The 72,089-nt window shown below is 43.0% G+C and overlaps 1 protein-coding gene across 6 annotated transcripts; it reads right to left on the minus strand.

The window, feature by feature from the left end:
• Positions 1-499: 499 nt before the first annotated feature.
• On the minus strand, positions 500-35,047 carry LOC127445100 (uncharacterized). 6 transcript variants are annotated; one of them, XM_051704891.1, is made up of 37 exons: positions 34,967-35,047; positions 20,107-20,225; positions 19,840-20,007; positions 19,526-19,725; positions 16,441-16,553; positions 16,232-16,338; positions 15,924-16,094; positions 15,547-15,752; positions 14,179-14,279; positions 13,980-14,098; positions 13,735-13,890; positions 13,426-13,643; positions 13,179-13,264; positions 10,703-10,830; positions 10,500-10,625; positions 9,469-9,662; positions 9,276-9,367; positions 8,831-8,961; positions 8,586-8,713; positions 8,177-8,297; positions 7,870-8,082; positions 7,177-7,347; positions 6,958-7,095; positions 6,644-6,693; positions 6,103-6,235; positions 5,941-6,023; positions 5,188-5,314; positions 4,890-5,080; positions 4,483-4,573; positions 4,221-4,356; positions 3,883-4,064; positions 3,648-3,803; positions 1,983-2,116; positions 1,767-1,900; positions 1,445-1,539; positions 1,078-1,354; positions 500-995 (listed from the first exon to the last, which is right to left on the minus strand). In XM_051704891.1, exons 1-37 carry the CDS (start codon positions 35,037-35,039, stop codon positions 919-921), a joined length of 5,145 nt encoding a protein of 1,714 aa, XP_051560851.1. In that variant the 5' UTR covers positions 35,040-35,047; the 3' UTR covers positions 500-918. The 6 variants fall into 6 exon arrangements, with proteins under 6 accessions (XP_051560851.1, XP_051560850.1, XP_051560849.1 ...); XM_051704890.1 differs by lacking the exon at positions 34,967-35,047 and adding an exon at positions 31,319-31,399; XM_051704889.1 differs by lacking the exon at positions 34,967-35,047 and adding an exon at positions 27,670-27,750.
• Positions 35,048-72,089: the final 37,042 nt, after the last annotated feature.

A 72,089-nucleotide genomic window follows, 5' to 3' on the forward strand; every position in this document is an offset into this window, starting at 1 on the left:
TTGATGAAAGTACCAATTTCCTTCCGAAACAGCAAAATCTTACATTATTCCAAACTTTTGGCCACCAGTGTATCTGTATATACGGGTCAACTCTACAGTTAAGTAGATTATAGACTGAACTGTGTTCTCAGGATAGAATAGTGTTTCATAAATGGCAGGTGGGGCAAGTTGTCACAGCATTTATTCAGGTAAGTTGTGTTCAGGTAACTTATGTTTTAAATGTTACAAATGTATACAATTTATTTAAATGTTTGTTGTCCAGAACAATGACTTAATATTTTTTGGACTTCCATTTATTGTTTTGTTTTTTATAACAGCTGTAATGTTTAAATTCTGCTGATTATGTCTAATATATTCTCATTCATCTCAATGGCAGTTTAACACCTGTATCAGATATCTGTTAAACTGCACACAAACTTGTGTATAAAAACAACATATGCAGAACAAATTAGAAATAATACAAATATGCCTTTTATATGCTGAAAATGAATTTTATTGATTAAAGACAGAAAATTAAATATATACTGACAGTTAATTTGAAAATAATATTTTGCTATTGACATACAGAAAGACAATTTATTATTCTAATACAATTTATTAATCTAACAAACATGATTTCCTTAATAAAATATTCTTCATAAAACAAATGTAAACAATATCATTGGACTAGAATTTCTTAAATGAATTTGCATATATAAGTACACTATACATTCATTAAAATGAGAAATTCTGAACAGCAGTTAAAATGTAAAAAAATGAAAATCACTAAAATCGACTGATGCTGAGATCTTTCATTACTTATATTGATCTTATTGATTTCTGATATTGATATTATTGATTTCAATAACATTGATGTTCATGTTATTTCATTGCTGGTTGATCTTAATTATTACTAACATTGAGGTCATTGATCATGTATCATGTGAAAGTCAGCAGCCAAACACAGGATGTGATGAAGCACACGCTTGAAGCAAGATGAAGCACTGATGCAGAACCTGAAACACACATACACACGTTGAGCTTTACATCAGTGTTATATGTGTGTGATATAAACAGTTGGAGTGGGAGTGTCTTTACCGTGTGCAGGAGCAGTGCTTGAAGCTGATTGGCTGAGAGCTGTAGTCTGTGTGTTGTTATTGCTGCTGCTGCTGCTGCTGCTGTTGGTGGCGTTGGGTTGGATGGTGACGGCTGTGGAAGGGTCAGCTCGGCCACCCCGCAGCCCCAGATTCAGTGTGTCTAACTGTGACTGCAGCTGTGAGGAGATCCACGTCTGAACCACCGAATCGTTCTCAAACACCTTCAGATCGGCTACACCCACACCCATGAGAGAGCGCACCTCCGACACACTCAGATTCTACACACGCACACACACATACGGCACAAAATCAGACTCCACGCCTTCATTCTGGGAGAAACATAATGCAGTAAGATTTGTGTGTAGTACCGTGATAACTGATAAGTCAAGACTTCTGAACGTGCTGATGTCCATGCTAATGTTCTCAGAGGCCAAAGCCCTCACGTCCTCAACAGGAGCTCCACCTACACACACACACGTGTCAGAGGTCAGGTCATGGTTAGGGTACAGCAACTATCATCAGCTGAAACCTTTTCACAGAATTTCATGACAGCAAAACTAGCAAACTTTTTTTAACAAACACTATTTAATGTCTATTTCAATCACTGTCTGCAGTTTTAAATGAAATATGAGAAGTGTCTACGAGAACTCTTCACTAATACAGCTTCAATAATCACTGTGTGTGTGTTACCGAGGTAAGGGCTGATGAGGTGGTAGAACGACACTCGCTGTTTGTTTTGCGCACTGAATGAGGCTTTTGCTGTGACGTACAGAACTGATTTCTGCTCAGATGAACATGAGGACAGATCCAGAGCATCTGCGTTTCTGCACACATGAGAGATAAATGAGTGAATGAGTCTTTCTAAGTGAATGATTGATGTTTGTACAGTAGTGTGGTGTGCAGTACCTCAGGCTGTCTGTGGTAATGTTCTTCAGTGTCGACACGTCCATCGTGCAGAGGTTCGAGCGGATGACGTTCAGTTCATTAGTGCCTAAAGTATGACCAGTGATGCTCAGATACTGGAGGATCACTTCCTTACTCTACAAATCACACAAACACACACGTTTACCTATCGAAATAACAATATACTGTATATAGACTTTCATAAGCCTCATTATTATGAATAGTTGCCTTTTCACTGCATCGGACAAACAACTGTCTGGAAGTCATTCATTTGAGTCTCGGATATGCTGATTTATTATAGACCGTATGCGACCGCGTGACCAGATGTGCTGTTGTTCATTCAGAACTATGAGTGCCAAGTAAGAAAAGTCAATGTTTTTCGGCCTAAACTTTGTTCTAAACATCTCGACAGATTGGACGGTTATGAATGCAGGAGTCAGAAATGATCATTTACAGTGTGTTCCACATATATCACAAAAGGCATATGTAATCAAATGTGTGATTAAATGTATACATGTGCCAATTATTTCTGCACACGCAAAACTTTCACATTTAGATCATATCTATTTATTTCTACTTGCTATTTGCTGAATTATCATCATCATGATCAGGGGTGGGGTTATGATTTCTGAGGCCCCAAGTACCGGCGTACAACCGGGGGATATTACATAAAAGTGAGTTTAAATCATAATATTAAAAAATTCTAACAACCACTGTAGCCAGATACATTCAAAATGATTAATGAAATAAAAAATCTAGTTAAAGATAATGAATGCATGTTTTCCTCAGTTTTACCTCTAAATGAACACAAAGGAAGAATGGTATTTAATTTAAATTATAAATAAATAGAATTGATAAGTTCCAGAACATTAATAAAAAAGTAATATTTACCTACAAATATTTGTATAATTTTTTTTTGCAAATGAATATACTTCACTGATGAATATTATTTATTATTGTCCAGTCTATTATTGTAATATGATACTGAATTATTATTATTTTGAGGAATTGTTTTATACAATAGTAATATATTTCTGTCATATTTACTTCACCTTCACCTGGAGCTTTTATTTTGAGGGAACAATGATAGTGCACTGCAGTGTGCAATGTTTCCTCATTATAAATATTAAATATTGTATAATATCTTTAAGCGGCTTCAAATGTTTGGATCCACATGAATGTGCGCACCTGCAGCACTTTGCCTTCAACATGAACCATTCCAAGATGCAGAAAATAGCGTATCTGCCCGGGGCCTCCCTGATGTTCGGGGCCCCACGCAATTACTTTACTTAACATCATTATTATTACAGTAACTATTACAACAGTAATAATAAAAGTAATAATAATAATAATAAATATTAAGAGAATATTCATCATTAATTGTATTCAGCCATATGCTCAACAAAATTACACACATTAATGTTATATTGAGGTTTGGTGGCAACATTGCCAATTTTCTTCAATGCATCATACATTTTTTTAGGTTTTAATATGTCTCAAGGGACGGGGCACTCTGATATCACGATTCACGAGCAATCCACTGTGAGCAAACTGAGAGATGCAACAGTTGTATATGAATGTCAGACACCTTGAAAAGGGGGCTTTTGAGGATGTCCACAAATTAAACTCACTTCTGGACACAGTTTGTGTCCCTAAATTATCACATACCTTCAGTCTGTCCCATACTCCGTTGTTTTTGTCCATCAGAGCTGTTAATGTGTCGATGGTTGTGATGTTCCATGTTTTGATCTCACTGACTGTGGCTTGACGAGAAACAGCTGCGAGAACCTGCAGCACGCTGTCGCTCAGTCCCGCCGGGTACACCTGATACACAAACACAATTACACAACAGCACTCAAATCACACTTCAGTCACACACACCAGAACTGTGCGTCATAGTCACCTGGTTCAGCTTATTCAGAATGATTCTCTGGAAATTACTATCATCCACTTTTTCGGTGATGGCAGCCAGGTTATCCCTGAGGATCCTGACGTCCAGACACGTGTCAAACTGGATCAAGGTGTATCCGAACGGGAATGAAGCGTCTGCGATCGTGGCTTCAGTGATGTTGCCGGCAGTGCAGTCTGATCCACACAAACATCAACACAATCAAACAACACTGCAACATCTGACCGACAGCAGTATGACTGTTCTTATATAATTATATAGATGCAGTACATTAATATTCAAACAGTAATTAATATTATCATTCTTGGATATCATTGTGTGTGTGTTTGTACCTGTGGAGCGTGCAATTCGTGTTCGAGCATCTAATTCAACGTTGCAGTTTCTAAAGAGTTTCTTTAGTTTTGGCTTTTCAGTGTTTTTCTTTCGTAGAGACGGCATAAACTCCTTCAGATACTTCCTCTTTACAGTCTATAGGTCAAACACACAAATAAATCAGCAATTTACACATCACATTCATGCTAATGGACTGACTGAGGGAATGAGTGGTGAGGAGATGATGTCATGTACATGTAAATTGAAAGTAAACCTTCATACCGGACTGAAAAGCTTCCAGAAAGTGTCAGTGAAGTACAGCGGCAGAATGTCCAGTCGCTCCAGTGTCTCTTGATTCCACACGGATGAGTTCCTGTAATCAAACACACCTCAATATATTCAATGACGACCTTCATTTGACATCACTGTTACAGTGATTTTACTGCAGGTAAGGGGTGAGCTCACGCACTACACAAGAACAATGCAACAGCAACACAATAAATAGGTTTTGAACAAAAATATTTTCATTTATTAATAAAAATAAAAATGACAATAAGCAATTCTTCCTAAAGGTAATATAGCTGATCCAATCAGATTTCAGGAACCGTCTGTTGTTGTGACAGTGAACACAGACAGATGGTTTCACATCTGACACAGCTCATCTGAATGAAGACTCTGATTGTTCTCACCCGTAGGCCGTGTTCCCTGAGAGCAGCAGCGTTTCCACGGCACTGATCTGAGCATCTGACAGATCGTCACAGTTCTTCAAACTCTCAATGATGATTGGATCAGAGTTCTGGATGTAGACCGGGTCCAGTGTACACGTCAGATTACCCAAAACCTCCACATGATCTTTACTGAGACTCTGACCAGATATACCCTATAACACACACATCACATACATACACTTACATACAAAGAGTCTGTGACAGAACGAGAAATCTGAGTGAGTGCATGTGTGTGTGTGTGCGTGTGTGTGTGACTGACCAGACAGTTTTGTGCGTTGTTGAACAGAGTTGTCTGTTTGCCAAGGACACTGGAAAGAACAGAGAAATCGGCACTGCCAACTGCGCTGAAATACAACCTGCATTTTGACTTCTCCACCTTCTCATAGCTAACAAACAGATAAACACATAAACAAACTGATGAACAAACAAGAAAACCAGTGGAAAACAAACAGATGAAAAAACACAAATTCACAACCAAAAAGATTAACAAACCTACAAACAAACAAACAAACAAACAGATAAACAAACAAGAAAACAGATGGAAAACAAACCAAAAAGAGGAATAAACAAACAAACACACAAACAAACTAATGAACAAACAAAGAGATAAACAAAAAACAGAAGGTTAAACAGATGAACAAATAAAAGAAAAAAGGTGTACAAATGAACAAACAGATGGGAAAACTAACAAAATCACCCAAAGCAAAAACAGACAGATGAACAACCAATCAGATAAACAAATGAACACACTAATAAATAAAACAAACAGATAAACAAACAAAGGAACAGATAGACTACGAAGAAGCATCCAAAAATATTATAAAGTGATGATCAGAAAAGAGGAGAAGCTTTGTGTTTGTTTTTTGTTTAAAGCTTGCCGTGATTTCCAGTTACCTTGAAAATATGGTGAATACTAAACTACTCCACTGCTCAGCAGCATTCTGCCTATTTCACAAGTCAGAGGATTTGATCTAAATCGAGGAAACATTATGCAGGTGATGGGGTTACTCACCTGTAGTATAGCAGCATGTCTGAGGGTAATTCTGTGAAGTTGGGCAAGGGGTCGTCTTTCACATAGTTATACATGCACGTCAGCTACAAAACCACAAGTAAAGAGTTTAATTGCAAAGCTCACAAACACAGACATACTTAACTGGCTGAGCATTGTGTGTACCTGACTCTCTTTAAGCTGGACCTTCTTCCGTCCCTGACGATGTCTGCACGCTTTCACCAGCTGTCGGACTCGCACTTCACTGAGTGTCTGGATTGAAGTACAGGTGAAACCCTGCAGCACCGCCTCAGACAACCTGACACACACACATAAAACACACGTGTGTAAAGGCAAAGTCCAGTTCACCCAGCAAACATCTTGGTAAAGCCCCCTTGCAACTATTTATGTAGGTAATAGTCATACAAGTACACATCTACTTGAGTGAGGAAAGACTGACATCTCCAAAACAGTATGACAAAATTTTGTTTCAGATCAGTCTGGTGTCATAACAACAGCATCATGAATTATGTTAAACAGGGACTTCCATTCCTACATAGTGAGTATTGCAGTTTCTCTCATTTCTATCTCCTCCTCCTTATACTGGCTCTGGTATATATAACTGAGCACATGAACTCAAACACACTGGAAACTCATGATATTGTTTTCTAGACTGTCGGTCGGTGAAAGAGTAGAAATGTGATTGTAACAGTTTAGAGTAACTTACTCCTCAGCATCCTCATTGACACTGGCCACAGAGCCAAACAGCATCACAGCCTAATTAACAAAAAATTGCACAAAATGAGCCAGAGATATACACACATAAACAAAATCCAATAATGCCTTTTAAAATAAGAACATCTTAACTGTACATCTGCAAAAATGACCTTTCATAAATGCTTTGGTATGACATTTTGCCTGATATTTTACAAAGAACCAGGTGAATTTACAACGTTTTCCTTTTCCTATCATCATAAAAACTTTTATTTGTGTAAGAAAAGAAGAAATTAGTGATCTGAAGAGCTGGAGAGACATCAGTACCTGCTCTTGTGTCCACTTTTTCTGGTTGATGAGGGTCACATTCAACAAATCCTGAGACGTCAACAACACCCGCGGGATGGAGCCAGCCAACACATCCGGAACATTCTCAATGACTTTAGTCGTATCTATAGACACAATCTGGAATAAACCGAAGAAAAGGAGTGAGAAGAGAGGTGGAGCGATGAAGCAAACATGTAAAGAAAGGAGCTCCAGTCATACCTTCATGACATAAATGAGCTGCAGGATGGCTGGAGCGGAGGCGATATTGCTGATGAATGTGGGATTGTTGGAAATGGTGAGAAGCTCTGAAGATGAAATGCTGGAGATGGTTTCAGATTGAACACCTTTGACCAACGACCCCAGTGACACCAGTGAAGAGCCCGTGCTGATCTGGAAAACATTCAGAAGGATGCTGCTATCATTTCTCAGAAACATCAGAGTCGCTCACGCTAACATTCACTCTTTAGTCAGACCGTTTATAGTTCAAAGTTTTATTGTCACATACACAATAATACACAAAGGCAGTTAAATGTGTGGGTATTCTCTTGAAACCGTATGATTGCTTTGTGAATCGCAAAAAGGCTGCGTTTGATTAATCAATGCATAGTCTGTATGCGCTGCATGCTTCAGAGTGAATGAGCGCCGCTCTGTTGCGCCACAAACTCATAGCACGCGCAGGGCTCATGAGAGGCACGCAGTATCATGTGAGTGCTCCACACGAATCCCATCTCAGATGTAGATACTCAATAGTTTGGTTCGCTTATGTCATGCATTGATAACGGCACCGGAGGAACATTTCACTAGATTTTGAATGAAAAGCATTTTAAAACCACTGATTACCGATAGTGACTCTAAATATTAAATTGCGATATCAGCAAATATTTTAACACCCACAAAATATACTTTACTTACTGTAAAGCCGGACGCAGTCAGAGTTTGTATGATGGCATTCGCTTGACCCTGATTCCACCCAACCACAGTCCTGAGAGTTGGCAGTGCAGCCGCGATGATGCTGGAAGAGGTGGAGCTTATCTGACCCACCGTCAGGCTGATGCTCTGGTTGCCAAGCAACTGGATGGTGGCCGACGAGATGGTGGGAAGGTTAGCAGTGAGTGCGACTGTGATCTGAAACAGAGGATGATGGGAAATGAGTCAATGCTGCTGGTGAAGTGCAGTAAATTAATCGACTGATTAATTAAATGACTGATTGATTGATTACCGCAGGGTCTTCAGTTCCATTACAGAACACATTGAGGCGTTTTATGAGAGTCAAACTGTCTGCTGCTCCAAGAAGCTCAAATGCAAATGAAGGAATACCGCACAGAAATGCACCTGGCAGCCTGCACACAAACAAATACATAAAACAAAGAAATATATCTGTGTGACGCAGCTAATATAATTATGATTTCGATTCGAGTCTTAGGCTGTTTTTTCTGCTGAAAAAAATTGCTTGTCTGTTGGGGTTTTCTGACTGGGAGGCCAGATGAAACCAGCTAAGACCAGCATACCAAACTGGTTCTAAGACTGATTTCTGTATTTGCCGCTCTGCTCGTAGGGAATCAGTCGTGCTTGTTGTCATTAATCGCACTTCTCAAGTTAAGCCAGGCTCTTTCATACTAGTCGTGTACCTGACAGGGTTGAAGGCTGGGTTCTGTATGTACAGCTGGGTTATATAGTAGCTTATAACACTGGACTGGACCACTGTGGTGCTGTTGAGCAGCTCAAGGTTCTCTGAGTTTTCTAAGAACACACCAATCTACAGAACACACAAAAACACAAGAGCGTTATTACTGGAGACACTTCACTTGATAGTTCATATACAGTATACGTTTGTGTGTGTGTGTGTGTGTGTGTGTGTGTGTGTGTGTGTTACCTTTCCAGAAGACACAAAGGAGCTGAGGTCTGTGAGATTAACGTATCTGATGAAGACACCAATGTAACTGACAATCCAGTTTGTGGAGTTCAGTTGAGGATTGGAGGGCTCATAGCACCGTGGAGAGCCATCTGAACACACACCCAAGAAAAGTATTTTTAAGTACCATTTAAACATACACATGCACTCTTATACACAACATTATATGCCATGCAGATAAAAAGCAGCTTAGAACAGTCCTGGCAGGTTTGCTGATTTTAGCTGACATGTGTTCAGCCTGTTTAGGTCACCCAGTCTTGACTAGCTGATAAGTGCACAAAGCCTCTATAAACCAGTCAACAGACAAGCCTTACCAGGCTGGAAGACCAGCTAAGGCCAGCAAACCAGCTTTTTTTCCAGCAGGGCACTTATCAATCATCTGTATGCAAGTTGCACATATTCTCACCATTTGCAAGATAAACCTTGATGGAGCTGTAAACATCCTCTGCAGTGAAATCAGTGTTGGAGAAATTGTAGTTGTTTCCAAGAACTGAAACACTGCGCACACACACACACAAATTAACATGACAATCATGAACAAGGATTTTTGCAGCATCAGAGCTTTGTAACCACACAGTTGGTCAATGTTGGAATCTTACAGTTTCCTGTATGATACACAGGTGGCGTTGCTGAGCTGTGCTGGATTGATGAACTGTGAGGTTAGGAACGGCAGATACTGCACAAGTCGATAATCAAACCACTGATCCACCTCAGACTGGATGTTCACCTTCAGAACCTGAGACCACACACAGGACAACACCTGCCGGGCCAAACTGACAGAACCCACCCGCTCCTGCAAGTAAAAGTGAAAGAAAGAGAGAGAGCCTGACTTAAATACTTTTTTCAAATGTCAGTGAGCTGCCTCACTGTCTACAGTTGTATATTGCACTGTTTGGAACCGTTGTGTGAAGAAATTCTGGACAGGATTAAAATGAGAAAGAACACCTGTGAAACAAATTTACCAAACCTCCTCAGAGAAAACTGGTCTTATTCGAAATAAGGGATGCAACAATCCAGTACCTGAATCGGTATCGGCTCTGATACTAATGTTTTTAACCAGATTGTTTATCGGTCTGATGAGAATGATCCAAATCCGCCACTTTGTGTTCGTCATGGTAGTCAACATGACTTGTGCATTATATTCAAAGTCTCTTAAAGCCATACGATAGCTTTGTGAATCACCAAAGGCTGTGCTTAATTAATTATCACATAGTCTGCATGCGCTGTGTGCTTCAGAGTGAATGAGTGCGTCCGTTGCATCACACACTCATAGCACGCATGGGGCTCATGAGCGGCACGCAGTATCATGTGAGCGTTCCACACAAAGGCCATCTCAGATGTAGATGCTCAATAGTTTGGTTTGCTTATATCATGCATTGATAACAGCACTGGAGGAACATTTCACTAGCATATTAAAACTTCTGTGAACATCACACAAAATCTCAAAGGTCTTCCTGAAAAGTTCTGCCAAAATAAAAGCCAGAGGGTTTTAAAGTTTAAGATATCATGACTGAAATACAGTATATTACCATTGTAGCTATAATAAAACTAGGTCACTAGGTTTTGCACCAGAGCTAGTGTTTTTACAATGACATTTGTGAAATCTGTCTCCAGAACCACTGAGTCCTACCGTCTCCAGGTACTGTGTGGTCCGGTTGTACAGGCCCAGCAGATCACAGAGTCCTGATCCATCCACAAGAGTTTGAGGGGCGTTCAGAAACTCGCTCATCTCTGCTGTAGAGATGGAACTCAACACCTGCAGGAAGATGAGAGATCAGCAGGGATATGGGATATGAAGAGAGAGAACATCAGGAGGGAATGTTGCTGCTGTACCTCAGGCCTCCTGCTCACAGGAATCAGAGACAGGAAGCTGTTCAGATCTGGAAATCCAAAATGGAGGAAGGACATCTTGAGGAAGAGGTAGAAACTCCCGCTGCCATAACAACGAAGAGGTGCTGGATCTATAGGAATACACAACAATTAGGCATGTGCACAGTGCACGGAATAAGGCCAAAAGCATGTGGACAGCATGTGCGTGTTAACATTCATTTTTCAAAACCATGGGCATGAATATGGAGTTGGACCTTCCATGCTGGAACAGAAAAGGGCTGGTCATTTTCTTATTGAGTATATTTGTTGGTTTTCCAGAAAAAAGAAAGCAAGATACATTATATTTATGTCTATTTGGGAAGCAAAATGACATAAGATATTTTTGTTGTCTGGTTTCAGGAAAATCTAACAAAATGTAGTAATGTTTATTTTAATGTTTATATTTGCCAATGGAGTAAGAAAAAAAAAAAAAAAACCTTGATTCAAAGGGAAAACAAATGTATTTTTGGCATGAAGCTGATATTTAAAATGTATCATAAAGACATAATAAACGCATTTGTAATGTCTCATAATACACATTATAATATGTTGTGACTTCTCATAAATAATTGTCACCACAATAATAATACATTATATACTTATACCTTAAAATATAATGCATTTTAACATAAACAACATCACATTTTATCTGCACAGGTTGTAATGTATTATATATATTAGGTATGATTTAAGTAAAGTGACAAAAGCAATGTCTTTTTATAAACACCCATGAGATATTTTTAAGAGGTTATAAGATATTACAAGTCAACAGAAGTCGACCGATAGTGGATTTTGCAGACATCGATAACTAAGGTGGTGGAAAAGGCCGATAACTGATTAATTGGCCGATAGTTTTTAAAATCAATTTATAGAATGTAAAAAAAAAAATCTTATTCTTTCCTTACTAAGACAGGCACAGACACAGAGGCTACAAGAGTCCATAAATGAATAAAATCCCAGATGCAGTTTATTATTCAACCTAAATCCCAGTAATGACCAGACAAATTCAAATTTGGTGCATAACATGGGAATTTTAACTATAAACAAGCCTAAAACACACTGGGGACTCTTATTTTGAAATGACAGTGACTTGACTCTGTTACAATAATTTATATTTAAATATTTACCACATTAAGCTTTTAATAGCCTATATATTCACCAGATGAATGGTTTTGTGTATATGTACTTCACCAGATGAGGTTAACTGAGGAATAAGGTTTATTAATTTTCTCAAGATTTAGATAGAGCATGTTTTCAATTGATTAACAAATCAAAATAACAAAATATGCTTTGAAGTGAAGATACAAATATGGATAGATATTGTCTATGATGAAAAAAACGTATCCCCATGTGATTGTTTTTATTGCACTTCTAGAGGCCTTTCAGCGGCAGCAACAGAGGAATAATCAAAAACAAAAATACTATTGGCATAGATTTTTGCCGATAACCAATAGTTCCAAAAAGCAACTATCGGTAAATATAATCGGTAAAAAAATAAAAAAGTCAAGCTTGGAAAAAATTACAATATTTTACACTTTTTTGTAAGCTTTATTATTCATTTCATTAGGCCTATGTTTCACTTAAATTAACCCCAGTTGGGCAACATTACACTAGATATTTTGTTAATGTCTCAATTTATTGTATTCTGTGCATTTTTATACTGTACAACTTCCATTATAACATCTTAATTTGTAATGTAATGCATAAATTTATGATATGGCAGTTTATAAGACATTACTTTTGTAACTTAAAGTTACCCAAGACATCTTGTAAAGGTATGTAATCAAGTCATAAAGTCTTATGAGTGTTTAAACAATGCTGTGTTTGCATGACAGCACTAATACGATACCTAATACATATACTACATTACACCTTCTGAGGGTAAAATTGCATGTTGATTGTGTTATAAAGCATTATACTATTTAAGCTATAACTATGAATAGGCTAAGTATTATAATGTATTACAACTGTGGTTACAGTTATTTAAGAGAAGTAACATTATACAATGTATTATGAGAAATTATGAACGCATTATAATGCATATATAATGGCTTTACAATGCACTGTAGATATGGGCTTCATAGAAAGTGTTACCGTATTTTTCTGACCCTATTGGCAAATTATTTTTCCTGTTAAAAGTATAAACGTTACTAAATTTTGTTAGATTTCTCTGAAAGCAAGACAAAATATCTTGTCATTTTACTTCTCAAGTAAATGTATCTTATTTTCCAGTAAAATATGTAAACATCCGTAATACAAGACAAAAAAATGTTTTTTTGTAGTTTAGCTACAAATTCTCTAGAATGTCATCGAAAGCCGCAGCATTAACATTTCTGTTTACTTAAATCAGAAGGGGGTGTCCACGTACTTTTGACTATGTACAGTAGTGTTTCAGTGTTTCAGTGTAAATGTGTGTTGGTTCTGTGTGTACGTTTTGTACCTGTGAGTAACTGTTTGATGTTGTTGTAGATCTGACGTAGTGTGTCTTCATTCAGAGATGTTCTCAGAGAATCCAGCACACTCACACTGTGTCACACACACACACACACACACACACACACACAGATACACACACACACACACACACACACACACACACACACACATACTGTAAGTTTGAACAGACACTCTCTGTCTCACTAGATCATCAATAACATTAATTCAAGCTGCATGCAAACGTCTCTTACGCCTCCTGATTGATGCTGCAGCCTCGAGTCCTGACAATGTCAAAATAAACTTTAACATCTGCCGAGCTCAGAACAGACAGCAGAGGTTTGAGTCGAACCGTGAGCCAGATGGACACCTCTGAATCACTGACTGATGGAGAGGACAGACCGCCTCTTGCAAACACCGCCTGGAGGAACGCCTGCTTCACCTCCGCAGAGTAGCTCGATTCATCCACCTGCTTGCAGAAGACACAACAGAGCACACGTCACCAGACCGGACAAGAACAGGGGGATATAAAACACACGTGAAAGGAAATCAGACAAACATACCTGGATCTTTGGTGAAAGAACATCATAAAAGTGTGAAAGTTGCTGTGGATCAACTGCATTCATGATGGTTTGAACATCCTGCGATCCGTTGAGTCGTGAAGGAGAGGAGCACAGCTCAGCCAGCTGGAGTGGAGTCAGAAACTCTGCTGCTTCAACCTGATAGAGAGACAGGCGTTACAGCACATTAATGAGAGGGAGAGACAGGCATAACATCACACAGATCAGACGCCAGTTTCTCTGCTCACCCCATTAAAGTCTCTCTTTAAGCTGATCAGGTCAGTAAAGGAGGCGAGAACACTGAACTGTCCGAAGTTCTTGAGCAGCCAGTCAGAGTCACTGCTCACACTCTGCACACAGGATTGTCCTGAAACATCACAGAGACATGTTAAACATCACACACACACACACACACACACACACACAACAAATACAACACACACACACCTTGACGGGGCTGACGGGAGAGATAGTCACGTATGAAACTGTAAACATCCTCCTCCTGACTCCGTGTGAGACTGCTGAAAACACTGTCACAGCCCTTCACTCTACAAACACACAAATCAAGAAATAGATGAAGTGTTTATCATTTATAGAGGAATATATATATATATATCAGATATATCTGTCTTTAAGTCATTTTATAGAATGGTTTTGCTCAAATGGTTCAATATAAAACGATTCAAAGATTCATGTGAATCAGTGCTCTGTGCATTTTTGGATCTTAATAAAACAGTTAACATACATACAATAATTAAATAAAAAATTCATAGTAACAGAAATAATATACAGACACTGCAAAAATCATTTTCTTACAGAGTATTTTTGTCATATTTTCTGGTAAAAAATATCAAAACATGTTGAAAACAAGATAAATTAGCTTGAGGAGCAAAATGACATTTTGTCTTGTATTTTAGAATATATTTATATTTTTTATTTTTTACACTAAATATTTAGTGGAGGTTGTGCTTAAAACAAGAACTGTTTTCTAATGGGTAAGAAAAATAAATATTTTATTCCCTTTTTATTCAAGTTGTTTTTTCTTGCAACATTGACAAATAGGCAAAACATGTTTAAGTATGAACGTTCTTTAGTTCAATTTCTCTATAAAACAAGACAAAATATCTTTGTCATTTTTCTTCTCAAGAAAATGTATCATGGTTTAAGAATGTTGAATGAACAAGACCAAAATTCTCAGTAGGAAAATTATTATTATTTTTCAGTGAAGGAAATTAGCGGAAAATCCTTTAACAGCGCTTCAGCAGATCGGAGAGCATCACACGACACGAGTCACTGATAGGACAGAAAATTCACTCTGTATTGTGTAATAAAACTGTACAATAAATAAAGAACTCGATCGCTGCAGTGTTTCCGACACTCATTAGAACAGGAGCGGTGTCGTCGATTACACTAGATAGAGAGTACTATAAATTGAATGTGTCAACATCTTTCAAAGAATACTGAAATGCTCTGTGTTGCAAACGGGATAAATCACCCTCTGAAGGGTACTTTAAAGGGAGAACAATCATGATCACCCGGGAAGCAACAGATGGCGATAGAGGATGGAGATGAGAACGGGCGACGCTGAACTCTTTCGTGACCCAACACAATTTTGCCGATAAATCCCTGTTTGACAAGGGTGACTACAGTATAAGTACAAAGCTGATTTCTAACTAAACAAATGAGTCTCCTGCAATAGCATCGATGTAGTTAGAGATGAGCTATTTTGAATAAACTGCAGCTTGCCAACACTGCCCAAAACCAGTTTGAGTGAACTTTGACTGCAGGTTACTTTATTTTACAGGCAGCGCTTACATTTCTCTGTAAGAGTCACAGCTGATGGTCGTGGGGATGACAGAGAGGCTGTCTGGACCGATTCCAGGGAGGAAAAGGACCAGGTATGTCTGGAACCACAGAGCAAAGGTCTGCGAGGTGAAACTTTCAAATCTAGATACCAGTTCCGTCAAGGTCATGTTGAGAATGGTGCTTCTCACTGCAGCGCTGATGCTAGACACGTTTCTCTGAAAACAAAACACAATGCTGAAATTTCACATCTACTCGTGAATCGTGTGCTAACAGCCATAAGACAATGCCATTCAGTGTAGTAGAAACAGCCATTCTGTCTGTCAGTCGCTGGTGAATTCATATCAAAACATCATAAGAATATGCACGTCAATAAACAATATTCCCACCTGTGCAGAAATGCTGATAAATGTGGTAAAGAACTCATCTAACTGCTTTTGGTCTGGAGAGTTTACAATTGTTCCAAAGAGTTCTCTCACAGCAGACTCATCCTCTACCAGACCTGGTGTCAAGATTCGCTCCACCTTTTGTTCGCCAGAGAGCGAGACAAGCACTGCCGTCTGCACAGTATGAATAAGAAAAACACACTTTTGTCAGGAAATGAAACTTAATTGAACTAATTACTGCACACACACACACCCTAAATCATGCGCACAGCTTCACGCTAGACAGCAGGAGAGTTTAAATGCTGTATTACCCGAGAGATGTTGAATTCAATCAGCTCAGAATAAGGCACATAGGTGAAGAACTGGCCAAGATTCAAAATCAGCCAGTCAGTGTCATTATGGATGTCCTGTCTGCAAGCTACAGGACCGAGACAGACATTGCAAATGGTAAGGAATTTTGCTGTATTGCATTGCGTTACTTGTTAGGATAAGAACTCAGCTAACACTTCACATGGCATACCTGGCTGATTAATCTGGTTCGCAGATATTTTCAGATAAGATAGCAGACCTGCGGCGAGTTCCTCTCGTCCCTTAACTGGTGTTTGTGTATAAGCCATGCTAAGTCCTTCAACACTGTGAACAACAAGACATTCACACACATCTTGAGTCACTCACACCATGCGGCAATAAATATTTATTCACCATTTAAAACAGAATGCAGTCCATTTTTGTATTTCAAAAAAATCTTAAAATGAAGCTCATTATTTTGCTATGAAAGGAATAGGCAACAACAAACATATTAAGACAAATTCTACATATTGTGAGACAAATGGTACATGGAAGGACACCTGTCTAGAAAGCACAAACATTTGGCTTAAAAGACATTTTTCCAAAGAAAGATATTCTTTGTCGTTTTACACGTTGGAAGAAAAGTAAAGAACTCTTTAAAGGATTAAGTAACTATTGAAAGCTAATAATAATACACACACACACACATATTATATATACACATGAAAAAGTGCATTGGCATTAATGTATTTACAAAGGAATCGGTGGATCACACGCACACCAGTTAATTCAGCCTTATGGAGGTTTACCATCGGCAAGAATAAGAGATGTTGTGATCTCAAGGATGCTTTCTGCTTTATTTGGGAATGGATGTGGGTTCAAAGCTTTCTTGGTTGAATTTTTTTGTATTTCTTTTCAATAAATCAATTGAAATTGCTACTGTTTGTTAGTAGATAAACATCATTAACCAGGACACATTTGGTTGCATTTTATTTTGTGATATTGTTAGAATGCCACAGATGAGTGATGGAGAGTTGGAATGCAAGGTCAGCGAATGACATGTTGCTTATGATCCCACAATGACTAGAGGGAATTATAATGTTTAATGTAGTAAAGCTGAAAGTTCTTACAACTTGTAAGGGGAGCATCTTGACTAAAATAGCTGGAATTAAAAGATAGCTTACTGCATCCCATGTTTACAGTAAACATTAAAGCTGAGTGTAATTGTGTAATTTCTTCACCACTAGTGCCACCGAACGGAACTGCAAAAAAATAAGCTTTGTTTTAAACCAGCTTTACGAAACATCCTCCATCTACCACTGGACAAGCAAACAGATAGGCCCGCCCCAACTTAAGCTATCGAAGTTAATGTTGTTGTTTTAGATTCTCTGTCAGCTAATGCTGTTAATTATACAGGGGACCTTCTATCTTGGTACATTATACAGTATTAATTTTACAAATGTCTGTTTATCATTAGTTTTCATAATTTTGATCACATTGTAGCTTTGCAAAAATTTATAAATTCCATATATTCCATCAAAAAATATGTAGACCTATAATGTATAAATATTTCATATATAAATATTTAATATGTATCAATATGACTTGTTCTGCACATAAATAACCAATATTGCCATTATATTAATGCTGTTTAGCCAGAAGGGTACTGGCCACCAAAGTGAGCCTTAATTCTAACAAGGTTATTTTTCTCCATTAACTAACATCTTATGGAGTTTTATTTGTTTATTTATTTATTTTGTTCCCTTCCAAAGTTTCATTTGGCTGGCTCACTGGGGGTCTAAACACAAATATTATTAAAGTATGGCACAATTCACAATCATATTTTTATCAAATAGCACAGTGATGTCATGGACATTATTGGCTTAATTTTCTGTTATAGCATAATTTCCTATACAACTGATTTGAAATGACAAGTGAAAAGTGCTTTACAAAAAAAAAATGACTTGACTTGATAAGTATAAATTTTTTAAATTGCAGCATCATGCATATAGAGTACTGTGCAAATGTTTTAGGCAGTTGAGAAAAAACATTTATATAGTGAGGATGTTTTCAAAAATAATGCCATGAATATTTTTATGTATCTATTAAAAAAAAAAAAAAATTATAGGTGTGACCACCCTTTGCCTTTAAAACAGCACCAATTCTCAATTCAACTGTTTTTCAAGGTTGTTCCAAGCATCTTGGAGAATTGGCCACAGTTCTTCTATGTATTTAGGCAGTCTCAATTGCTTCTGTCTCTATATGTAATCTCAGACTGACTCAATAATGTTGAGATCAGGGCTCTGTAGGGGCCATGCCATCTGTTGCAGGACTCTTGTTCTACTTCTGTTTGCAAAAGGAATGTTTGGAAATCTAATATTGAACTGTCCTATTGACAAATTAAAGCAGAAAATATAAAATAACCATCTTAAGACAAATTTTTGTAAACATCTAATATGCCTAAGACTTTTACACCTTACTGTGTATATGTGGCGTGTGGTGGACTTTTGAAATGAGGTGGCATATTGCCATCTCAGGTTTTCTATTTTTTTCTTTGTCCAGTACATAGTTCAGTTCAATTTGACATTTACATAGCTTTCACGTTAAACTCATACAGAAACCTGATACAAAAATAGGCCTATATAAATATACAAGATATAAAATCACATCCTTTCATGCACATACAGTATATGCAACAACATGTATTTCAAAACACTACTCTACTGGCTATTTTTATATATGTAACATATATTTTCCTATATAGTGGAATTTTAATAGGCTATGTAGTCTACATACAGTACACGCTGTACAGTATATGATTTCAGGATCAATCAAATGAAGATCATGATTAATCGTAACAAATATATTTTTACCCATGCCTAATTCCTATGAATTTTTTTTAAGTCACACATTTTGTTTAATGAATAAAAGGATCCAATTTTTTCACATACCCCATGGAACTTGCGTACGTACTCCCTGGGAATATAAGTACACCTGGTTGGAAATCAATGAATTACACTAAAAAAAACAGACTGAATGTCTATCGATATCAGAGATGGTCAACAGAAATTAACTGCAAAAAGAGTTATTAAATAATTTTGCTTTTATTAGCATAATATTACATATTCCTGTGGGTGCTCAAGCTCCTGAGTACCCAAAGGATTCGTGCCTGGAAATGCAGAGATTCTAAATCAGAATAATTTAGAAAAAGCGCCCATTTCTTGGACTTAAAAAAGAAAAACCTGCTTCTGTAACGAAACAATAAATAATGAGCTATCCTAGAAGAAGCCAGAAAGATAAAATTTGAAAACACTCACATCACATGGTAGTTGGTGCAGTTGACCTCAGCTGTGACTGTAAGTAGCATCTCTGCAGTGAAACTGGGAAGGATGGGGATGAGCTTCACGGTGAACCATGCAACCCAATCAGGAGCTTCAAAGTCCTGAAACCTCACTTGGATGATCTTGAAGGTTCTGTTCATCATCACGTCTCTCACATCAGGAATGATATCAGGTATCTGCAGAGAAAAAACCCAAGAGTGTTAATGGCACTTGAAGCAAACATTCCGATTCAGGTTATTCTAAGTGGCCTCCATGCGGCCTGTGTCGGACATATTAACTGATTGACTTGCCTCAGGAGCTGCGCTCAGTGCTGTCAGAAACTCATCCACGTTCTTGAAAGCATTGCCTTCCTCCAGTCGGTCGAACACAGCATTGATTTGGTTTGTATTGTTCAGTGCTCCAGAGCTCAGTGTGAGTTCAGCTGCTTGGGTAGGGGTCAGCATTGCCAACAATTCAAACTGAAGCACAACACGGAGGGCATATGTTAGCAACGATGAAGACATTTAAAAGCAATGACGGTCCACATGGGTGACTGGAGCAGGTCAAAGGTTACTCACGCTGGAGAAATTTTCATTCAGAGTCTGCAGATACGCCAAAGTGGCATAGCTGGAGAAGTCAGCAAAGTTCTTTACAAGCCACTCAGCGCTGCTAGGAGTTTGGGAAAGGCAGGCGGGATCTAGATTGCACACAGAGAATTGAGGAAATTCATCAGAACAGCACTGAATTGTGAGCCAGCGGAAATACGTGTGACAAGCTGAGTTGTGGAAGGATGCTTAAGGAACTACGGCATGATGGATGACAACTCAAGACCATGATAGGACTTTGCGTACCTGCTAGCTCATTTCTGGAGAGGAAGGGATGGATGAATTCAGTGAAGATGGCTCGTTTTTGCTCCTCCTCCATGAGGAATGCTTGACTGCTGAGTGCCTTCACCCTAAATCAGTAAAGACCAGTGGGCGTTACAGATCGCCTTACTGCACTCCCATGGACATATCGTTAGCATTTTCACAGCACTCGGCATACTTACACAACTTGGTAGGTGTCGCAACTGAAGTTCTTGGAGCTAAGGCAGGACAGAAAGTCCCCTGAGACTGCTGGCAAAAATGGTCTTAGCCTTTCCTGGAACCAAGCGCCAATGAAGCTCACATCTGTCAGCTGTGCAGCACTGAACTTGTTGACTTCCACCTCTCCAATGGCATCGAGAACATGGGACTCTGGCTGATTGTTGTGGATGGTCTGAGAAAGCAAATGGGCATGTCAATACAGAGCTCTGAGGCAGCACTTCCTTTTCTGTTCCAGAAAGAAGGGATTTTACTTACTTTGTTGGAGTACTCTGACAGAGCATTTTCCAGCACTCCTGCAACTTTCTGGAAGAAAAGCTTCCACATCTCTGCACTGTCGCTCGCACTGCTTGGCAACTTGCAAGTCAGCAGCGTGGCAAGTTTGTCAGAGGACAGAGATCCAACCTTGTAAGAAGGGGACAGAAATGTGGAGTCAGAGGGAATCGCAGCTTGCTGGGAACCAGAACACTTTGCAAACAGAAGCGTTTGGTGTACTGACTTACCGAAGAACAGGCATATTCAGAGATGCTGAAGCCACAAGGCCATCCCGAAAAAATTCCAGTGGAAAGTTGAGCCTCAGTTGGACCACTGCAAATTACAAAAAACATGGTTTCCACATTCACAGCTTTCTGAAACCTACCCCTCTTTTCATTTATCATTACAAATTATATTCACCTGTTAACACCTTGACACAGGCTCATTTCTGCAAAGGAAGACAAACATGATGAGGTGGAGAACTTTCTAGCTAACCATAACATTACTGCAAGAGGATAAAATTCTATCAATACTAAGTTTGCTTCATGTGTTCTGACTTACCATCCACTAATGTTTCTTTGCACTAATGAGAGAGATGATAAAAAACAAAACAAAAAAAAAACAAAAACAAGAAAAGACAAGAGATTTCAGTTACGAACATCTTCTTGGGCTTTCATTTAACACACGATGCATTTAACACAAGGAAATACTTACAACTCCGACAGGACGAGGAGGAGTGCAGCCTGAAATGAAGCATAGAAAAAAACAACAATTCAGCCGATGGGAGGCCACTTAAATATTGCTTATATTCATGTACATTTTCCCAATAATGATTTTGTCTGTTGTTATACAAACTGACAACATATAATTTCCACTTCTTCATTTCTTTTAAAAGCTTCCTTATGCCATACCTTCTGGTGGTGATTGTAGAAGTACATCTTTGCTTGACTTGAGATCCTCTTGTAGGTCAGATGGGAGACCTGCCAAAGCCTTCTCTAGGCCTTTCAATCTGTTCAAACAGGCAAAAGTGTTGCTGTTTAACCTTATTTCTGAAGAATGGATGAATACATGAAACTTACAGGGAGTCAGATGACTCACATTGCATCATAAGAGTCGCAGCTGAGGTTGGTTGGGATCACAACCAGAACTGAAGGACTGAAACTGGCCAGCAGTACCACAAGATTGATTTGGAACCACAGCTCATAGTCGCTCGTTTGGAAGAGAGGGAACTTTGGAGCCAGAGCCGTCAAAGTCAGGTTCAGCATTATGTCTCGGACCTCCGTGTTTTTGATGTAGGTCAAGTTTTGCTGGGGGGACAGAGGCGGGGCAGACTCTTTTAGCACCAAAGATGGAACTTCAAGCGTGGCCTTCTTTGTCAAAAACATTACACTCCTGGTCTAGGCCACTTTGGATAATCACGTAAACTACAAAAGCAACTTACCTCCTTGCTGACCTCCACAAACGTTTCAAAGAATTTCTCTAGCTGCTTCTCATCCGGGGAATTTAGAATGCTGCTCAACACCTCCTTCACCAAGGTCCCATTTTCAAGAGCACCTGTGGACGGATCCAACAGAAGCTCTGCTTTCTGATCAGGTGAGAGAGATTCCAGAACTGCCATCTAAGGGGAACACAAATCCCACCACCAAGGACATATGACATGAGTCTCTGGGCTTTGCTCTCTGCCCTTCACGAAGTTCAACCAGCAGTGCTGGCCAAAGGCTCTCTTAAAGCTCTGTGACTACAGAAACATAAAAGGGTTTATGCATTTTACCCCTGTGATGTTCAAGTCCTTGAGGTCAGAGTAATTGGCCACTGTAGAGAATGGTCCCAAATTGATTGCCAGCCACTGAGCATCGCTCTGAATGTTCTGTCTGCAAGCTGTTTTTAGAAAAGGTGGTGGAGTAAGATCAGCCTGCATCAGTGCACCATTATCAAACTGACAAACAACCACAGTGAGCAGTAGGTTGAAACAAATCTTGTAATGTGTGCTATTCCGAAAACAGATGTATGTCGGAATAGCATGTTTTGGAAATCTACCTGGTCTGTCGAATCTGGTGGCAAATTCCTTCAGGTACTCCACCAGAACTTTGGTTATCTCCTCAATTCTGATGAATGTCATTTTAGGGAACACGATGCCCAGTCCTTTAATGCTGCAAAAGAAAGGCACAGAGGGTGAGACAAGGTTCACATTTTGGCACATTTCTACAACCTTCCATATTTAAACCCTTTATCTCAGGAGCTTTTGTCTTTGGCACTACTATTGGAAAACGACTCTGAAAAAACAGACACTGAGGCACTCACATCACATGGTAGTTGGTGCAGTTGACCTCAGCTGTGACTGTAAGTAGCATCTCTGCGGTGAAACTGGGAAGGACGGGGATGAGCTTCACGGTGAACCATGCAACCCAGTCAGGCTCCTCAAAGTCCTGAAACCTCACTTGGATGATCTCGAAGGTTCTGTTCATCATCACGTCTCTCACATCAGGAATGATATCAGGTATCTGCAGAGAAAAAAACCCAAGAGTGTTAATGGCACTTGAAGCAAACATTCTGCTTCAGGTTATTCTAAGTGGCCTCCATGCGGCCTGTGTCGGACATATTAACTGATTGACTTGCCTCAGGAGCTACGCTCAGTGCTGTCAGAAACTCATTCACGTTCTTGAAAGCATCGCCTTCCTCCAGTCGGTCGAACACAGCATTGATCTGATTTGTATTGTTCAGTGCTCCAGAGCTCAGTGTGAGTTCAGCTGCTTGGGTAGGGGTCAGCATTGCCAACAATTCAAACTGAAGCACAACACGGAGGGCATATGTTAGCACCGATGAAGACATGTAAAAGCAATGACGGTCCACATGGGTGACTGGAGCAGGTCAAAGGTTACTCACGCTGGAGAAATTTTCATTCAGAGTCTGCAGATCCACCAAGGTGGCATAGCTGTAGAAGTCGGCAAAGTTCTTTACAAGCCACTCAGCGCTGCTAGGAGTTTGGGAAAGGCAGGCGGGATCTAGATTGCACACAGAGAATTGAGGAAATTCATCAGAACAGCACTGAATTGTGAGCCAGCGGAAATACGTGTGACAAGCTGAGTTGTGGAAGGATGCTTAAGGAACTACGGCATGATGGATGACAACTCAAGACCATGATAGGACTTTGCGTACCTGCTAGCTCATTTCTGGAGAGGAAGGGATGGATGAATTCAGTGAAGATGGCTCGTTTTTGCTCCTCCTCCATGAGGAATGCTTGACTGCTGAGTGCCTTCACCCTAAATCAGTAAAGACCAGTGGGCGTTACAGATCGCCTTACTGCACTCCCATGGACATATCGTTAGCATTTTCACAGCACTCGGCATACTTACACAACTTGGTAGGTGTCGCAACTGAAGTTCTTGGAGCTAAGGCAGGACAGAAAGTCCCCTGAGACTGCTGGCAAAAATGGTCTTAGCCTTTCCTGGAACCAAGCGCCAATGAAGCTCACATCTGTCAGCTGTGCAGCACTGAACTTGTTGACTTCCACCTCTCCAATGGCATCGAGAACATGGGACTCTGGCTGATTGTTGTGGATGGTCTGAGAAAGCAAATGGGCATGTCAATACAGAGCTCTGAGGCAGCACTTCCTTTTCTGTTCCAGAAAGAAGGGATTTTACTTACTTTGTTGGAGTACTCTGACAGAGCATTTTCCAGCACTCCTGCAACTTTCTGGAAGAAAAGCTTCCACATCTCTGCACTGTCGCTCGCACTGCTTGGCAACTTGCAAGTCAGCAGCGTGGCAAGTTTGTCAGAGGACAGAGATCCAACCTTGTAAGAAGGGGACAGAAATGTGGAGTCAGAGGGAATCGCAGCTTGCTGGGAACCAGAACACTTTGCAAACAGAAGCGTTTGGTGTACTGACTTACCGAAGAACAGGCATATTCAGAGATGCTGAAGCCACAAGGCCATCCCGAAAAAATTCCAGTGGAAAGTTGAGCCTCAGTTGGACCACTGCAAATTACAAAAAACATGGTTTCCACATTCACAACTTTCTGAAACCTACCCCTCTTTTCATTTAACATTACAAATTATATTCACCTGTTAACACCTTGACACAGGCTCATTTCTGCAAAGGAAGACAAACATGATGAGGTGGAGAACTTTCTAGCTAACCATAACATTACTGCAAGTGGATAAAATTCTATCAATACTAAGTTTGCTTCATGTGTTCTGACTTACCATCCACTAATGTTTCTTTGCACTAATGAGAGAGATGATGAAAAACAAAACAAAACAAAAAACAAAACAAAAAACAATAAAAGTCAAGAGATTTCAGTTACGAACATCTTCTTGGGCTTTCATTTAACACACAATGCATTTAACACAAGGAAATACTTACAACTCCGACAGGACGAGGAGGAGTGCAGCCTGAAATGAAGCATAGAAAAAAACAACAATTCAGCCGATGGGAGGCCACTGAAATATTGCTTATATTCATGTACATTTTCCCAATAATGCTTTTGTCTGTTGTTTTACAAACTGACAACATATTCTTTCCACTTCTTCATTTCTTTTAAAAGCTTCCTCATGCCATACCTTCTGGTGGTGATTGTAGAAGTACATCTTTGCTTGACTTGAGATCCTCTTGTAGGTCAGATGGGAGACCTGCCAAAGCCTTCTCTAGGCCTTTCAATCTGTTCAAACAGGCAAAAGTGTTGCTGTTTAACCTTATTTCTGAAGAATGGATGAATACATGAAACTTACAGGGAGTCAGATGACTCACATTGCATCATAAGAGTCGCAGCTGAGGTTGGTTGGGATCACAACCAGAACTGAAGGACTGAAACTGGCCAGCAGTACCACAAGATTGATTTGGAACCACAGCTCATAGTCGCTCGTTTGGAAGAGAGGGAACTTTGGAGCCAGAGCCGTCAAAGTCAGGTTCAGCATTATGTCTCGGACCTCCGTGTTTTCGATGTAGGTCAAGTTTTGCTGGGGGGACAGAGGCGGGGCAGACTCTTTTAGCACCAAAGATGGAACTTCAAGCGTGGCCTTCTTTGTCAAAAACATTACACTCCTGGTCTAGGCCACTTTGGATAATCACGTAAACTACAAAAGCAACTTACCTCCTTGCTGACCTCCACAAACGTTTCAAAGAATTTCTCTAGCTGCTTCTCATCCGGGGAATTTAGAATGCTGCTCAACACCTCCTTCACCAAGGTCCCATTTTCAAGAGCACCTGTGGACGGATCCAACAGAAGCTCTGCTTTCTGATCAGGTGAGAGAGATTCCAGAACTGCCATCTAAGGGGAACACAAATCCCACCACCAAGGACATATGACATGAGTCTCTGGGCTTTGCTCTCTGCCCTTCACGAAGTTCAACCAGCAGTGCTGGCCAAAGGCTCTCTTAAAGCTCTGTGACTACAGAAACATAAAAGGGTTTATGCATTTTACCCCTGTGATGTTCAAGTCCTTGAGGTCAGAGTAATTGGCCACTGTAGAGAATGGTCCCAAATTGATTGCCAGCCACTGAGCATCGCTCTGAATGTTCTGTCTGCAAGCTGTTTTTAGAAAAGGTGGTGGAGTAAGATCAGCCTGCATCAGTGCACCATTATCAAACTGACAAACAACCACAGTGAGCAGTAGGTTGAAACAAATCTTGTAATGTGTGCTATTCCGAAAACAGATGTATGTCGGAATAGCATGTTTTGGAAATCTACCTGGTCTGTCGAATCTGGTGGCAAATTCCTTCAGGTACTCCACCAGAACTTTGGTTATCTCCTCAATTCTGATGAATGTCATTTTAGGGAACACGATGCCCAGTCCTTTAATGCTGCAAAAGAAAGGCACAGAGGGTGAGACAAGGTTCACATTTTGGCACATTTCTACAACCTTCCATATTTAAACCCTTTATCTCAGGAGCTTTTGTCTCTGGCACTACTATTGGAAAACGACTCTGAAAAAACAGACACTGAGGCACTCACATCACATGGTAGTTGGTGCAGTTGACCTCAGCTGTGACTGTAAGTAGCATCTCTGCGGTGAAACTGGGAAGGACGGGGATGAGCTTCACGGTGAACCATGCAACCCAGTCAGGCTCCTCAAAGTCCTGAAACCTCACTTGGATGATCTCGAAGATTCTGTTCATCATCACGTCTCTCACATCAGGAATGATATCAGGTATCTGCAGAGAAAAAACCCAAGAGTGTTAATGGCACTTGAAGCAAACATTCTGCTTCAGGTTATTCTAAGTGGCCTCCATGCGGCCTGTGTCGGACATATTAACTGATTGACTTGCCTCAGGAGCTACGCTCAGTGCTGTCAGAAACTCATCCACGTTCTTGAAAGCATCGCCTTCCTCCAGTCGGTCGAACACAGCATTGATCTGATTTGTATTGTTCAGTGCTCCAGAGCTCAGTGTGAGTTCAGCTGCTTGGGTAGGGGTCAGCATTGCCAACAATTCAAACTGAAGCACAACACGGAGGGCATATGTTAGCACCGATGAAGACATGTAAAAGCAATGACGGTCCACATGGGTGACTGGAGCAGGTCAAAGGTTACTCACGCTGGAGAAATTTTCATTCAGAGTCTGCAGATCCACCAAGGTGGCATAGCTGTAGAAGTCGGCAAAGTTCTTTACAAGCCACTCAGCGCTGCTAGGAGTTTGGGAAAGGCAGGCGGGATCTAGATTGCACACAGAGAATTGAGGAAATTCATCAGAACAGCACTGAATTGTGAGCCAGCGGAAATACGTGTGACAAGCTGAGTTGTGGAAGGATGCTTAAGGAACTACGGCATGATGGATGACAACTCAAGACCATGATAGGACTTTGCGTACCTGCTAGCTCATTTCTGGAGAGGAAGGGATGGATGAATTCAGTGAAGATGGCTCGTTTTTGCTCCTCCTCCATGAGGAATGCTTGACTGCTGAGTGCCTTCACCCTAAATCAGTAAAGACCAGTGGGCGTTACAGATCGCCTTACTGCACTCCCATGGACATATCGTTAGCATTTTCACAGCACTCGGCATACTTACACAACTTGGTAGGTGTCGCAACTGAAGTTCTTGGAGCTAAGGCAGGACAGAAAGTCCCCTGAGACTGCTGGCAAAAATGGTCTTAGCCTTTCCTGGAACCAAGCGCCAATGAAGCTCACATCTGTCAGCTGTGCAGCACTGAACTTGTTGACTTCCACCTCTCCAATGGCATCGAGAACATGGGACTCTGGCTGATTGTTGTGGATGGTCTGAGAAAGCAAATGGGCATGTCAATACAGAGCTCTGAGGCAGCACTTCCTTTTCTGTTCCAGAAAGAAGGGATTTTACTTACTTTGTTGGAGTACTCTGACAGAGCATTTTCCAGCACTCCTGCAACTTTCTGGAAGAAAAGCTTCCACATCTCTGCACTGTCGCTCGCACTGCTTGGCAACTTGCAAGTCAGCAGCGTGGCAAGTTTGTCAGAGGACAGAGATCCAACCTTGTAAGAAGGGGACAGAAATGTGGAGTCAGAGGGAATCGCAGCTTGCTGGGAACCAGAACACTTTGCAAACAGAAGCGTTTGGTGTACTGACTTACCGAAGAACAGGCATATTCAGAGATGCTGAAGCCACAAGGCCATCCCGAAAAAATTCCAGTGGAAAGTTGAGCCTCAGTTGGACCACTGCAAATTACAAAAAACATGGTTTCCACATTCACAACTTTCTGAAACCTACCCCTCTTTTCATTTAACATTACAAATTATATTCACCTGTTAACACCTTGACACAGGCTCATTTCTGCAAAGGAAGACAAACATGATGAGGTGGAGAACTTTCTAGCTAACCATAACATTACTGCAAGTGGATAAAATTCTATCAATACTAAGTTTGCTTCATGTGTTCTGACTTACCATCCACTAATGTTTCTTTGCACTAATGAGAGAGATGATGAAAAACAAAACAAAACAAAAAACAAAACAAAAAACAATAAAAGTCAAGAGATTTCAGTTACGAACATCTTCTTGGGCTTTCATTTAACACACAATGCATTTAACACAAGGAAATACTTACAACTCCGACAGGACGAGGAGGAGTGCAGCCTGAAATGAAGCATAGAAAAAAACAACAATTCAGCCGATGGGAGGCCACTGAAATATTGCTTATATTCATGTACATTTTCCCAATAATGCTTTTGTCTGTTGTTTTACAAACTGACAACATATTCTTTCCACTTCTTCATTTCTTTTAAAAGCTTCCTCATGCCATACCTTCTGGTGGTGATTGTAGAAGTACATCTTTGCTTGACTTGAGATCCTCTTGTAGGTCAGATGGGAGACCTGCCAAAGCCTTCTCTAGGCCTTTCAATCTGTTCAAACAGGCAAAAGTGTTGCTGTTTAACCTTATTTCTGAAGAATGGATGAATACATGAAACTTACAGGGAGTCAGATGACTCACATTGCATCATAAGAGTCGCAGCTGAGGTTGGTTGGGATCACAACCAGAACTGAAGGACTGAAACTGGCCAGCAGTACCACAAGATTGATTTGGAACCACAGCTCATAGTCGCTCGTTTGGAAGAGAGGGAACTTTGGAGCCAGAGCCGTCAAAGTCAGGTTCAGCATTATGTCTCGGACCTCCGTGTTTTCGATGTAGGTCAAGTTTTGCTGGGGGGACAGAGGCGGGGCAGACCCTTTTAGCACCAAAGATGGAACTTGAAGCGTGGCCTTCTTTGTCAAAAACATTACACTCCTGGTCTAGGCCACTTTGGATAATCACGTAAACTACAAAAGCAACTTACCTCCTTGCTGACCTCCACAAACGTTTCAAAGAATTTCTCTAGCTGCTTCTCATCCGGGGAATTTAGAATGCTGCTCAACACCTCCTTCACCACGGTCTCATTTTCAAGAGCACCTGTGGACGGATCCAACAGAAGCTCTGCTTTCTGATCAGGTGAGAGAGATTCCAGAACTGCCATCTAAGGGGAACACAAATCCCACCACCAAGGACATATGACATGAGTCTCTGGGCTTTGCTCTCTGCCCTTCACGAAGTTCAACCAGCAGTGCTGGCCAAAGGCTCTCTTAAAGCTCTGTGACTACAGAAACATAAAAGGGTTTATGCATTTTACCCCTGTGATGTTCAAGTCCTTGAGGTCAGAGTAATTGGCCACTGTAGAGAAAGGTCCCAAATTGATTGCCAGCCACTGAGCATCGCTCTGAATGTTCTGTCTGCAAGCTGTTTTTAGAAAAGGTGGTGGAGTAAGATCAGCCTGCATCAGTGCACCATTATCAAACTGACAAACAACCACAGTGAGCAGTAGGTTGAAACAAATCTTGTAATGTGTGCTATTCCGAAAACAGATGTATGTCGGAATAGCATGTTTTGGAAATCTACCTGGTCTGTCGAATCTGGTGGCAAATTCCTTCAGGTACTCCACCAGAACTTTGGTTATCTCCTCAATTCTGATGAATGTCATTTTAGGGAACACGATGCCCAGTCCTTTAATGCTGCAAAAGAAAGGCACAGAGGGTGAGACAAGGTTCACATTTTGGCACATTTCTACAACCTTCCATATTTAAACCCTTTATCTCAGGAGCTTTTGTCTCTGGCACTACTATTGGAAAACGACTCTGAAAAAACAGACACTGAGGCACTCACATCACATGGTAGTTGGTGCAGTTGACCTCAGCTGTGACTGTAAGTAGCATCTCTGCGGTGAAACTGGGAAGGACGGGGATGAGCTTCACGGTGAACCATGCAACCCAGTCAGGCTCCTCAAAGTCCTGAAACCTCACTTGGATGATCTCGAAGATTCTGTTCATCATCACGTCTCTCACATCAGGAATGATATCAGGTATCTGCAGAGAAAAAAACCCAAGAGTGTTAATGGCACTTGAAGCAAACATTCTGCTTCAGGTTATTCTAAGTGGCCTCCATGCGGCCTGTGTCGGACATATTAACTGATTGACTTGCCTCAGGAGCTACGCTCAGTGCTGTCAGAAACTCATCCACGTTCTTGAAAGCATCGCCTTCCTCCAGTCGGTCGAACACAGCATTGATCTGATTTGTATTGTTCAGTGCTCCAGAGCTCAGTGTGAGTTCAGCTGCTTGGGTAGGGGTCAGCATTGCCAACAATTCAAACTGAAGCACAACACGGAGGGCATATGTTAGCACCGATGAAGACATGTAAAAGCAATGACGGTCCACATGGGTGACTGGAGCAGGTCAAAGGTTACTCACGCTGGAGAAATTTTCATTCAGAGTCTGCAGATCCACCAAGGTGGCATAGCCGTAGAAGTCGGCAAAGTTCTTTACAAGCCACTCAGCGCTGCTAGGAGTTTGGGAAAGGCAGGCGGGATCTAGATTGCACACAGAGAATTGAGGAAATTCATCAGAACAGCACTGAATTGTGAGCCAGCGGAAATACGTGTGACAAGCTGAGTTGTGGAAGGATGCTTAAGGAACTACGGCATGATGGATGACAACTCAAGACCATGATAGGACTTTGCGTACCTGCTAGCTCATTTCTGGAGAGGAAGGGATGGATGAATTCAGTGAAGATGGCTCGTTTTTGCTCCTCCTCCATGAGGAATGCTTGACTGCTGAGTGCCTTCACCCTAAATCAGTAAAGACCAGTGGGCGTTACAGATCGCCTTACTGCACTCCCATGGACATATCGTTAGCATTTTCACAGCACTCGGCATACTTACACAACTTGGTAGGTGTCGCAACTGAAGTTCTTGGAGCTAAGGCAGGACAGAAAGTCCCCTGAGACTGCTGGCAAAAATGGTCTTAGCCTTTCCTGGAACCAAGCGCCAATGAAGCTCACATCTGTCAGCTGTGCAGCACTGAACTTGTTGACTTCCACCTCTCCAATGGCATCGAGAACATGGGACTCTGGCTGATTGTTGTGGATGGTCTGAGAAAGCAAATGGGCATGTCAATACAGAGCTCTGAGGCAGCACTTCCTTTTCTGTTCCAGAAAGAAGGGATTTTACTTACTTTGTTGGAGTACTCTGACAGAGCATTTTCCAGCACTCCTGCAACTTTCTGGAAGAAAAGCTTCCACATCTCTGCACTGTCGCTCGCACTGCTTGGCAACTTGCAAGTCAGCAGCGTGGCAAGTTTGTCAGAGGACAGAGATCCAACCTTGTAAGAAGGGGACAGAAATGTGGAGTCAGAGGGAATCGCAGCTTGCTGGGAACCAGAACACTTTGCAAACAGAAGCGTTTGGTGTACTGACTTACCGAAGAACAGGCATATTCAGAGATGCTGAAGCCACAAGGCCATCCCGAAAAAATTCCAGTGGAAAGTTGAGCCTCAGTTGGACCACTGCAAATTACAAAAAACATGGTTTCCACATTCACAACTTTCTGAAACCTACCCCTCTTTTCATTTAACATTACAAATTATATTCACCTGTTAACACCTTGACACAGGCTCATTTCTGCAAAGGAAGACAAACATGATGAGGTGGAGAACTTTCTAGCTAACCATAACATTACTGCAAGTGGATAAAATTCTATCAATACTAAGTTTGCTTCATGTGTTCTGACTTACCATCCACTAATGTTTCTTTGCACTAATGAGAGAGATGATGAAAAACAAAACAAAACAAAAAACAAAAAAAAAACAATAAAAGTCAAGAGATTTCAGTTACGAACATCTTCTTGGGCTTTCATTTAACACACAATGCATTTAACACAAGGAAATACTTACAACTCCGACAGGACGAGGAGGAGTGCAGCCTGAAATGAAGCATAGAAAAAAACAACAATTCAGCCGATGGGAGGCCACTGAAATATTGCTTATATTCATGTACATTTTCCCAATAATGCTTTTGTCTGTTGTTTTACAAACTGACAACATATTCTTTCCACTTCTTCATTTCTTTTAAAAGCTTCCTCATGCCATACCTTCTGGTGGTGATTGTAGAAGTACATCTTTGCTTGACTTGAGATCCTCTTGTAGGTCAGATGGGAGACCTGCCAAAGCCTTCTCTAGGCCTTTCAATCTGTTCAAACAGGCAAAAGTGTTGCTGTTTAACCTTATTTCTGAAGAATGGATGAATACATGAAACTTACAGGGAGTCAGATGACTCACATTGCATCATAAGAGTCGCAGCTGAGGTTGGTTGGGATCACAACCAGAACTGAAGGACTGAAACTGGCCAGCAGTACCACAAGATTGATTTGGAACCACAGCTCATAGTCGCTCGTTTGGAAGAGAGGGAACTTTGGAGCCAGAGCCGTCAAAGTCAGGTTCAGCATTATGTCTCGGACCTCCGTGTTTTCGATGTAGGTCAAGTTTTGCTGGGGGGACAGAGGCGGGGCAGACCCTTTTAGCACCAAAGATGGAACTTGAAGCGTGGCCTTCTTTGTCAAAAACATTACACTCCTGGTCTAGGCCACTTTGGATAATCACGTAAACTACAAAAGCAACTTACCTCCTTGCTGACCTCCACAAACGTTTCAAAGAATTTCTCTAGCTGCTTCTCATCCGGGGAATTTAGAATGCTGCTCAACACCTCCTTCACCACGGTCTCATTTTCAAGAGCACCTGTGGACGGATCCAACAGAAGCTCTGCTTTCTGATCAGGTGAGAGAGATTCCAGAACTGCCATCTAAGGGGAACACAAATCCCACCACCAAGGACATATGACATGAGTCTCTGGGCTTTGCTCTCTGCCCTTCACGAAGTTCAACCAGCAGTGCTGGCCAAAGGCTCTCTTAAAGCTCTGTGACTACAGAAACATAAAAGGGTTTATGCATTTTACCCCTGTGATGTTCAAGTCCTTGAGGTCAGAGTAATTGGCCACTGTAGAGAAAGGTCCCAAATTGATTGCCAGCCACTGAGCATCGCTCTGAATGTTCTGTCTGCAAGCTGTTTTTAGAAAAGGTGGTGGAGTAAGATCAGCCTGCATCAGTGCACCATTATCAAACTGACAAACAACCACAGTGAGCAGTAGGTTGAAACAAATCTTGTAATGTGTGCTATTCCGAAAACAGATGTATGTCGGAATAGCATGTTTTGGAAATCTACCTGGTCTGTCGAATCTGGTGGCAAATTCCTTCAGGTACTCCACCAGAACTTTGGTTATCTCCTCAATTCTGATGAATGTCATTTTAGGGAACACGATGCCCAGTCCTTTAATGCTGCAAAAGAAAGGCACAGAGGGTGAGACAAGGTTCACATTTTGGCACATTTCTACAACCTTCCATATTTAAACCCTTTATCTCAGGAGCTTTTGTCTCTGGCACTACTATTGGAAAACGACTCTGAAAAAACAGACACTGAGGCACTCACATCACATGGTAGTTGGTGCAGTTGACCTCAGCTGTGACTGTAAGTAGCATCTCTGCGGTGAAACTGGGAAGGACGGGGATGAGCTTCACGGTGAACCATGCAACCCAGTCAGGCTCCTCAAAGTCCTGAAACCTCACTTGGATGATCTCGAAGATTCTGTTCATCATCACGTCTCTCACATCAGGAATGATATCAGGTATCTGCAGAGAAAAAAACCCAAGAGTGTTAATGGCACTTGAAGCAAACATTCTGCTTCAGGTTATTCTAAGTGGCCTCCATGCGGCCTGTGTCGGACATATTAACTGATTGACTTGCCTCAGGAGCTACGCTCAGTGCTGTCAGAAACTCATCCACGTTCTTGAAAGCATCGCCTTCCTCCAGTCGGTCGAACACAGCATTGATCTGATTTGTATTGTTCAGTGCTCCAGAGCTCAGTGTGAGTTCAGCTGCTTGGGTAGGGGTCAGCATTGCCAACAATTCAAACTGAAGCACAACACGGAGGGCATATGTTAGCACCGATGAAGACATGTAAAAGCAATGACGGTCCACATGGGTGACTGGAGCAGGTCAAAGGTTACTCACGCTGGAGAAATTTTCATTCAGAGTCTGCAGATCCACCAAGGTGGCATAGCTGTAGAAGTCGGCAAAGTTCTTTACAAGCCACTCAGCGCTGCTAGGAGTTTGGGAAAGGCAGGCGGGATCTAGATTGCACACAGAGAATTGAGGAAATTCATCAGAACAGCACTGAATTGTGAGCCAGCGGAAATACGTGTGACAAGCTGAGTTGTGGAAGGATGCTTAAGGAACTACGGCATGATGGATGACAACTCAAGACCATGATAGGACTTTGCGTACCTGCTAGCTCATTTCTGGAGAGGAAGGGATGGATGAATTCAGTGAAGATGGCTCGTTTTTGCTCCTCCTCCATGAGGAATGCTTGACTGCTGAGTGCCTTCACCCTAAATCAGTAAAGACCAGTGGGCGTTACAGATCGCCTTACTGCACTCCCATGGACATATCGTTAGCATTTTCACAGCACTCGGCATACTTACACAACTTGGTAGGTGTCGCAACTGAAGTTCTTGGAGCTAAGGCAGGACAGAAAGTCCCCTGAGACTGCTGGCAAAAATGGTCTTAGCCTTTCCTGGAACCAAGCGCCAATGAAGCTCACATCTGTCAGCTGTGCAGCACTGAACTTGTTGACTTCCACCTCTCCAATGGCATCGAGAACATGGGACTCTGGCTGATTGTTGTGGATGGTCTGAGAAAGCAAATGGGCATGTCAATACAGAGCTCTGAGGCAGCACTTCCTTTTCTGTTCCAGAAAGAAGGGATTTTACTTACTTTGTTGGAGTACTCTGACAGAGCATTTTCCAGCACTCCTGCAACTTTCTGGAAGAAAAGCTTCCACATCTCTGCACTGTCGCTCGCACTGCTTGGCAACTTGCAAGTCAGCAGCGTGGCAAGTTTGTCAGAGGACAGAGATCCAACCTTGTAAGAAGGGGACAGAAATGTGGAGTCAGAGGGAATCGCAGCTTGCTGGGAACCAGAACACTTTGCAAACAGAAGCGTTTGGTGTACTGACTTACCGAAGAACAGGCATATTCAGAGATGCTGAAGCCACAAGGCCATCCCGAAAAAATTCCAGTGGAAAGTTGAGCCTCAGTTGGACCACTGCAAATTACAAAAAACATGGTTTCCACATTCACAACTTTCTGAAACCTACCCCTCTTTTCATTTAACATTACAAATTATATTCACCTGTTAACACCTTGACACAGGCTCATTTCTGCAAAGGAAGACAAACATGATGAGGTGGAGAACTTTCTAGCTAACCATAACATTACTGCAAGTGGATAAAATTCTATCAATACTAAGTTTGCTTCATGTGTTCTGACTTACCATCCACTAATGTTTCTTTGCACTAATGAGAGAGATGATGAAAAACAAAACAAAACAAAAAACAAAAAAAAAAACAATAAAAGTCAAGAGATTTCAGTTACGAACATCTTCTTGGGCTTTCATTTAACACACAATGCATTTAACACAAGGAAATACTTACAACTCCGACAGGACGAGGAGGAGTGCAGCCTGAAATGAAGCATAGAAAAAAACAACAATTCAGCCGATGGGAGGCCACTGAAATATTGCTTATATTCATGTACATTTTCCCAATAATGCTTTTGTCTGTTGTTTTACAAACTGACAACATATTCTTTCCACTTCTTCATTTCTTTTAAAAGCTTCCTCATGCCATACCTTCTGGTGGTGATTGTAGAAGTACATCTTTGCTTGACTTGAGATCCTCTTGTAGGTCAGATGGGAGACCTGCCAAAGCCTTCTCTAGGCCTTTCAATCTGTTCAAACAGGCAAAAGTGTTGCTGTTTAACCTTATTTCTGAAGAATGGATGAATACATGAAACTTACAGGGAGTCAGATGACTCACATTGCATCATAAGAGTCGCAGCTGAGGTTGGTTGGGATCACAACCAGAACTGAAGGACTGAAACTGGCCAGCAGTACCACAAGATTGATTTGGAACCACAGCTCATAGTCGCTCGTTTGGAAGAGAGGGAACTTTGGAGCCAGAGCCGTCAAAGTCAGGTTCAGCATTATGTCTCGGACCTCCGTGTTTTCGATGTAGGTCAAGTTTTGCTGGGGGGACAGAGGCGGGGCAGACCCTTTTAGCACCAAAGATGGAACTTGAAGCGTGGCCTTCTTTGTCAAAAACATTACACTCCTGGTCTAGGCCACTTTGGATAATCACGTAAACTACAAAAGCAACTTACCTCCTTGCTGACCTCCACAAACGTTTCAAAGAATTTCTCTAGCTGCTTCTCATCCGGGGAATTTAGAATGCTGCTCAACACCTCCTTCACCACGGTCTCATTTTCAAGAGCACCTGTGGACGGATCCAACAGAAGCTCTGCTTTCTGATCAGGTGAGAGAGATTCCAGAACTGCCATCTAAGGGGAACACAAATCCCACCACCAAGGACATATGACATGAGTCTCTGGGCTTTGCTCTCTGCCCTTCACGAAGTTCAACCAGCAGTGCTGGCCAAAGGCTCTCTTAAAGCTCTGTGACTACAGAAACATAAAAGGGTTTATGCATTTTACCCCTGTGATGTTCAAGTCCTTGAGGTCAGAGTAATTGGCCACTGTAGAGAAAGGTCCCAAATTGATTGCCAGCCACTGAGCATCGCTCTGAATGTTCTGTCTGCAAGCTGTTTTTAGAAAAGGTGGTGGAGTAAGATCAGCCTGCATCAGTGCACCATTATCAAACTGACAAACAACCACAGTGAGCAGTAGGTTGAAACAAATCTTGTAATGTGTGCTATTCCGAAAACAGATGTATGTCGGAATAGCATGTTTTGGAAATCTACCTGGTCTGTCGAATCTGGTGGCAAATTCCTTCAGGTACTCCACCAGAACTTTGGTTATCTCCTCAATTCTGATGAATGTCATTTTAGGGAACACGATGCCCAGTCCTTTAATGCTGCAAAAGAAAGGCACAGAGGGTGAGACAAGGTTCACATTTTGGCACATTTCTACAACCTTCCATATTTAAACCCTTTATCTCAGGAGCTTTTGTCTCTGGCACTACTATTGGAAAACGACTCTGAAAAAACAGACACTGAGGCACTCACATCACATGGTAGTTGGTGCAGTTGACCTCAGCTGTGACTGTAAGTAGCATCTCTGCGGTGAAACTGGGAAGGACGGGGATGAGCTTCACGGTGAACCATGCAACCCAGTCAGGCTCCTCAAAGTCCTGAAACCTCACTTGGATGATCTCGAAGATTCTGTTCATCATCACGTCTCTCACATCAGGAATGATATCAGGTATCTGCAGAGAAAAAAACCCAAGAGTGTTAATGGCACTTGAAGCAAACATTCTGCTTCAGGTTATTCTAAGTGGCCTCCATGCGGCCTGTGTCGGACATATTAACTGATTGACTTGCCTCAGGAGCTACGCTCAGTGCTGTCAGAAACTCATCCACGTTCTTGAAAGCATCGCCTTCCTCCAGTCGGTCGAACACAGCATTGATCTGATTTGTATTGTTCAGTGCTCCAGAGCTCAGTGTGAGTTCAGCTGCTTGGGTAGGGGTCAGCATTGCCAACAATTCAAACTGAAGCACAACACGGAGGGCATATGTTAGCACCGATGAAGACATGTAAAAGCAATGACGGTCCACATGGGTGACTGGAGCAGGTCAAAGGTTACTCACGCTGGAGAAATTTTCATTCAGAGTCTGCAGATCCACCAAGGTGGCATAGCTGTAGAAGTCGGCAAAGTTCTTTACAAGCCACTCAGCGCTGCTAGGAGTTTGGGAAAGGCAGGCGGGATCTAGATTGCACACAGAGAATTGAGGAAATTCATCAGAACAGCACTGAATTGTGAGCCAGCGGAAATACGTGTGACAAGCTGAGTTGTGGAAGGATGCTTAAGGAACTACGGCATGATGGATGACAACTCAAGACCATGATAGGACTTTGCGTACCTGCTAGCTCATTTCTGGAGAGGAAGGGATGGATGAATTCAGTGAAGATGGCTCGTTTTTGCTCCTCCTCCATGAGGAATGCTTGACTGCTGAGTGCCTTCACCCTAAATCAGTAAAGACCAGTGGGCGTTACAGATCGCCTTACTGCACTCCCATGGACATATCGTTAGCATTTTCACAGCACTCGGCATACTTACACAACTTGGTAGGTGTCGCAACTGAAGTTCTTGGAGCTAAGGCAGGACAGAAAGTCCCCTGAGACTGCTGGCAAAAATGGTCTTAGCCTTTCCTGGAACCAAGCGCCAATGAAGCTCACATCTGTCAGCTGTGCAGCACTGAACTTGTTGACTTCCACCTCTCCAATGGCATCGAGAACATGGGACTCTGGCTGATTGTTGTGGATGGTCTGAGAAAGCAAATGGGCATGTCAATACAGAGCTCTGAGGCAGCACTTCCTTTTCTGTTCCAGAAAGAAGGGATTTTACTTACTTTGTTGGAGTACTCTGACAGAGCATTTTCCAGCACTCCTGCAACTTTCTGGAAGAAAAGCTTCCACATCTCTGCACTGTCGCTCGCACTGCTTGGCAACTTGCAAGTCAGCAGCGTGGCAAGTTTGTCAGAGGACAGAGATCCAACCTTGTAAGAAGGGGACAGAAATGTGGAGTCAGAGGGAATCGCAGCTTGCTGGGAACCAGAACACTTTGCAAACAGAAGCGTTTGGTGTACTGACTTACCGAAGAACAGGCATATTCAGAGATGCTGAAGCCACAAGGCCATCCCGAAAAAATTCCAGTGGAAAGTTGAGCCTCAGTTGGACCACTGCAAATTACAAAAAACATGGTTTCCACATTCACAACTTTCTGAAACCTACCCCTCTTTTCATTTAACATTACAAATTATATTCACCTGTTAACACCTTGACACAGGCTCATTTCTGCAAAGGAAGACAAACATGATGAGGTGGAGAACTTTCTAGCTAACCATAACATTACTGCAAGTGGATAAAATTCTATCAATACTAAGTTTGCTTCATGTGTTCTGACTTACCATCCACTAATGTTTCTTTGCACTAATGAGAGAGATGATGAAAAACAAAACAAAACAAAAAACAAAAAAAAAACAATAAAAGTCAAGAGATTTCAGTTACGAACATCTTCTTGGGCTTTCATTTAACACACAATGCATTTAACACAAGGAAATACTTACAACTCCGACAGGACGAGGAGGAGTGCAGCCTGAAATGAAGCATAGAAAAAAACAACAATTCAGCCGATGGGAGGCCACTGAAATATTGCTTATATTCATGTACATTTTCCCAATAATGCTTTTGTCTGTTGTTTTACAAACTGACAACATATTCTTTCCACTTCTTCATTTCTTTTAAAAGCTTCCTCATGCCATACCTTCTGGTGGTGATTGTAGAAGTACATCTTTGCTTGACTTGAGATCCTCTTGTAGGTCAGATGGGAGACCTGCCAAAGCCTTCTCTAGGCCTTTCAATCTGTTCAAACAGGCAAAAGTGTTGCTGTTTAACCTTATTTCTGAAGAATGGATGAATACATGAAACTTACAGGGAGTCAGATGACTCACATTGCATCATAAGAGTCGCAGCTGAGGTTGGTTGGGATCACAACCAGAACTGAAGGACTGAAACTGGCCAGCAGTACCACAAGATTGATTTGGAACCACAGCTCATAGTCGCTCGTTTGGAAGAGAGGGAACTTTGGAGCCAGAGCCGTCAAAGTCAGGTTCAGCATTATGTCTCGGACCTCCGTGTTTTCGATGTAGGTCAAGTTTTGCTGGGGGGACAGAGGCGGGGCAGACCCTTTTAGCACCAAAGATGGAACTTGAAGCGTGGCCTTCTTTGTCAAAAACATTACACTCCTGGTCTAGGCCACTTTGGATAATCACGTAAACTACAAAAGCAACTTACCTCCTTGCTGACCTCCACAAACGTTTCAAAGAATTTCTCTAGCTGCTTCTCATCCGGGGAATTTAGAATGCTGCTCAACACCTCCTTCACCACGGTCTCATTTTCAAGAGCACCTGTGGACGGATCCAACAGAAGCTCTGCTTTCTGATCAGGTGAGAGAGATTCCAGAACTGCCATCTAAGGGGAACACAAATCCCACCACCAAGGACATATGACATGAGTCTCTGGGCTTTGCTCTCTGCCCTTCACGAAGTTCAACCAGCAGTGCTGGCCAAAGGCTCTCTTAAAGCTCTGTGACTACAGAAACATAAAAGGGTTTATGCATTTTACCCCTGTGATGTTCAAGTCCTTGAGGTCAGAGTAATTGGCCACTGTAGAGAAAGGTCCCAAATTGATTGCCAGCCACTGAGCATCGCTCTGAATGTTCTGTCTGCAAGCTGTTTTTAGAAAAGGTGGTGGAGTAAGATCAGCCTGCATCAGTGCACCATTATCAAACTGACAAACAACCACAGTGAGCAGTAGGTTGAAACAAATCTTGTAATGTGTGCTATTCCGAAAACAGATGTATGTCGGAATAGCATGTTTTGGAAATCTACCTGGTCTGTCGAATCTGGTGGCAAATTCCTTCAGGTACTCCACCAGAACTTTGGTTATCTCCTCAATTCTGATGAATGTCATTTTAGGGAACACGATGCCCAGTCCTTTAATGCTGCAAAAGAAAGGCACAGAGGGTGAGACAAGGTTCACATTTTGGCACATTTCTACAACCTTCCATATTTAAACCCTTTATCTCAGGAGCTTTTGTCTCTGGCACTACTATTGGAAAACGACTCTGAAAAAACAGACACTGAGGCACTCACATCACATGGTAGTTGGTGCAGTTGACCTCAGCTGTGACTGTAAGTAGCATCTCTGCGGTGAAACTGGGAAGGACGGGGATGAGCTTCACGGTGAACCATGCAACCCAGTCAGGCTCCTCAAAGTCCTGAAACCTCACTTGGATGATCTCGAAGATTCTGTTCATCATCACGTCTCTCACATCAGGAATGATATCAGGTATCTGCAGAGAAAAAAACCCAAGAGTGTTAATGGCACTTGAAGCAAACATTCTGCTTCAGGTTATTCTAAGTGGCCTCCATGCGGCCTGTGTCGGACATATTAACTGATTGACTTGCCTCAGGAGCTACGCTCAGTGCTGTCAGAAACTCATCCACGTTCTTGAAAGCATCGCCTTCCTCCAGTCGGTCGAACACAGCATTGATCTGATTTGTATTGTTCAGTGCTCCAGAGCTCAGTGTGAGTTCAGCTGCTTGGGTAGGGGTCAGCATTGCCAACAATTCAAACTGAAGCACAACACGGAGGGCATATGTTAGCACCGATGAAGACATGTAAAAGCAATGACGGTCCACATGGGTGACTGGAGCAGGTCAAAGGTTACTCACGCTGGAGAAATTTTCATTCAGAGTCTGCAGATCCACCAAGGTGGCATAGCTGTAGAAGTCGGCAAAGTTCTTTACAAGCCACTCAGCGCTGCTAGGAGTTTGGGAAAGGCAGGCGGGATCTAGATTGCACACAGAGAATTGAGGAAATTCATCAGAACAGCACTGAATTGTGAGCCAGCGGAAATACGTGTGACAAGCTGAGTTGTGGAAGGATGCTTAAGGAACTACGGCATGATGGATGACAACTCAAGACCATGATAGGACTTTGCGTACCTGCTAGCTCATTTCTGGAGAGGAAGGGATGGATGAATTCAGTGAAGATGGCTCGTTTTTGCTCCTCCTCCATGAGGAATGCTTGACTGCTGAGTGCCTTCACCCTAAATCAGTAAAGACCAGTGGGCGTTACAGATCGCCTTACTGCACTCCCATGGACATATCGTTAGCATTTTCACAGCACTCGGCATACTTACACAACTTGGTAGGTGTCGCAACTGAAGTTCTTGGAGCTAAGGCAGGACAGAAAGTCCCCTGAGACTGCTGGCAAAAATGGTCTTAGCCTTTCCTGGAACCAAGCGCCAATGAAGCTCACATCTGTCAGCTGTGCAGCACTGAACTTGTTGACTTCCACCTCTCCAATGGCATCGAGAACATGGGACTCTGGCTGATTGTTGTGGATGGTCTGAGAAAGCAAATGGGCATGTCAATACAGAGCTCTGAGGCAGCACTTCCTTTTCTGTTCCAGAAAGAAGGGATTTTACTTACTTTGTTGGAGTACTCTGACAGAGCATTTTCCAGCACTCCTGCAACTTTCTGGAAGAAAAGCTTCCACATCTCTGCACTGTCGCTCGCACTGCTTGGCAACTTGCAAGTCAGCAGCGTGGCAAGTTTGTCAGAGGACAGAGATCCAACCTTGTAAGAAGGGGACAGAAATGTGGAGTCAGAGGGAATCGCAGCTTGCTGGGAACCAGAACACTTTGCAAACAGAAGCGTTTGGTGTACTGACTTACCGAAGAACAGGCATATTCAGAGATGCTGAAGCCACAAGGCCATCCCGAAAAAATTCCAGTGGAAAGTTGAGCCTCAGTTGGACCACTGCAAATTACAAAAAACATGGTTTCCACATTCACAACTTTCTGAAACCTACCCCTCTTTTCATTTAACATTACAAATTATATTCACCTGTTAACACCTTGACACAGGCTCATTTCTGCAAAGGAAGACAAACATGATGAGGTGGAGAACTTTCTAGCTAACCATAACATTACTGCAAGTGGATAAAATTCTATCAATACTAAGTTTGCTTCATGTGTTCTGACTTACCATCCACTAATGTTTCTTTGCACTAATGAGAGAGATGATGAAAAACAAAACAAAACAAAAAACAAAACAAAAAACAATAAAAGTCAAGAGATTTCAGTTACGAACATCTTCTTGGGCTTTCATTTAACACACAATGCATTTAACACAAGGAAATACTTACAACTCCGACAGGACGAGGAGGAGTGCAGCCTGAAATGAAGCATAGAAAAAAACAACAATTCAGCCGATGGGAGGCCACTGAAATATTGCTTATATTCATGTACATTTTCCCAATAATGCTTTTGTCTGTTGTTTTACAAACTGACAACATATTCTTTCCACTTCTTCATTTCTTTTAAAAGCTTCCTCATGCCATACCTTCTGGTGGTGATTGTAGAAGTACATCTTTGCTTGACTTGAGATCCTCTTGTAGGTCAGATGGGAGACCTGCCAAAGCCTTCTCTAGGCCTTTCAATCTGTTCAAACAGGCAAAAGTGTTGCTGTTTAACCTTATTTCTGAAGAATGGATGAATACATGAAACTTACAGGGAGTCAGATGACTCACATTGCATCATAAGAGTCGCAGCTGAGGTTGGTTGGGATCACAACCAGAACTGAAGGACTGAAACTGGCCAGCAGTACCACAAGATTGATTTGGAACCACAGCTCATAGTCGCTCGTTTGGAAGAGAGGGAACTTTGGAGCCAGAGCCGTCAAAGTCAGGTTCAGCATTATGTCTCGGACCTCCGTGTTTTCGATGTAGGTCAAGTTTTGCTGGGGGGACAGAGGCGGGGCAGACCCTTTTAGCACCAAAGATGGAACTTGAAGCGTGGCCTTCTTTGTCAAAAACATTACACTCCTGGTCTAGGCCACTTTGGATAATCACGTAAACTACAAAAGCAACTTACCTCCTTGCTGACCTCCACAAACGTTTCAAAGAATTTCTCTAGCTGCTTCTCATCCGGGGAATTTAGAATGCTGCTCAACACCTCCTTCACCACGGTCTCATTTTCAAGAGCACCTGTGGACGGATCCAACAGAAGCTCTGCTTTCTGATCAGGTGAGAGAGATTCCAGAACTGCCATCTAAGGGGAACACAAATCCCACCACCAAGGACATATGACATGAGTCTCTGGGCTTTGCTCTCTGCCCTTCACGAAGTTCAACCAGCAGTGCTGGCCAAAGGCTCTCTTAAAGCTCTGTGACTACAGAAACATAAAAGGGTTTATGCATTTTACCCCTGTGATGTTCAAGTCCTTGAGGTCAGAGTAATTGGCCACTGTAGAGAAAGGTCCCAAATTGATTGCCAGCCACTGAGCATCGCTCTGAATGTTCTGTCTGCAAGCTGTTTTTAGAAAAGGTGGTGGAGTAAGATCAGCCTGCATCAGTGCACCATTATCAAACTGACAAACAACCACAGTGAGCAGTAGGTTGAAACAAATCTTGTAATGTGTGCTATTCCGAAAACAGATGTATGTCGGAATAGCATGTTTTGGAAATCTACCTGGTCTGTCGAATCTGGTGGCAAATTCCTTCAGGTACTCCACCAGAACTTTGGTTATCTCCTCAATTCTGATGAATGTCATTTTAGGGAACACGATGCCCAGTCCTTTAATGCTGCAAAAGAAAGGCACAGAGGGTGAGACAAGGTTCACATTTTGGCACATTTCTACAACCTTCCATATTTAAACCCTTTATCTCAGGAGCTTTTGTCTCTGGCACTACTATTGGAAAACGACTCTGAAAAAACAGACACTGAGGCACTCACATCACATGGTAGTTGGTGCAGTTGACCTCAGCTGTGACTGTAAGTAGCATCTCTGCGGTGAAACTGGGAAGGACGGGGATGAGCTTCACGGTGAACCATGCAACCCAGTCAGGCTCCTCAAAGTCCTGAAACCTCACTTGGATGATCTCGAAGATTCTGTTCATCATCACGTCTCTCACATCAGGAATGATATCAGGTATCTGCAGAGAAAAAAACCCAAGAGTGTTAATGGCACTTGAAGCAAACATTCTGCTTCAGGTTATTCTAAGTGGCCTCCATGCGGCCTGTGTCGGACATATTAACTGATTGACTTGCCTCAGGAGCTACGCTCAGTGCTGTCAGAAACTCATCCACGTTCTTGAAAGCATCGCCTTCCTCCAGTCGGTCGAACACAGCATTGATCTGATTTGTATTGTTCAGTGCTCCAGAGCTCAGTGTGAGTTCAGCTGCTTGGGTAGGGGTCAGCATTGCCAACAATTCAAACTGAAGCACAACACGGAGGGCATATGTTAGCACCGATGAAGACATGTAAAAGCAATGACGGTCCACATGGGTGACTGGAGCAGGTCAAAGGTTACTCACGCTGGAGAAATTTTCATTCAGAGTCTGCAGATCCACCAAGGTGGCATAGCTGTAGAAGTCGGCAAAGTTCTTTACAAGCCACTCAGCGCTGCTAGGAGTTTGGGAAAGGCAGGCGGGATCTAGATTGCACACAGAGAATTGAGGAAATTCATCAGAACAGCACTGAATTGTGAGCCAGCGGAAATACGTGTGACAAGCTGAGTTGTGGAAGGATGCTTAAGGAACTACGGCATGATGGATGACAACTCAAGACCATGATAGGACTTTGCGTACCTGCTAGCTCATTTCTGGAGAGGAAGGGATGGATGAATTCAGTGAAGATGGCTCGTTTTTGCTCCTCCTCCATGAGGAATGCTTGACTGCTGAGTGCCTTCACCCTAAATCAGTAAAGACCAGTGGGCGTTACAGATCGCCTTACTGCACTCCCATGGACATATCGTTAGCATTTTCACAGCACTCGGCATACTTACACAACTTGGTAGGTGTCGCAACTGAAGTTCTTGGAGCTAAGGCAGGACAGAAAGTCCCCTGAGACTGCTGGCAAAAATGGTCTTAGCCTTTCCTGGAACCAAGCGCCAATGAAGCTCACATCTGTCAGCTGTGCAGCACTGAACTTGTTGACTTCCACCTCTCCAATGGCATCGAGAACATGGGACTCTGGCTGATTGTTGTGGATGGTCTGAGAAAGCAAATGGGCATGTCAATACAGAGCTCTGAGGCAGCACTTCCTTTTCTGTTCCAGAAAGAAGGGATTTTACTTACTTTGTTGGAGTACTCTGACAGAGCATTTTCCAGCACTCCTGCAACTTTCTGGAAGAAAAGCTTCCACATCTCTGCACTGTCGCTCGCACTGCTTGGCAACTTGCAAGTCAGCAGCGTGGCAAGTTTGTCAGAGGACAGAGATCCAACCTTGTAAGAAGGGGACAGAAATGTGGAGTCAGAGGGAATCGCAGCTTGCTGGGAACCAGAACACTTTGCAAACAGAAGCGTTTGGTGTACTGACTTACCGAAGAACAGGCATATTCAGAGATGCTGAAGCCACAAGGCCATCCCGAAAAAATTCCAGTGGAAAGTTGAGCCTCAGTTGGACCACTGCAAATTACAAAAAACATGGTTTCCACATTCACAACTTTCTGAAACCTACCCCTCTTTTCATTTAACATTACAAATTATATTCACCTGTTAACACCTTGACACAGGCTCATTTCTGCAAAGGAAGACAAACATGATGAGGTGGAGAACTTTCTAGCTAACCATAACATTACTGCAAGTGGATAAAATTCTATCAATACTAAGTTTGCTTCATGTGTTCTGACTTACCATCCACTAATGTTTCTTTGCACTAATGAGAGAGATGATGAAAAACAAAACAAAACAAAAAACAAAAAAAAAACAATAAAAGTCAAGAGATTTCAGTTACGAACATCTTCTTGGGCTTTCATTTAACACACAATGCATTTAACACAAGGAAATACTTACAACTCCGACAGGACGAGGAGGAGTGCAGCCTGAAATGAAGCATAGAAAAAAACAACAATTCAGCCGATGGGAGGCCACTGAAATATTGCTTATATTCATGTACATTTTCCCAATAATGCTTTTGTCTGTTGTTTTACAAACTGACAACATATTCTTTCCACTTCTTCATTTCTTTTAAAAGCTTCCTCATGCCATACCTTCTGGTGGTGATTGTAGAAGTACATCTTTGCTTGACTTGAGATCCTCTTGTAGGTCAGATGGGAGACCTGCCAAAGCCTTCTCTAGGCCTTTCAATCTGTTCAAACAGGCAAAAGTGTTGCTGTTTAACCTTATTTCTGAAGAATGGATGAATACATGAAACTTACAGGGAGTCAGATGACTCACATTGCATCATAAGAGTCGCAGCTGAGGTTGGTTGGGATCACAACCAGAACTGAAGGACTGAAACTGGCCAGCAGTACCACAAGATTGATTTGGAACCACAGCTCATAGTCGCTCGTTTGGAAGAGAGGGAACTTTGGAGCCAGAGCCGTCAAAGTCAGGTTCAGCATTATGTCTCGGACCTCCGTGTTTTCGATGTAGGTCAAGTTTTGCTGGGGGGACAGAGGCGGGGCAGACCCTTTTAGCACCAAAGATGGAACTTGAAGCGTGGCCTTCTTTGTCAAAAACATTACACTCCTGGTCTAGGCCACTTTGGATAATCACGTAAACTACAAAAGCAACTTACCTCCTTGCTGACCTCCACAAACGTTTCAAAGAATTTCTCTAGCTGCTTCTCATCCGGGGAATTTAGAATGCTGCTCAACACCTCCTTCACCACGGTCTCATTTTCAAGAGCACCTGTGGACGGATCCAACAGAAGCTCTGCTTTCTGATCAGGTGAGAGAGATTCCAGAACTGCCATCTAAGGGGAACACAAATCCCACCACCAAGGACATATGACATGAGTCTCTGGGCTTTGCTCTCTGCCCTTCACGAAGTTCAACCAGCAGTGCTGGCCAAAGGCTCTCTTAAAGCTCTGTGACTACAGAAACATAAAAGGGTTTATGCATTTTACCCCTGTGATGTTCAAGTCCTTGAGGTCAGAGTAATTGGCCACTGTAGAGAAAGGTCCCAAATTGATTGCCAGCCACTGAGCATCGCTCTGAATGTTCTGTCTGCAAGCTGTTTTTAGAAAAGGTGGTGGAGTAAGATCAGCCTGCATCAGTGCACCATTATCAAACTGACAAACAACCACAGTGAGCAGTAGGTTGAAACAAATCTTGTAATGTGTGCTATTCCGAAAACAGATGTATGTCGGAATAGCATGTTTTGGAAATCTACCTGGTCTGTCGAATCTGGTGGCAAATTCCTTCAGGTACTCCACCAGAACTTTGGTTATCTCCTCAATTCTGATGAATGTCATTTTAGGGAACACGATGCCCAGTCCTTTAATGCTGCAAAAGAAAGGCACAGAGGGTGAGACAAGGTTCACATTTTGGCACATTTCTACAACCTTCCATATTTAAACCCTTTATCTCAGGAGCTTTTGTCTCTGGCACTACTATTGGAAAACGACTCTGAAAAAACAGACACTGAGGCACTCACATCACATGGTAGTTGGTGCAGTTGACCTCAGCTGTGACTGTAAGTAGCATCTCTGCGGTGAAACTGGGAAGGACGGGGATGAGCTTCACGGTGAACCATGCAACCCAGTCAGGCTCCTCAAAGTCCTGAAACCTCACTTGGATGATCTCGAAGATTCTGTTCATCATCACGTCTCTCACATCAGGAATGATATCAGGTATCTGCAGAGAAAAAAACCCAAGAGTGTTAATGGCACTTGAAGCAAACATTCTGCTTCAGGTTATTCTAAGTGGCCTCCATGCGGCCTGTGTCGGACATATTAACTGATTGACTTGCCTCAGGAGCTACGCTCAGTGCTGTCAGAAACTCATCCACGTTCTTGAAAGCATCGCCTTCCTCCAGTCGGTCGAACACAGCATTGATCTGATTTGTATTGTTCAGTGCTCCAGAGCTCAGTGTGAGTTCAGCTGCTTGGGTAGGGGTCAGCATTGCCAACAATTCAAACTGAAGCACAACACGGAGGGCATATGTTAGCACCGATGAAGACATGTAAAAGCAATGACGGTCCACATGGGTGACTGGAGCAGGTCAAAGGTTACTCACGCTGGAGAAATTTTCATTCAGAGTCTGCAGATCCACCAAGGTGGCATAGCTGTAGAAGTCGGCAAAGTTCTTTACAAGCCACTCAGCGCTGCTAGGAGTTTGGGAAAGGCAGGCGGGATCTAGATTGCACACAGAGAATTGAGGAAATTCATCAGAACAGCACTGAATTGTGAGCCAGCGGAAATACGTGTGACAAGCTGAGTTGTGGAAGGATGCTTAAGGAACTACGGCATGATGGATGACAACTCAAGACCATGATAGGACTTTGCGTACCTGCTAGCTCATTTCTGGAGAGGAAGGGATGGATGAATTCAGTGAAGATGGCTCGTTTTTGCTCCTCCTCCATGAGGAATGCTTGACTGCTGAGTGCCTTCACCCTAAATCAGTAAAGACCAGTGGGCGTTACAGATCGCCTTACTGCACTCCCATGGACATATCGTTAGCATTTTCACAGCACTCGGCATACTTACACAACTTGGTAGGTGTCGCAACTGAAGTTCTTGGAGCTAAGGCAGGACAGAAAGTCCCCTGAGACTGCTGGCAAAAATGGTCTTAGCCTTTCCTGGAACCAAGCGCCAATGAAGCTCACATCTGTCAGCTGTGCAGCACTGAACTTGTTGACTTCCACCTCTCCAATGGCATCGAGAACATGGGACTCTGGCTGATTGTTGTGGATGGTCTGAGAAAGCAAATGGGCATGTCAATACAGAGCTCTGAGGCAGCACTTCCTTTTCTGTTCCAGAAAGAAGGGATTTTACTTACTTTGTTGGAGTACTCTGACAGAGCATTTTCCAGCACTCCTGCAACTTTCTGGAAGAAAAGCTTCCACATCTCTGCACTGTCGCTCGCACTGCTTGGCAACTTGCAAGTCAGCAGCGTGGCAAGTTTGTCAGAGGACAGAGATCCAACCTTGTAAGAAGGGGACAGAAATGTGGAGTCAGAGGGAATCGCAGCTTGCTGGGAACCAGAACACTTTGCAAACAGAAGCGTTTGGTGTACTGACTTACCGAAGAACAGGCATATTCAGAGATGCTGAAGCCACAAGGCCATCCCGAAAAAATTCCAGTGGAAAGTTGAGCCTCAGTTGGACCACTGCAAATTACAAAAAACATGGTTTCCACATTCACAACTTTCTGAAACCTACCCCTCTTTTCATTTAACATTACAAATTATATTCACCTGTTAACACCTTGACACAGGCTCATTTCTGCAAAGGAAGACAAACATGATGAGGTGGAGAACTTTCTAGCTAACCATAACATTACTGCAAGTGGATAAAATTCTATCAATACTAAGTTTGCTTCATGTGTTCTGACTTACCATCCACTAATGTTTCTTTGCACTAATGAGAGAGATGATGAAAAACAAAACAAAACAAAAAACAAAAAAAAAAACAATAAAAGTCAAGAGATTTCAGTTACGAACATCTTCTTGGGCTTTCATTTAACACACAATGCATTTAACACAAGGAAATACTTACAACTCCGACAGGACGAGGAGGAGTGCAGCCTGAAATGAAGCATAGAAAAAAACAACAATTCAGCCGATGGGAGGCCACTGAAATATTGCTTATATTCATGTACATTTTCCCAATAATGCTTTTGTCTGTTGTTTTACAAACTGACAACATATTCTTTCCACTTCTTCATTTCTTTTAAAAGCTTCCTCATGCCATACCTTCTGGTGGTGATTGTAGAAGTACATCTTTGCTTGACTTGAGATCCTCTTGTAGGTCAGATGGGAGACCTGCCAAAGCCTTCTCTAGGCCTTTCAATCTGTTCAAACAGGCAAAAGTGTTGCTGTTTAACCTTATTTCTGAAGAATGGATGAATACATGAAACTTACAGGGAGTCAGATGACTCACATTGCATCATAAGAGTCGCAGCTGAGGTTGGTTGGGATCACAACCAGAACTGAAGGACTGAAACTGGCCAGCAGTACCACAAGATTGATTTGGAACCACAGCTCATAGTCGCTCGTTTGGAAGAGAGGGAACTTTGGAGCCAGAGCCGTCAAAGTCAGGTTCAGCATTATGTCTCGGACCTCCGTGTTTTCGATGTAGGTCAAGTTTTGCTGGGGGGACAGAGGCGGGGCAGACCCTTTTAGCACCAAAGATGGAACTTGAAGCGTGGCCTTCTTTGTCAAAAACATTACACTCCTGGTCTAGGCCACTTTGGATAATCACGTAAACTACAAAAGCAACTTACCTCCTTGCTGACCTCCACAAACGTTTCAAAGAATTTCTCTAGCTGCTTCTCATCCGGGGAATTTAGAATGCTGCTCAACACCTCCTTCACCACGGTCTCATTTTCAAGAGCACCTGTGGACGGATCCAACAGAAGCTCTGCTTTCTGATCAGGTGAGAGAGATTCCAGAACTGCCATCTAAGGGGAACACAAATCCCACCACCAAGGACATATGACATGAGTCTCTGGGCTTTGCTCTCTGCCCTTCACGAAGTTCAACCAGCAGTGCTGGCCAAAGGCTCTCTTAAAGCTCTGTGACTACAGAAACATAAAAGGGTTTATGCATTTTACCCCTGTGATGTTCAAGTCCTTGAGGTCAGAGTAATTGGCCACTGTAGAGAAAGGTCCCAAATTGATTGCCAGCCACTGAGCATCGCTCTGAATGTTCTGTCTGCAAGCTGTTTTTAGAAAAGGTGGTGGAGTAAGATCAGCCTGCATCAGTGCACCATTATCAAACTGACAAACAACCACAGTGAGCAGTAGGTTGAAACAAATCTTGTAATGTGTGCTATTCCGAAAACAGATGTATGTCGGAATAGCATGTTTTGGAAATCTACCTGGTCTGTCGAATCTGGTGGCAAATTCCTTCAGGTACTCCACCAGAACTTTGGTTATCTCCTCAATTCTGATGAATGTCATTTTAGGGAACACGATGCCCAGTCCTTTAATGCTGCAAAAGAAAGGCACAGAGGGTGAGACAAGGTTCACATTTTGGCACATTTCTACAACCTTCCATATTTAAACCCTTTATCTCAGGAGCTTTTGTCTCTGGCACTACTATTGGAAAACGACTCTGAAAAAACAGACACTGAGGCACTCACATCACATGGTAGTTGGTGCAGTTGACCTCAGCTGTGACTGTAAGTAGCATCTCTGCGGTGAAACTGGGAAGGACGGGGATGAGCTTCACGGTGAACCATGCAACCCAGTCAGGCTCCTCAAAGTCCTGAAACCTCACTTGGATGATCTCGAAGATTCTGTTCATCATCACGTCTCTCACATCAGGAATGATATCAGGTATCTGCAGAGAAAAAAACCCAAGAGTGTTAATGGCACTTGAAGCAAACATTCTGCTTCAGGTTATTCTAAGTGGCCTCCATGCGGCCTGTGTCGGACATATTAACTGATTGACTTGCCTCAGGAGCTACGCTCAGTGCTGTCAGAAACTCATCCACGTTCTTGAAAGCATCGCCTTCCTCCAGTCGGTCGAACACAGCATTGATCTGATTTGTATTGTTCAGTGCTCCAGAGCTCAGTGTGAGTTCAGCTGCTTGGGTAGGGGTCAGCATTGCCAACAATTCAAACTGAAGCACAACACGGAGGGCATATGTTAGCACCGATGAAGACATGTAAAAGCAATGACGGTCCACATGGGTGACTGGAGCAGGTCAAAGGTTACTCACGCTGGAGAAATTTTCATTCAGAGTCTGCAGATCCACCAAGGTGGCATAGCTGTAGAAGTCGGCAAAGTTCTTTACAAGCCACTCAGCGCTGCTAGGAGTTTGGGAAAGGCAGGCGGGATCTAGATTGCACACAGAGAATTGAGGAAATTCATCAGAACAGCACTGAATTGTGAGCCAGCGGAAATACGTGTGACAAGCTGAGTTGTGGAAGGATGCTTAAGGAACTACGGCATGATGGATGACAACTCAAGACCATGATAGGACTTTGCGTACCTGCTAGCTCATTTCTGGAGAGGAAGGGATGGATGAATTCAGTGAAGATGGCTCGTTTTTGCTCCTCCTCCATGAGGAATGCTTGACTGCTGAGTGCCTTCACCCTAAATCAGTAAAGACCAGTGGGCGTTACAGATCGCCTTACTGCACTCCCATGGACATATCGTTAGCATTTTCACAGCACTCGGCATACTTACACAACTTGGTAGGTGTCGCAACTGAAGTTCTTGGAGCTAAGGCAGGACAGAAAGTCCCCTGAGACTGCTGGCAAAAATGGTCTTAGCCTTTCCTGGAACCAAGCGCCAATGAAGCTCACATCTGTCAGCTGTGCAGCACTGAACTTGTTGACTTCCACCTCTCCAATGGCATCGAGAACATGGGACTCTGGCTGATTGTTGTGGATGGTCTGAGAAAGCAAATGGGCATGTCAATACAGAGCTCTGAGGCAGCACTTCCTTTTCTGTTCCAGAAAGAAGGGATTTTACTTACTTTGTTGGAGTACTCTGACAGAGCATTTTCCAGCACTCCTGCAACTTTCTGGAAGAAAAGCTTCCACATCTCTGCACTGTCGCTCGCACTGCTTGGCAACTTGCAAGTCAGCAGCGTGGCAAGTTTGTCAGAGGACAGAGATCCAACCTTGTAAGAAGGGGACAGAAATGTGGAGTCAGAGGGAATCGCAGCTTGCTGGGAACCAGAACACTTTGCAAACAGAAGCGTTTGGTGTACTGACTTACCGAAGAACAGGCATATTCAGAGATGCTGAAGCCACAAGGCCATCCCGAAAAAATTCCAGTGGAAAGTTGAGCCTCAGTTGGACCACTGCAAATTACAAAAAACATGGTTTCCACATTCACAACTTTCTGAAACCTACCCCTCTTTTCATTTAACATTACAAATTATATTCACCTGTTAACACCTTGACACAGGCTCATTTCTGCAAAGGAAGACAAACATGATGAGGTGGAGAACTTTCTAGCTAACCATAACATTACTGCAAGTGGATAAAATTCTATCAATACTAAGTTTGCTTCATGTGTTCTGACTTACCATCCACTAATGTTTCTTTGCACTAATGAGAGAGATGATGAAAAACAAAACAAAACAAAAAACAAAAAAAAAACAATAAAAGTCAAGAGATTTCAGTTACGAACATCTTCTTGGGCTTTCATTTAACACACAATGCATTTAACACAAGGAAATACTTACAACTCCGACAGGACGAGGAGGAGTGCAGCCTGAAATGAAGCATAGAAAAAAACAACAATTCAGCCGATGGGAGGCCACTGAAATATTGCTTATATTCATGTACATTTTCCCAATAATGCTTTTGTCTGTTGTTTTACAAACTGACAACATATTCTTTCCACTTCTTCATTTCTTTTAAAAGCTTCCTCATGCCATACCTTCTGGTGGTGATTGTAGAAGTACATCTTTGCTTGACTTGAGATCCTCTTGTAGGTCAGATGGGAGACCTGCCAAAGCCTTCTCTAGGCCTTTCAATCTGTTCAAACAGGCAAAAGTGTTGCTGTTTAACCTTATTTCTGAAGAATGGATGAATACATGAAACTTACAGGGAGTCAGATGACTCACATTGCATCATAAGAGTCGCAGCTGAGGTTGGTTGGGATCACAACCAGAACTGAAGGACTGAAACTGGCCAGCAGTACCACAAGATTGATTTGGAACCACAGCTCATAGTCGCTCGTTTGGAAGAGAGGGAACTTTGGAGCCAGAGCCGTCAAAGTCAGGTTCAGCATTATGTCTCGGACCTCCGTGTTTTCGATGTAGGTCAAGTTTTGCTGGGGGGACAGAGGCGGGGCAGACCCTTTTAGCACCAAAGATGGAACTTGAAGCGTGGCCTTCTTTGTCAAAAACATTACACTCCTGGTCTAGGCCACTTTGGATAATCACGTAAACTACAAAAGCAACTTACCTCCTTGCTGACCTCCACAAACGTTTCAAAGAATTTCTCTAGCTGCTTCTCATCCGGGGAATTTAGAATGCTGCTCAACACCTCCTTCACCACGGTCTCATTTTCAAGAGCACCTGTGGACGGATCCAACAGAAGCTCTGCTTTCTGATCAGGTGAGAGAGATTCCAGAACTGCCATCTAAGGGGAACACAAATCCCACCACCAAGGACATATGACATGAGTCTCTGGGCTTTGCTCTCTGCCCTTCACGAAGTTCAACCAGCAGTGCTGGCCAAAGGCTCTCTTAAAGCTCTGTGACTACAGAAACATAAAAGGGTTTATGCATTTTACCCCTGTGATGTTCAAGTCCTTGAGGTCAGAGTAATTGGCCACTGTAGAGAAAGGTCCCAAATTGATTGCCAGCCACTGAGCATCGCTCTGAATGTTCTGTCTGCAAGCTGTTTTTAGAAAAGGTGGTGGAGTAAGATCAGCCTGCATCAGTGCACCATTATCAAACTGACAAACAACCACAGTGAGCAGTAGGTTGAAACAAATCTTGTAATGTGTGCTATTCCGAAAACAGATGTATGTCGGAATAGCATGTTTTGGAAATCTACCTGGTCTGTCGAATCTGGTGGCAAATTCCTTCAGGTACTCCACCAGAACTTTGGTTATCTCCTCAATTCTGATGAATGTCATTTTAGGGAACACGATGCCCAGTCCTTTAATGCTGCAAAAGAAAGGCACAGAGGGTGAGACAAGGTTCACATTTTGGCACATTTCTACAACCTTCCATATTTAAACCCTTTATCTCAGGAGCTTTTGTCTCTGGCACTACTATTGGAAAACGACTCTGAAAAAACAGACACTGAGGCACTCACATCACATGGTAGTTGGTGCAGTTGACCTCAGCTGTGACTGTAAGTAGCATCTCTGCGGTGAAACTGGGAAGGACGGGGATGAGCTTCACGGTGAACCATGCAACCCAGTCAGGCTCCTCAAAGTCCTGAAACCTCACTTGGATGATCTCGAAGATTCTGTTCATCATCACGTCTCTCACATCAGGAATGATATCAGGTATCTGCAGAGAAAAAAACCCAAGAGTGTTAATGGCACTTGAAGCAAACATTCTGCTTCAGGTTATTCTAAGTGGCCTCCATGCGGCCTGTGTCGGACATATTAACTGATTGACTTGCCTCAGGAGCTACGCTCAGTGCTGTCAGAAACTCATCCACGTTCTTGAAAGCATCGCCTTCCTCCAGTCGGTCGAACACAGCATTGATCTGATTTGTATTGTTCAGTGCTCCAGAGCTCAGTGTGAGTTCAGCTGCTTGGGTAGGGGTCAGCATTGCCAACAATTCAAACTGAAGCACAACACGGAGGGCATATGTTAGCACCGATGAAGACATGTAAAAGCAATGACGGTCCACATGGGTGACTGGAGCAGGTCAAAGGTTACTCACGCTGGAGAAATTTTCATTCAGAGTCTGCAGATCCACCAAGGTGGCATAGCTGTAGAAGTCGGCAAAGTTCTTTACAAGCCACTCAGCGCTGCTAGGAGTTTGGGAAAGGCAGGCGGGATCTAGATTGCACACAGAGAATTGAGGAAATTCATCAGAACAGCACTGAATTGTGAGCCAGCGGAAATACGTGTGACAAGCTGAGTTGTGGAAGGATGCTTAAGGAACTACGGCATGATGGATGACAACTCAAGACCATGATAGGACTTTGCGTACCTGCTAGCTCATTTCTGGAGAGGAAGGGATGGATGAATTCAGTGAAGATGGCTCGTTTTTGCTCCTCCTCCATGAGGAATGCTTGACTGCTGAGTGCCTTCACCCTAAATCAGTAAAGACCAGTGGGCGTTACAGATCGCCTTACTGCACTCCCATGGACATATCGTTAGCATTTTCACAGCACTCGGCATACTTACACAACTTGGTAGGTGTCGCAACTGAAGTTCTTGGAGCTAAGGCAGGACAGAAAGTCCCCTGAGACTGCTGGCAAAAATGGTCTTAGCCTTTCCTGGAACCAAGCGCCAATGAAGCTCACATCTGTCAGCTGTGCAGCACTGAACTTGTTGACTTCCACCTCTCCAATGGCATCGAGAACATGGGACTCTGGCTGATTGTTGTGGATGGTCTGAGAAAGCAAATGGGCATGTCAATACAGAGCTCTGAGGCAGCACTTCCTTTTCTGTTCCAGAAAGAAGGGATTTTACTTACTTTGTTGGAGTACTCTGACAGAGCATTTTCCAGCACTCCTGCAACTTTCTGGAAGAAAAGCTTCCACATCTCTGCACTGTCGCTCGCACTGCTTGGCAACTTGCAAGTCAGCAGCGTGGCAAGTTTGTCAGAGGACAGAGATCCAACCTTGTAAGAAGGGGACAGAAATGTGGAGTCAGAGGGAATCGCAGCTTGCTGGGAACCAGAACACTTTGCAAACAGAAGCGTTTGGTGTACTGACTTACCGAAGAACAGGCATATTCAGAGATGCTGAAGCCACAAGGCCATCCCGAAAAAATTCCAGTGGAAAGTTGAGCCTCAGTTGGACCACTGCAAATTACAAAAAACATGGTTTCCACATTCACAACTTTCTGAAACCTACCCCTCTTTTCATTTAACATTACAAATTATATTCACCTGTTAACACCTTGACACAGGCTCATTTCTGCAAAGGAAGACAAACATGATGAGGTGGAGAACTTTCTAGCTAACCATAACATTACTGCAAGTGGATAAAATTCTATCAATACTAAGTTTGCTTCATGTGTTCTGACTTACCATCCACTAATGTTTCTTTGCACTAATGAGAGAGATGATGAAAAACAAAACAAAACAAAAAACAAAAAAAAAAACAATAAAAGTCAAGAGATTTCAGTTACGAACATCTTCTTGGGCTTTCATTTAACACACAATGCATTTAACACAAGGAAATACTTACAACTCCGACAGGACGAGGAGGAGTGCAGCCTGAAATGAAGCATAGAAAAAAACAACAATTCAGCCGATGGGAGGCCACTGAAATATTGCTTATATTCATGTACATTTTCCCAATAATGCTTTTGTCTGTTGTTTTACAAACTGACAACATATTCTTTCCACTTCTTCATTTCTTTTAAAAGCTTCCTCATGCCATACCTTCTGGTGGTGATTGTAGAAGTACATCTTTGCTTGACTTGAGATCCTCTTGTAGGTCAGATGGGAGACCTGCCAAAGCCTTCTCTAGGCCTTTCAATCTGTTCAAACAGGCAAAAGTGTTGCTGTTTAACCTTATTTCTGAAGAATGGATGAATACATGAAACTTACAGGGAGTCAGATGACTCACATTGCATCATAAGAGTCGCAGCTGAGGTTGGTTGGGATCACAACCAGAACTGAAGGACTGAAACTGGCCAGCAGTACCACAAGATTGATTTGGAACCACAGCTCATAGTCGCTCGTTTGGAAGAGAGGGAACTTTGGAGCCAGAGCCGTCAAAGTCAGGTTCAGCATTATGTCTCGGACCTCCGTGTTTTCGATGTAGGTCAAGTTTTGCTGGGGGGACAGAGGCGGGGCAGACCCTTTTAGCACCAAAGATGGAACTTGAAGCGTGGCCTTCTTTGTCAAAAACATTACACTCCTGGTCTAGGCCACTTTGGATAATCACGTAAACTACAAAAGCAACTTACCTCCTTGCTGACCTCCACAAACGTTTCAAAGAATTTCTCTAGCTGCTTCTCATCCGGGGAATTTAGAATGCTGCTCAACACCTCCTTCACCACGGTCTCATTTTCAAGAGCACCTGTGGACGGATCCAACAGAAGCTCTGCTTTCTGATCAGGTGAGAGAGATTCCAGAACTGCCATCTAAGGGGAACACAAATCCCACCACCAAGGACATATGACATGAGTCTCTGGGCTTTGCTCTCTGCCCTTCACGAAGTTCAACCAGCAGTGCTGGCCAAAGGCTCTCTTAAAGCTCTGTGACTACAGAAACATAAAAGGGTTTATGCATTTTACCCCTGTGATGTTCAAGTCCTTGAGGTCAGAGTAATTGGCCACTGTAGAGAAAGGTCCCAAATTGATTGCCAGCCACTGAGCATCGCTCTGAATGTTCTGTCTGCAAGCTGTTTTTAGAAAAGGTGGTGGAGTAAGATCAGCCTGCATCAGTGCACCATTATCAAACTGACAAACAACCACAGTGAGCAGTAGGTTGAAACAAATCTTGTAATGTGTGCTATTCCGAAAACAGATGTATGTCGGAATAGCATGTTTTGGAAATCTACCTGGTCTGTCGAATCTGGTGGCAAATTCCTTCAGGTACTCCACCAGAACTTTGGTTATCTCCTCAATTCTGATGAATGTCATTTTAGGGAACACGATGCCCAGTCCTTTAATGCTGCAAAAGAAAGGCACAGAGGGTGAGACAAGGTTCACATTTTGGCACATTTCTACAACCTTCCATATTTAAACCCTTTATCTCAGGAGCTTTTGTCTCTGGCACTACTATTGGAAAACGACTCTGAAAAAACAGACACTGAGGCACTCACATCACATGGTAGTTGGTGCAGTTGACCTCAGCTGTGACTGTAAGTAGCATCTCTGCGGTGAAACTGGGAAGGACGGGGATGAGCTTCACGGTGAACCATGCAACCCAGTCAGGCTCCTCAAAGTCCTGAAACCTCACTTGGATGATCTCGAAGATTCTGTTCATCATCACGTCTCTCACATCAGGAATGATATCAGGTATCTGCAGAGAAAAAAACCCAAGAGTGTTAATGGCACTTGAAGCAAACATTCTGCTTCAGGTTATTCTAAGTGGCCTCCATGCGGCCTGTGTCGGACATATTAACTGATTGACTTGCCTCAGGAGCTACGCTCAGTGCTGTCAGAAACTCATCCACGTTCTTGAAAGCATCGCCTTCCTCCAGTCGGTCGAACACAGCATTGATCTGATTTGTATTGTTCAGTGCTCCAGAGCTCAGTGTGAGTTCAGCTGCTTGGGTAGGGGTCAGCATTGCCAACAATTCAAACTGAAGCACAACACGGAGGGCATATGTTAGCACCGATGAAGACATGTAAAAGCAATGACGGTCCACATGGGTGACTGGAGCAGGTCAAAGGTTACTCACGCTGGAGAAATTTTCATTCAGAGTCTGCAGATCCACCAAGGTGGCATAGCTGTAGAAGTCGGCAAAGTTCTTTACAAGCCACTCAGCGCTGCTAGGAGTTTGGGAAAGGCAGGCGGGATCTAGATTGCACACAGAGAATTGAGGAAATTCATCAGAACAGCACTGAATTGTGAGCCAGCGGAAATACGTGTGACAAGCTGAGTTGTGGAAGGATGCTTAAGGAACTACGGCATGATGGATGACAACTCAAGACCATGATAGGACTTTGCGTACCTGCTAGCTCATTTCTGGAGAGGAAGGGATGGATGAATTCAGTGAAGATGGCTCGTTTTTGCTCCTCCTCCATGAGGAATGCTTGACTGCTGAGTGCCTTCACCCTAAATCAGTAAAGACCAGTGGGCGTTACAGATCGCCTTACTGCACTCCCATGGACATATCGTTAGCATTTTCACAGCACTCGGCATACTTACACAACTTGGTAGGTGTCGCAACTGAAGTTCTTGGAGCTAAGGCAGGACAGAAAGTCCCCTGAGACTGCTGGCAAAAATGGTCTTAGCCTTTCCTGGAACCAAGCGCCAATGAAGCTCACATCTGTCAGCTGTGCAGCACTGAACTTGTTGACTTCCACCTCTCCAATGGCATCGAGAACATGGGACTCTGGCTGATTGTTGTGGATGGTCTGAGAAAGCAAATGGGCATGTCAATACAGAGCTCTGAGGCAGCACTTCCTTTTCTGTTCCAGAAAGAAGGGATTTTACTTACTTTGTTGGAGTACTCTGACAGAGCATTTTCCAGCACTCCTGCAACTTTCTGGAAGAAAAGCTTCCACATCTCTGCACTGTCGCTCGCACTGCTTGGCAACTTGCAAGTCAGCAGCGTGGCAAGTTTGTCAGAGGACAGAGATCCAACCTTGTAAGAAGGGGACAGAAATGTGGAGTCAGAGGGAATCGCAGCTTGCTGGGAACCAGAACACTTTGCAAACAGAAGCGTTTGGTGTACTGACTTACCGAAGAACAGGCATATTCAGAGATGCTGAAGCCACAAGGCCATCCCGAAAAAATTCCAGTGGAAAGTTGAGCCTCAGTTGGACCACTGCAAATTACAAAAAACATGGTTTCCACATTCACAACTTTCTGAAACCTACCCCTCTTTTCATTTAACATTACAAATTATATTCACCTGTTAACACCTTGACACAGGCTCATTTCTGCAAAGGAAGACAAACATGATGAGGTGGAGAACTTTCTAGCTAACCATAACATTACTGCAAGTGGATAAAATTCTATCAATACTAAGTTTGCTTCATGTGTTCTGACTTACCATCCACTAATGTTTCTTTGCACTAATGAGAGAGATGATGAAAAACAAAACAAAACAAAAAACAAAAAAAAAACAATAAAAGTCAAGAGATTTCAGTTACGAACATCTTCTTGGGCTTTCATTTAACACACAATGCATTTAACACAAGGAAATACTTACAACTCCGACAGGACGAGGAGGAGTGCAGCCTGAAATGAAGCATAGAAAAAAACAACAATTCAGCCGATGGGAGGCCACTGAAATATTGCTTATATTCATGTACATTTTCCCAATAATGCTTTTGTCTGTTGTTTTACAAACTGACAACATATTCTTTCCACTTCTTCATTTCTTTTAAAAGCTTCCTCATGCCATACCTTCTGGTGGTGATTGTAGAAGTACATCTTTGCTTGACTTGAGATCCTCTTGTAGGTCAGATGGGAGACCTGCCAAAGCCTTCTCTAGGCCTTTCAATCTGTTCAAACAGGCAAAAGTGTTGCTGTTTAACCTTATTTCTGAAGAATGGATGAATACATGAAACTTACAGGGAGTCAGATGACTCACATTGCATCATAAGAGTCGCAGCTGAGGTTGGTTGGGATCACAACCAGAACTGAAGGACTGAAACTGGCCAGCAGTACCACAAGATTGATTTGGAACCACAGCTCATAGTCGCTCGTTTGGAAGAGAGGGAACTTTGGAGCCAGAGCCGTCAAAGTCAGGTTCAGCATTATGTCTCGGACCTCCGTGTTTTCGATGTAGGTCAAGTTTTGCTGGGGGGACAGAGGCGGGGCAGACCCTTTTAGCACCAAAGATGGAACTTGAAGCGTGGCCTTCTTTGTCAAAAACATTACACTCCTGGTCTAGGCCACTTTGGATAATCACGTAAACTACAAAAGCAACTTACCTCCTTGCTGACCTCCACAAACGTTTCAAAGAATTTCTCTAGCTGCTTCTCATCCGGGGAATTTAGAATGCTGCTCAACACCTCCTTCACCACGGTCTCATTTTCAAGAGCACCTGTGGACGGATCCAACAGAAGCTCTGCTTTCTGATCAGGTGAGAGAGATTCCAGAACTGCCATCTAAGGGGAACACAAATCCCACCACCAAGGACATATGACATGAGTCTCTGGGCTTTGCTCTCTGCCCTTCACGAAGTTCAACCAGCAGTGCTGGCCAAAGGCTCTCTTAAAGCTCTGTGACTACAGAAACATAAAAGGGTTTATGCATTTTACCCCTGTGATGTTCAAGTCCTTGAGGTCAGAGTAATTGGCCACTGTAGAGAAAGGTCCCAAATTGATTGCCAGCCACTGAGCATCGCTCTGAATGTTCTGTCTGCAAGCTGTTTTTAGAAAAGGTGGTGGAGTAAGATCAGCCTGCATCAGTGCACCATTATCAAACTGACAAACAACCACAGTGAGCAGTAGGTTGAAACAAATCTTGTAATGTGTGCTATTCCGAAAACAGATGTATGTCGGAATAGCATGTTTTGGAAATCTACCTGGTCTGTCGAATCTGGTGGCAAATTCCTTCAGGTACTCCACCAGAACTTTGGTTATCTCCTCAATTCTGATGAATGTCATTTTAGGGAACACGATGCCCAGTCCTTTAATGCTGCAAAAGAAAGGCACAGAGGGTGAGACAAGGTTCACATTTTGGCACATTTCTACAACCTTCCATATTTAAACCCTTTATCTCAGGAGCTTTTGTCTCTGGCACTACTATTGGAAAACGACTCTGAAAAAACAGACACTGAGGCACTCACATCACATGGTAGTTGGTGCAGTTGACCTCAGCTGTGACTGTAAGTAGCATCTCTGCGGTGAAACTGGGAAGGACGGGGATGAGCTTCACGGTGAACCATGCAACCCAGTCAGGCTCCTCAAAGTCCTGAAACCTCACTTGGATGATCTCGAAGATTCTGTTCATCATCACGTCTCTCACATCAGGAATGATATCAGGTATCTGCAGAGAAAAAAACCCAAGAGTGTTAATGGCACTTGAAGCAAACATTCTGCTTCAGGTTATTCTAAGTGGCCTCCATGCGGCCTGTGTCGGACATATTAACTGATTGACTTGCCTCAGGAGCTACGCTCAGTGCTGTCAGAAACTCATCCACGTTCTTGAAAGCATCGCCTTCCTCCAGTCGGTCGAACACAGCATTGATCTGATTTGTATTGTTCAGTGCTCCAGAGCTCAGTGTGAGTTCAGCTGCTTGGGTAGGGGTCAGCATTGCCAACAATTCAAACTGAAGCACAACACGGAGGGCATATGTTAGCACCGATGAAGACATGTAAAAGCAATGACGGTCCACATGGGTGACTGGAGCAGGTCAAAGGTTACTCACGCTGGAGAAATTTTCATTCAGAGTCTGCAGATCCACCAAGGTGGCATAGCTGTAGAAGTCGGCAAAGTTCTTTACAAGCCACTCAGCGCTGCTAGGAGTTTGGGAAAGGCAGGCGGGATCTAGATTGCACACAGAGAATTGAGGAAATTCATCAGAACAGCACTGAATTGTGAGCCAGCGGAAATACGTGTGACAAGCTGAGTTGTGGAAGGATGCTTAAGGAACTACGGCATGATGGATGACAACTCAAGACCATGATAGGACTTTGCGTACCTGCTAGCTCATTTCTGGAGAGGAAGGGATGGATGAATTCAGTGAAGATGGCTCGTTTTTGCTCCTCCTCCATGAGGAATGCTTGACTGCTGAGTGCCTTCACCCTAAATCAGTAAAGACCAGTGGGCGTTACAGATCGCCTTACTGCACTCCCATGGACATATCGTTAGCATTTTCACAGCACTCGGCATACTTACACAACTTGGTAGGTGTCGCAACTGAAGTTCTTGGAGCTAAGGCAGGACAGAAAGTCCCCTGAGACTGCTGGCAAAAATGGTCTTAGCCTTTCCTGGAACCAAGCGCCAATGAAGCTCACATCTGTCAGCTGTGCAGCACTGAACTTGTTGACTTCCACCTCTCCAATGGCATCGAGAACATGGGACTCTGGCTGATTGTTGTGGATGGTCTGAGAAAGCAAATGGGCATGTCAATACAGAGCTCTGAGGCAGCACTTCCTTTTCTGTTCCAGAAAGAAGGGATTTTACTTACTTTGTTGGAGTACTCTGACAGAGCATTTTCCAGCACTCCTGCAACTTTCTGGAAGAAAAGCTTCCACATCTCTGCACTGTCGCTCGCACTGCTTGGCAACTTGCAAGTCAGCAGCGTGGCAAGTTTGTCAGAGGACAGAGATCCAACCTTGTAAGAAGGGGACAGAAATGTGGAGTCAGAGGGAATCGCAGCTTGCTGGGAACCAGAACACTTTGCAAACAGAAGCGTTTGGTGTACTGACTTACCGAAGAACAGGCATATTCAGAGATGCTGAAGCCACAAGGCCATCCCGAAAAAATTCCAGTGGAAAGTTGAGCCTCAGTTGGACCACTGCAAATTACAAAAAACATGGTTTCCACATTCACAACTTTCTGAAACCTACCCCTCTTTTCATTTAACATTACAAATTATATTCACCTGTTAACACCTTGACACAGGCTCATTTCTGCAAAGGAAGACAAACATGATGAGGTGGAGAACTTTCTAGCTAACCATAACATTACTGCAAGTGGATAAAATTCTATCAATACTAAGTTTGCTTCATGTGTTCTGACTTACCATCCACTAATGTTTCTTTGCACTAATGAGAGAGATGATGAAAAACAAAACAAAACAAAAAACAAAAAAAAAAACAATAAAAGTCAAGAGATTTCAGTTACGAACATCTTCTTGGGCTTTCATTTAACACACAATGCATTTAACACAAGGAAATACTTACAACTCCGACAGGACGAGGAGGAGTGCAGCCTGAAATGAAGCATAGAAAAAAACAACAATTCAGCCGATGGGAGGCCACTGAAATATTGCTTATATTCATGTACATTTTCCCAATAATGCTTTTGTCTGTTGTTTTACAAACTGACAACATATTCTTTCCACTTCTTCATTTCTTTTAAAAGCTTCCTCATGCCATACCTTCTGGTGGTGATTGTAGAAGTACATCTTTGCTTGACTTGAGATCCTCTTGTAGGTCAGATGGGAGACCTGCCAAAGCCTTCTCTAGGCCTTTCAATCTGTTCAAACAGGCAAAAGTGTTGCTGTTTAACCTTATTTCTGAAGAATGGATGAATACATGAAACTTACAGGGAGTCAGATGACTCACATTGCATCATAAGAGTCGCAGCTGAGGTTGGTTGGGATCACAACCAGAACTGAAGGACTGAAACTGGCCAGCAGTACCACAAGATTGATTTGGAACCACAGCTCATAGTCGCTCGTTTGGAAGAGAGGGAACTTTGGAGCCAGAGCCGTCAAAGTCAGGTTCAGCATTATGTCTCGGACCTCCGTGTTTTCGATGTAGGTCAAGTTTTGCTGGGGGGACAGAGGCGGGGCAGACCCTTTTAGCACCAAAGATGGAACTTGAAGCGTGGCCTTCTTTGTCAAAAACATTACACTCCTGGTCTAGGCCACTTTGGATAATCACGTAAACTACAAAAGCAACTTACCTCCTTGCTGACCTCCACAAACGTTTCAAAGAATTTCTCTAGCTGCTTCTCATCCGGGGAATTTAGAATGCTGCTCAACACCTCCTTCACCACGGTCTCATTTTCAAGAGCACCTGTGGACGGATCCAACAGAAGCTCTGCTTTCTGATCAGGTGAGAGAGATTCCAGAACTGCCATCTAAGGGGAACACAAATCCCACCACCAAGGACATATGACATGAGTCTCTGGGCTTTGCTCTCTGCCCTTCACGAAGTTCAACCAGCAGTGCTGGCCAAAGGCTCTCTTAAAGCTCTGTGACTACAGAAACATAAAAGGGTTTATGCATTTTACCCCTGTGATGTTCAAGTCCTTGAGGTCAGAGTAATTGGCCACTGTAGAGAAAGGTCCCAAATTGATTGCCAGCCACTGAGCATCGCTCTGAATGTTCTGTCTGCAAGCTGTTTTTAGAAAAGGTGGTGGAGTAAGATCAGCCTGCATCAGTGCACCATTATCAAACTGACAAACAACCACAGTGAGCAGTAGGTTGAAACAAATCTTGTAATGTGTGCTATTCCGAAAACAGATGTATGTCGGAATAGCATGTTTTGGAAATCTACCTGGTCTGTCGAATCTGGTGGCAAATTCCTTCAGGTACTCCACCAGAACTTTGGTTATCTCCTCAATTCTGATGAATGTCATTTTAGGGAACACGATGCCCAGTCCTTTAATGCTGCAAAAGAAAGGCACAGAGGGTGAGACAAGGTTCACATTTTGGCACATTTCTACAACCTTCCATATTTAAACCCTTTATCTCAGGAGCTTTTGTCTCTGGCACTACTATTGGAAAACGACTCTGAAAAAACAGACACTGAGGCACTCACATCACATGGTAGTTGGTGCAGTTGACCTCAGCTGTGACTGTAAGTAGCATCTCTGCGGTGAAACTGGGAAGGACGGGGATGAGCTTCACGGTGAACCATGCAACCCAGTCAGGCTCCTCAAAGTCCTGAAACCTCACTTGGATGATCTCGAAGATTCTGTTCATCATCACGTCTCTCACATCAGGAATGATATCAGGTATCTGCAGAGAAAAAACCCAAGAGTGTTAATGGCACTTGAAGCAAACATTCTGCTTCAGGTTATTCTAAGTGGCCTCCATGCGGCCTGTGTCGGACATATTAACTGATTGACTTGCCTCAGGAGCTACGCTCAGTGCTGTCAGAAACTCATCCACGTTCTTGAAAGCATCGCCTTCCTCCAGTCGGTCGAACACAGCATTGATCTGATTTGTATTGTTCAGTGCTCCAGAGCTCAGTGTGAGTTCAGCTGCTTGGGTAGGGGTCAGCATTGCCAACAATTCAAACTGAAGCACAACACGGAGGGCATATGTTAGCACCGATGAAGACATGTAAAAGCAATGACGGTCCACATGGGTGACTGGAGCAGGTCAAAGGTTACTCACGCTGGAGAAATTTTCATTCAGAGTCTGCAGATCCACCAAGGTGGCATAGCTGTAGAAGTCGGCAAAGTTCTTTACAAGCCACTCAGCGCTGCTAGGAGTTTGGGAAAGGCAGGCGGGATCTAGATTGCACACAGAGAATTGAGGAAATTCATCAGAACAGCACTGAATTGTGAGCCAGCGGAAATACGTGTGACAAGCTGAGTTGTGGAAGGATGCTTAAGGAACTACGGCATGATGGATGACAACTCAAGACCATGATAGGACTTTGCGTACCTGCTAGCTCATTTCTGGAGAGGAAGGGATGGATGAATTCAGTGAAGATGGCTCGTTTTTGCTCCTCCTCCATGAGGAATGCTTGACTGCTGAGTGCCTTCACCCTAAATCAGTAAAGACCAGTGGGCGTTACAGATCGCCTTACTGCACTCCCATGGACATATCGTTAGCATTTTCACAGCACTCGGCATACTTACACAACTTGGTAGGTGTCGCAACTGAAGTTCTTGGAGCTAAGGCAGGACAGAAAGTCCCCTGAGACTGCTGGCAAAAATGGTCTTAGCCTTTCCTGGAACCAAGCGCCAATGAAGCTCACATCTGTCAGCTGTGCAGCACTGAACTTGTTGACTTCCACCTCTCCAATGGCATCGAGAACATGGGACTCTGGCTGATTGTTGTGGATGGTCTGAGAAAGCAAATGGGCATGTCAATACAGAGCTCTGAGGCAGCACTTCCTTTTCTGTTCCAGAAAGAAGGGATTTTACTTACTTTGTTGGAGTACTCTGACAGAGCATTTTCCAGCACTCCTGCAACTTTCTGGAAGAAAAGCTTCCACATCTCTGCACTGTCGCTCGCACTGCTTGGCAACTTGCAAGTCAGCAGCGTGGCAAGTTTGTCAGAGGACAGAGATCCAACCTTGTAAGAAGGGGACAGAAATGTGGAGTCAGAGGGAATCGCAGCTTGCTGGGAACCAGAACACTTTGCAAACAGAAGCGTTTGGTGTACTGACTTACCGAAGAACAGGCATATTCAGAGATGCTGAAGCCACAAGGCCATCCCGAAAAAATTCCAGTGGAAAGTTGAGCCTCAGTTGGACCACTGCAAATTACAAAAAACATGGTTTCCACATTCACAACTTTCTGAAACCTACCCCTCTTTTCATTTAACATTACAAATTATATTCACCTGTTAACACCTTGACACAGGCTCATTTCTGCAAAGGAAGACAAACATGATGAGGTGGAGAACTTTCTAGCTAACCATAACATTACTGCAAGTGGATAAAATTCTATCAATACTAAGTTTGCTTCATGTGTTCTGACTTACCATCCACTAATGTTTCTTTGCACTAATGAGAGAGATGATGAAAAACAAAACAAAACAAAAAACAAAAAAAAAAACAATAAAAGTCAAGAGATTTCAGTTACGAACATCTTCTTGGGCTTTCATTTAACACACAATGCATTTAACACAAGGAAATACTTACAACTCCGACAGGACGAGGAGGAGTGCAGCCTGAAATGAAGCATAGAAAAAAACAACAATTCAGCCGATGGGAGGCCACTGAAATATTGCTTATATTCATGTACATTTTCCCAATAATGCTTTTGTCTGTTGTTTTACAAACTGACAACATATTCTTTCCACTTCTTCATTTCTTTTAAAAGCTTCCTCATGCCATACCTTCTGGTGGTGATTGTAGAAGTACATCTTTGCTTGACTTGAGATCCTCTTGTAGGTCAGATGGGAGACCTGCCAAAGCCTTCTCTAGGCCTTTCAATCTGTTCAAACAGGCAAAAGTGTTGCTGTTTAACCTTATTTCTGAAGAATGGATGAATACATGAAACTTACAGGGAGTCAGATGACTCACATTGCATCATAAGAGTCGCAGCTGAGGTTGGTTGGGATCACAACCAGAACTGAAGGACTGAAACTGGCCAGCAGTACCACAAGATTGATTTGGAACCACAGCTCATAGTCGCTCGTTTGGAAGAGAGGGAACTTTGGAGCCAGAGCCGTCAAAGTCAGGTTCAGCATTATGTCTCGGACCTCCGTGTTTTCGATGTAGGTCAAGTTTTGCTGGGGGGACAGAGGCGGGGCAGACCCTTTTAGCACCAAAGATGGAACTTGAAGCGTGGCCTTCTTTGTCAAAAACATTACACTCCTGGTCTAGGCCACTTTGGATAATCACGTAAACTACAAAAGCAACTTACCTCCTTGCTGACCTCCACAAACGTTTCAAAGAATTTCTCTAGCTGCTTCTCATCCGGGGAATTTAGAATGCTGCTCAACACCTCCTTCACCACGGTCTCATTTTCAAGAGCACCTGTGGACGGATCCAACAGAAGCTCTGCTTTCTGATCAGGTGAGAGAGATTCCAGAACTGCCATCTAAGGGGAACACAAATCCCACCACCAAGGACATATGACATGAGTCTCTGGGCTTTGCTCTCTGCCCTTCACGAAGTTCAACCAGCAGTGCTGGCCAAAGGCTCTCTTAAAGCTCTGTGACTACAGAAACATAAAAGGGTTTATGCATTTTACCCCTGTGATGTTCAAGTCCTTGAGGTCAGAGTAATTGGCCACTGTAGAGAAAGGTCCCAAATTGATTGCCAGCCACTGAGCATCGCTCTGAATGTTCTGTCTGCAAGCTGTTTTTAGAAAAGGTGGTGGAGTAAGATCAGCCTGCATCAGTGCACCATTATCAAACTGACAAACAACCACAGTGAGCAGTAGGTTGAAACAAATCTTGTAATGTGTGCTATTCCGAAAACAGATGTATGTCGGAATAGCATGTTTTGGAAATCTACCTGGTCTGTCGAATCTGGTGGCAAATTCCTTCAGGTACTCCACCAGAACTTTGGTTATCTCCTCAATTCTGATGAATGTCATTTTAGGGAACACGATGCCCAGTCCTTTAATGCTGCAAAAGAAAGGCACAGAGGGTGAGACAAGGTTCACATTTTGGCACATTTCTACAACCTTCCATATTTAAACCCTTTATCTCAGGAGCTTTTGTCTCTGGCACTACTATTGGAAAACGACTCTGAAAAAACAGACACTGAGGCACTCACATCACATGGTAGTTGGTGCAGTTGACCTCAGCTGTGACTGTAAGTAGCATCTCTGCGGTGAAACTGGGAAGGACGGGGATGAGCTTCACGGTGAACCATGCAACCCAGTCAGGCTCCTCAAAGTCCTGAAACCTCACTTGGATGATCTCGAAGGTTCTGTTCATCATCACGTCTCTCACATCAGGAATGATATCAGGTATCTGCAGAGAAAAAAACCCAAGAGTGTTAATGGCACTTGAAGCAAACATTCTGCTTCAGGTTATTCTAAGTGGCCTCCATGCGGCCTGTGTCGGACATATTAACTGATTGACTTGCCTCAGGAGCTACGCTCAGTGCTGTCAGAAACTCATCCACGTTCTTGAAAGCATCGCCTTCCTCCAGTCGGTCGAACACAGCATTGATCTGATTTGTATTGTTCAGTGCTCCAGAGCTCAGTGTGAGTTCAGCTGCTTGGGTAGGGGTCAGCATTGCCAACAATTCAAACTGAAGCACAACACGGAGGGCATATGTTAGCACCGATGAAGACATGTAAAAGCAATGACGGTCCACATGGGTGACTGGAGCAGGTCAAAGGTTACTCACGCTGGAGAAATTTTCATTCAGAGTCTGCAGATCCACCAAGGTGGCATAGCTGTAGAAGTCGGCAAAGTTCTTTACAAGCCACTCAGCGCTGCTAGGAGTTTGGGAAAGGCAGGCGGGATCTAGATTGCACACAGAGAATTGAGGAAATTCATCAGAACAGCACTGAATTGTGAGCCAGCGGAAATACGTGTGACAAGCTGAGTTGTGGAAGGATGCTTAAGGAACTACGGCATGATGGATGACAACTCAAGACCATGATAGGACTTTGCGTACCTGCTAGCTCATTTCTGGAGAGGAAGGGATGGATGAATTCAGTGAAGATGGCTCGTTTTTGCTCCTCCTCCATGAGGAATGCTTGACTGCTGAGTGCCTTCACCCTAAATCAGTAAAGACCAGTGGGCGTTACAGATCGCCTTACTGCACTCCCATGGACATATCGTTAGCATTTTCACAGCACTCGGCATACTTACACAACTTGGTAGGTGTCGCAACTGAAGTTCTTGGAGCTAAGGCAGGACAGAAAGTCCCCTGAGACTGCTGGCAAAAATGGTCTTAGCCTTTCCTGGAACCAAGCGCCAATGAAGCTCACATCTGTCAGCTGTGCAGCACTGAACTTGTTGACTTCCACCTCTCCAATGGCATCGAGAACATGGGACTCTGGCTGATTGTTGTGGATGGTCTGAGAAAGCAAATGGGCATGTCAATACAGAGCTCTGAGGCAGCACTTCCTTTTCTGTTCCAGAAAGAAGGGATTTTACTTACTTTGTTGGAGTACTCTGACAGAGCATTTTCCAGCACTCCTGCAACTTTCTGGAAGAAAAGCTTCCACATCTCTGCACTGTCGCTCGCACTGCTTGGCAACTTGCAAGTCAGCAGCGTGGCAAGTTTGTCAGAGGACAGAGATCCAACCT

The sequence above is a fragment of the Myxocyprinus asiaticus genome, chromosome 8, assembly GCF_019703515.2.
Source record: "Myxocyprinus asiaticus isolate MX2 ecotype Aquarium Trade chromosome 8, UBuf_Myxa_2, whole genome shotgun sequence".
Classification (NCBI taxonomy): domain Eukaryota; kingdom Metazoa; phylum Chordata; class Actinopteri; order Cypriniformes; family Catostomidae; genus Myxocyprinus; species Myxocyprinus asiaticus.

Excerpts from the sequence above, each read along its gene's own strand:
- LOC127445100 (XM_051704891.1), bottom strand. The coding sequence starts at position 35,039 with ATGGAGGAGGAGCAAAAACGAGCCATCTTCACTGAATTCATCCATCCC. Across the intron at positions 9,663-10,499 it reads CCACACAGTACCTGGAGACG|GAGCGGGTGGGTTCTGTCAG; the intron begins GTAGGACTCAGT and ends TTTTACTTGCAG. Across the intron at positions 8,962-9,275 it reads CAAGGTTTATCTTGCAAATG|ATGGCTCTCCACGGTGCTAT; the intron begins GTGAGAATATGT and ends GTGTGTGTTCAG.